Source organism: Ranitomeya imitator, chromosome 3 (assembly GCF_032444005.1).
Source record: "Ranitomeya imitator isolate aRanImi1 chromosome 3, aRanImi1.pri, whole genome shotgun sequence".
NCBI lineage: Eukaryota > Metazoa > Chordata > Amphibia > Anura > Dendrobatidae > Ranitomeya > Ranitomeya imitator.
Genome location: NC_091284.1, coordinates 322,781,711 through 322,853,799, shown reverse-complemented (window position 1 = coordinate 322,853,799; position 72,089 = coordinate 322,781,711). Strand labels below are relative to the sequence as shown.

Sequence of the window (72,089 nt, the reverse complement as noted above, 5' to 3'; positions counted from 1 at the left end):
GTAAGACTCAGACATCCCCTTTAATGAATTAATGTTTATGATGCAACCCAATGTCTGCTTCCATGGTATGGAATCATGAAATATGTTGGCTATTCAGTTTTCTGCTTTATACAATCCGTATTTGTTAGAAGTGTCCCTTGACAATAAGCTCATAGCAAAATCTTCCATTGCTGGGATCGTAAACTACCAGATTTCTCCAGAGCGCCACCACAGGAGAAAGTAAGCAGTACACAATACAGAGGTTAGTACAGGTCCACCAGACTGAGCGATACTTTGTAATGATGCTGGATCTGGATTTACATGTTGTCATTCATGTTGAATAAAAACACTGGTGATGTATTTATGTCTGCAAACTGTGGGTTTCTGGATATTTTGAACCTTGGATTTGGTAATGGTAATTGGAAGACTTTGAATTATGTTTTGGAGTTATTCTTTAGGCATGTCATCCATTGTTGTATGCAACTTTTCGGTTAAAACTAAGGTTTAGTTCTCTTGACAAAAGATCTGGTCATAGGCCTCATGCATGTAGCCTCTGAGATCCATGGAGATATAATATAACACTTATGGACATCTACCGTATATAATCGAGTATAAGCCGAGATTTTCAGCCCATTTTTTTAGGCTGAAAGTGCCCCTCTCGGCTTATACTCAAGTCATTGTCCCAGGGGGTCGGCGAGGGAAGGGGAGTTGCATGGCAGAAGTGGCTGCTGTCACATCATACTCATCCCCTCCTGACGCATCTCTGAATGTCACTGCTTCTCAGATGGTCTCTGGCGCCTGCAGCTCTTCCTGTGTTCAGCAGTCTCGTGGTACCGCTCATTAAAGTAATGAATATGGACTTGACTCCACTCCCATAGGCGTGGAGTGCATATTCATTACTTTACTGAGCGGTACCATGTAACCGCTAAACACAGGAAGAGCTGCCGTTGCGCGCCGGAGACCACCGGAGAAGCAGAGACCATGCCAGGAGGGTGAGCCATGCGATATTCACCTGTCCCCGTTCCACTGCCGGGCTCCATCTTCCGCGTCCTCTGGCTGTGACGTTCAGGTCAGAGGGCGTGATGACGTGGTTAGTGCGCGCCCTCTGCCTGAACAGTCACTGCAGAGACCCGAAAGATACAGCGGCACGCGGTGGTGGAACGGGGACAGGTGAATATTGCAAGTGCCGGGGGCCTGAGGCAGCGGCGACATCGGCACCTTGCCCCATAGCGCGCCGGTGTCCCCGCTTGCTCAGGACACCAGCACATGGCTCCCTGCGACAAGAGGGAAGTATGTCATTTTTAATTTTTTTTTTTTTAATCGCAGCAGCATACGGGGCATCTTATTCAATGGAGCATCTTATTCTATGGAGCATCTTATGGGGCCATCATTAACCTTTTTTGCAGCATTATATGGGGCTTATTTTAATATGGAGCATATTATGGGGCCGTTATTAACCTTTGTGCAGCATTATATTGGACATATTTTTTGTATGGAGCATCTTATGGGGCCCATCAACGTTTATGGAACATTATATGGGACTTATTATTATATGGAGCTACTTATGGGGCCATCAACCTTTATGGAGCAGCATATGGGGCATATTATTCTATGGAGCATCTTATGGGGCCATTATTAACCTTTGTGCAGCATTATATGGGGCAAATATCTTTATGGAGCATCTTATGGGGCCATCATTAACCTTTGTGCAGCATTATATGGGGCATATCATTCTATGGAGCATCTTATGGGGCCATCATTAATCTTTCTGCTGTATTATATGGGGCATATTTTTGTATGGAGCATCTTATGGGGCCATCATTAACCTTTTATGCAGCATTATATTGGGTATAATGTAATATGGGGCATCTTATGGGGCCATTATTAACCTTTGTGCAGCATTATACGGGGCATATTTTTGTATGGAGCATCTTATGGGGCCCATCATGAACTTTATGGAGCATTATATATGGTGTATTTTGTATGGAGCATCTTGTGGGGCCCATCATGAACTGTATGGAGCATTATATGCGGCTCCTGATTCAATATGAATATTCAAAAACATTTAACCTATTGATGTCTCAATTAATTTAACTTTTTTTGGTATCTATTTTTATTTTTTTAAATTTACCAGTAGCTGCTGCATTTGCCACCCTCGGCTTATACTCGAGTCAATAAGTTTTCCCAGTTTTTTGTGGCAAAATTAGGGGTTTCGGCTTATACTCGAGAATATACGGTAAGTCTAAAAGAGCCTACACATGGTCATTTAGCTGACAGTTATCTATCTCATACCCCCCTCCTACACAAACACATTTACTGCATTTCAGCCTATAAAAATAATTGTATACTCTAGTCGTTCAGAAAATTAATATTGACCTGAACGTATCATTTTCAAAGAGGAGGATAGCTATTTAGGTTGTTTCACCCATGCTGTTGTCATTAGGGTGTGTTAAGGAGCAGACTCATTCATATGACCAGTGTGAGTCACTAGCAAACCAGTCTGACCTGTTGGTGTACAATTAAAATTTTATCAGTGCTAATTTACATAGTGGGCTTGTGTACTGTGATACCCAACGACATGTACGTCATGTGACGGAAATAACTGTCAGTATTGTAGGGAAACAAGCTACGTCCGATAACAAGCATGTTGGCTGCCAGCCAGACATTACCGTAGGTTTTTGGAAGCCCGTGACACATTAATAGCACAACATTTAAATCACAGTAATGTAACATGTTGTTGATATCACAACTACCTAAAAACATGTCTAATGCTAGTGTTACAGTGGGGAATTGGGTATGAGAAAATGGACACAACAGTGGATCAATCATATTTGTAGCCAACATGGGCTATGCTCTGATGGCATGTTTGTACACATGTCATGGGAATCAGACATTATATACATTTATTTTAAAGAGTATGCAACAGTGTAATGTAGAAATACAGGATACAGCGGCAGGAAAGGAGATTGCTAATGTGTAAATATATTTGAGTAGCATTAAAAACCAAATAATCAGTTAAATAGTAAGATCCGCTGGATGTCCAGTTATTTGCGTAACTGATTTTATGTTAATCTGGGGACCATCGGTATAGCAGACCATTGGTTTCTCATATGTTTTCTGTTTTATAAAAATATCAATGGATTTATATAGATATAAAAAAATGGCCATACAATGAGATAAGGGTAAGCTGAGTGCCTGACAGCTCTTCTCACTGCCTCCACCATAAACAAGTACAGTCAGCTTAGGCCTCTTTCACACTTCCGTCTTGTATTCCCCGTCACAAAGCGTCATTTTGTGAAAAAAAACGTATCCTGCAAATTTGCCTGCAGGACGTGTTTTTTTCCCATTGACTTGTATTAGCGATGTATTGCGACGCATGGCCACACGTTTCGTCCGTTGTGCACTGGATCCTGCGCAATTTGACGGCACATCGCTGACAAAAAACATTCAATCAAACGTTTTTTGACAGCATCGGAAAAACGTGCAATGACACATTCTGAAGAATAAGTCGTTGGCTATAATGGAAGCCTATGGAGGCAGGATGCGTCGTTGACTGTGAAAAGCAGGATTTTCTATTCTGAGCATGCCCGGAAGGACACTCTCTCTCTCTCTCTCTCTCTCCCTCTCTCCCTCTCCCTCTCCCGTTGGGGTTAGGTCTAGGGTTGGGCTAGGGTTAGGTTCGTTCTAGGGTTAAGGTTGTGGTTAGGGTTATGATTAGGGTTAAGGGTGTGTTGGGGTTAGGGTTGTGGTTAGGGTTATGGTTAGGGATAAGATTAGATTTTTGCATTCAAAAGGTCAAACGGTGCTCACTCCCTTCTGAGCCCTGCCATGCGCCCAAACAGTGGCTTTCCCCACCTACGGGGTATTGGCGTACTCAGGAGAAATTGCACAACAAATTTTGTGGTCCATTTTCTCCTGATACCCTTGTGAAAATAAAAAAAAGTATAAAATGTTCATTTTTTCCTTCAATTGCTTTAGTTCTCGTGAAGCACCTGAAGGGTTAATAAACTTCTTGAATGTGGTTTTGTGCACCTTTAGGGGTGCAGTTTTTAGAATGGTGTCACTTTTGGGTATTTTCTGTTATATTGACCACCCCAAACACACTTCAAACGTGAGGTGGTCCCTAAAAGATGGTTTTGTAAGTTTTGTTAGAAAAATGAGAAATTGCTGATCAACTTTTACCCCTTATAACGTCATAACAAAAGAAAATTATGTTTCCAAAATTGTGCTGATGTAAAGTTGAGATGTGGGAAACGTCTGTCTGCTTTGCTTGCCAACAAGGGTTTTGCCACCAAGTATTAAGTCTTGTTTGCCAGAGGGATCAAATACTTCTTTCTCACTGCAAAATGCAAATAAATTTATATTATTTATACAATGTGATTTTCTGGATTTTATTTATGATAGTCTGTCTCTCAATATTAATGTTAACTAACCCTTAAAATTAAAGACTGTTCATATATTTGTCAGTGGACAAACTTACAAAATCATCAATGGATCAAATGCTTATTTCCCCCACTGTATATATTTGTAAGTACCTGTCTGTATATACAGGTGCTTCTAAAAAAATTAGAATATCAGCAAAATAGATAATTAATTTCAATTCTTCATTACAGAAAGTGAAACTCTTATATTATATTGAGTCATTAACCCCTATCTGACCTCGGACGGGATAGTACGTCCGAGGTCAGATCCCCTGCTTTGATGCAGGGCTCCGCGGTGAGCCCGCATCAAAGCCGGGACATGTCAGCTGTTTTGAACAGCTGACATGTGCCCGTAATAGGCGCGGGCAGAATCGCGATCTGCCCGCACCTATTAACTAGTTAAATGCCGCTGTCAAACGCAGACAGTGGCATTTAACTACCGCTTCCGGCCGGGGCGGCCGGAAATGACGTTATCGCCGACCCCCGTCACATGATCGGGGGTCGGCGATGCGTCAGGATGGTAACCATAGAGGTCCTAGAGACCTCTATGGTTACTGATGACCGGTGGCTGTGAGCGCCACCCTGTGGTCGGCGCTCACAGCACACCTGCAATTCTGCTACATAGCAGCGATCAGCAGATCGCTGCTATGTAGCAGAGCTGATCATGCTGTGCCTGCTTCTAGCCTCCCATGGAGGCTATTGAAGCATGGCAAAAGTAAAAAAAATAAAAATAAAAAAAAAAGTGAAAAAAATAAAAAAAATATAAAAGTTTAAATCACCCCCCTTTCGCCCCAATCAAAATAAATCAATAAAAAAAAAATCAAATCTACACATATTTGGTATCGCCGCGCTCAGAATCACCCGATCTATCAATTAAAAAAAAGCATTAACCTGATCGCTAAACGGCGTAGCGAGAAAAAAATTCGAAACGCTAGAATTACGTTTTTTAGGTCGCCGCGACATTGCATTAAAATGAAATAACGGGCGATCAAAAGAACGTATCTGCACCAAAATGCTATCATTAAAAACGCCAGCTCGGCACGCAAAAAATAAGCCCTCAACCGACCCCAGATCACGAAAAATGGAGACGCTACGAGTATCGGAAAATGGCACAATTTTTTTTTTATTTATTTTTTTAGCAAAGTTTGGGATTTTTTTTCACCACTTAGATAAAAAATAACCTAGTCATGTTAGGTGTCTATGAACTCGTACTGACCTGGAGAATCATAATGTCAAGTCAGTTTTAGCATTTATTGAACCTAGCAAAAAAGCCAAACAAAAAACAAGTGTGGGATTGCACTTTTTTTGCAATTTCACCGCACTTGGAATTTTTTTCCCGTTTTCTAGTACATGACATGGTAAAACCAATGATGTCATTCAAAAGTACAACTCGTCCTGCAAAAAATAAGCCCTCACATGGCCAAATTGACGGAAAAATAAAAAAGTTATGGCTCTGGGAAGGAGGGGAGTGAAAAACGAACACGGAAAAACGAAAAATCACAAGGTCATGAAGGGGTTAAATACAGAGTGATCTATTTCAAGTGTTTATTTCTGTTAATGTTGATGATTATGGCTTACAGTCAATGAAAACCCAAAAGTCATTATCTCAGTAAATTAGAATACTTTATAACAACAGCTTGAAAAGTTATTTTAAAATACGAAATGGTGGCCTACTGAAATGTATTATAAATCCAGAGAACAGAAAGAGCAATCAGGTATTTTTTAAAATGTAGAAAAGTTTATTAATACAATTTTAACATAATTAACAACCAGTTACGCAACCATAGGGGAGACACAGGACTCCACACTTTGTGCCTAGCCACTATGTGCAAGGCAAATTCTATACATGGCATAAGGTGCGAGTGCAGTATCAGAGCTGCATACAGGCAGTATACCCATTCACCCCATGAGTAGTCACACCAGCATTATATTAATAAGTAACCCTGGTGGTGGAATGCTTACCAAAAGCCAAAGTGTAGGAGTCCTGGACCGAGTGTGCGTTCCCCGACGCGCGTTTCGCTGGTGGAAAACCCTGCTTTCTCAAGCACCTTATGCCATGTATAGAATTTGCCTTGCACATAGTGGCTAGGCACAAAGTGTGGAGTCCTGTGTCTCCCCTATGGTGTTTCTTCCTGCTATTTATTACGTAACTGGTTGTTGTTTAATTATGTTAAATTTGTATTAATAAACTTTTCTACGTTTTAAAAAATACCTGATTGCTCTTTCTGTTCTCTGGATTTATAATATTCTATTTAGAGCGGATTTTTGTTCTGTGATATTTTGGCTAAATGATATAGCCATATAGGCGTGGCATTTATACAATGTCATTGAGGTTGTGGTATTTACTACTGAAATGTATGTTCAGTAAATGCACTTTTAACACCCCAGGTAACCGGTTGTTAGTGGCATTGCTTTCCTCACGGGGAGAGTGATGTCATGCTTGGAAGCGAGGAAGGATCCCTTTAACAGGTTTTTAGCACATACAAGCACATACAACACTGAACTGCTCTCTCTGGGTGGGAGGAGGAGTCAGTTGCTAGGCAGTTGGAGAGAGGCAGTTGGAAAGGGGAGAGCGAGGAGTGAGGAAGGAAAGCTTTGGCCGTGCAGATGAGTGATTCTGCAGCTCCTGGGAAAGAAAGAGATCAGATCAACTTGAGAGAGACTGAGTAAAGAGCTGAAGAGAGAAGCTGCTAGTGAGCTTCCTCTACGCTGAGCGCAGATACCGGTAGCCGGAAGACCGAGGTTGTGGGGGGTAACTTCATGCCCCATGGCAGAAACCGGCGGACAGCTAGATTTCAGGTTACCTGTCCACCATTAACACCTGAGGATACAGAAGCGGATAGAGCCCGGGTCGTGATCGAGATCCTGTAAAAAGGCTCAAGTTACCTGTCATACGGGTTAGTGTCCTACCAACCTGGGGGACAGAGAGAATGTGAGGACCTTGTGTGAGGCCTTAGGAAGCAAGGAACTACAACATAGCGCTAGAAGGAAGGCTTCCAACCCACCTGGTTAGGGGGATTCCTTAGTCACTTCCAAGCTGCCGGACCATGCCAGTACCTGTGATCCGGTATCCTGGACTGTGGCTGCTTTAAACCAAGTAAAGAGGTAAAGAGACTGCATCCCTGTGTCCTCCGTTTCTTACTACACTACCTACTACCTGTCCCTACTACAGCGGGAGCCCTGGGGACCCAGCTTCACCTGTGGGAAGCCATACCATCCCTGCTGTCATAACATCACCCCAGTGGACCCCTTTAAGCAGTGTCGGTCACCCCTGACCGAATACCAGAGGTGGCGTCACAAACTTTTATTTCATAAACCCCTTTAAAGACCTCTCCCTTAACATGGGCACCCAGGGTCATGGAGAGGGTCACCACTGCCGTGACACATCCCTTTAACCCCTTTACCCCCAAGGGTGGTTTGCACGTTAATGACCAGGCCAATTTTTACAATTCTGACCACTGTCCCTTTATGAGGTTATAACTCCGAAACGCTTCAACGGATCCTGGTGATTCTGACATTGTTTTCTCGTGACATATTGTACTTCATGATAGTGGTAAAATTTCTTTGATAGTACCTGCGTTTATTTGTGAAAAAAACGGAAATTTGGCGAAAATTTTGAAAATTTCGCAATTTTCAAACTTTGAATTTTTATGCAATTAAATCACAGAGATATGTCACACAAAATACTTAATAAGTAACATTTCCCACATGTCTCCTTTACATCAGCATAATTTTGGAACCAATTTTTTTTTTTGTTAGGGAGTTATAAGGGTTAAAAGTTGACCAGCAATTTCTCATTTTTACAACACCATTTTTTTTTAGGGACCACGTCTCATTTGAAGTCATTTTGAGGGGTCTATATGATAGAAAATGCCCAAGTGTGACACCATTCTAAAAACTGCACCCCTCAAGGTGCTCAAAACCACATTCAAGAAGTTTATTAACCCTTCAGGTGTTTAATAGGAATTTTTGGAATGTTTAAATAAAAATGAACATTTAACTTTTTTACACAAAAAATTTACTTCAGCTCCAATTTGTTTTATTTTACCAAGGGTAACAGGAGAAAATGGACCCAAAAAGTTGTTGTCCAATTTGTCCTGAGTACGCTGATACCCCATATGTGGCAGTAAACCACTGTTTGGGCGCATGGGAGAGCTCGGAAGGGAAGGAGCGCTATTTGACTTTTCAATGCAAAATTGACAGGAATTGAGATGGGACGCCATGTTGCGTTTGGAGAGCCACTGATGTGCCTAAACATTGAAACCCCCCACAAGTGACACCATTTTGGAAAGTAGACCCCCTAAGGAACTTATCTGGATGTGTGGTGAGCACTTTGACCCACCAAGTGCTTCACAGAAGTTTATAATGCAGAACCGTAAAAATAAAAAATCATATTTTTTCACAAAAATTATATTTTTGCCCCCAATTTTTTATTTTTCCAAGGGTAAGAGAAGAAATTGGACCTCAAAAGTTGTTGTCCAATTTGTCCCGAGTACGCTGATACCCCATATGTGGCAGTAAACCACTGTTTGGGCGCATGGGAGAGCTCGGAAGGGAAGGAGCGCCGTTTGACTTTTCAATGCAAAATTGACAGGAATTGAGATGGGACGCCATGTTGCGTTTGGAGAGCCACTGATGTGCCTAAACATTGAAACCCCCCACAAGTGACACCATTTTGGAAAGTAGACCCCCTAAGGAACTTATCTGGATGTGTGGTGAGCACTTTGACCCACCAAGGGCTTCACAGAAGTTTATAATGCAGAGCCATAAAAATAAAACAAAATTTTTTTCCCACAAAAATTATTTTTTAGCCCCCAGTTTTGTATTTTCCCTAGGGTAACAGGAGAAATTGGACCCCAAAAGTTGTTGTCCAATTTGTCCTGAGTACGCTGATACCCCATATGTGGGGGGGAACCACCGTTTGGGCGCATGGGAGGGTTCGGAAGGGAAGGAGCGCCATTTGGAATGCAGACTTAGATGGAATGGTCTGCAGGCGTCACATTGCGTTTGCAGAGCCCCTAATGTACCTAAACAGTAGAAACCCCCCACAAGTGACACCATTTTGGAAAGTAGACCCCCTAAGGAACTTATCTGGATGTGTGGTGAGCACTTTGACCCACCAAGTGCTTCACAGAAGTTTATAATGCAGAACCGTAAAAATAAAAAATCATATTTTTTCACAAAAATTATATTTTTGCCCCCAATTTTTTATTTTTCCAAGGGTAAGAGAAGAAATTGGACCTCAAAAGTTGTTGTCCAATTTGTCCCGAGTACGCTGATACCCCATATGTGGCAGTAAACCACTGTTTGGGCGCATGGGAGAGCTCGGAAGGGAAGGAGCGCCGTTTGACTTTTCAATGCAAAATTGACAGGAATTGAGATGGGACGCCATGTTGCGTTTGGAGAGCCACTGATGTGCCTAAACATTGAAACCCCCCACAAGTGACACCATTTTGGAAAGTAGACCCCCTAAGGAACTTATCTGGATGTGTGGTGAGCACTTTGACCCACCAAGGGCTTCACAGAAGTTTATAATGCAGAGCCATAAAAATAAAACAAAATTTTTTTCCCACAAAAATTATTTTTTAGCCCCCAGTTTTGTATTTTCCCTAGGGTAACAGGAGAAATTGGACCCCAAAAGTTGTTGTCCAATTTGTCCTGAGTACGCTGATACCCCATATGTGGGGGGGAACCTCCGTTTGGGCGCATGGGAGGGTTCGGAAGGGAAGGAGCGCCATTTGGAATGCAGACTTAGATGGAATGGTCTGCAGGCGTCACATTGCGTTTGCAGAGCCCCTAATGTACCTAAACAGTAGAAACCCCCCACAAGTGACACCATTTTGGAAAGTAGACCCCCTAAGGAACTCATCTTGATGTGTTGTGAGAGCTTTGAACCCCCAAGTATTTCACTACAGTTTATAACGCAGAGCCATGCAAATAAAAAATATTTTTTTTTCCACAAAAATTATATTTTAGCCCCCAGTTTTGTATTTTTCCAAGGTTAGCAGGAGAAATTGGACCCTAAATGTTGTTGTCCAATTTGTCCTGAGTACGCTGATACCCGATATGTGGGGGGGAACCACCGTTTGGGCGCATGGGAGGGCTCGGAAGGGAAGGAGCATCATTTGGAATGCAGACTTAGATGGATTGGTCTGCAGGCGTCACATTGCGTTTGCAGAGCCCCTAATGTACCTAAACAGTAGAAACCCCCCACAAGTGACCCCATATTGGAAACTAGACCCCTCAATGAACTTATCTAGATGTGTTGTGAGAACTTTGAACCCCCAAGTGTTTCACTACAGTTTATAACGCAGAGCCGTGAAAATAAAAAATCTTTTTGTTTTCCCACAAAAATTATTTTTTAGCCCCCAGTTTTGTATTTTCCCAAGGGTAACAGGAGAAATTGGTCCACAAAAGTTGTTGTCCAATTTGTCCTGAGTACGCTGATACCCCATATGTTGGGGTAAACCCCTGTTTGGGCACACAGGAGAGCTCGGAAGGGAAGGAGCACTGTTTTACTTTTTCAACGCAGAATTGGCTGGAATTGAGATCGGACGCCATGTCGTGTTTGGAGAGCCCCTGATGTGCCGAAACAGTGGAAACCCCCCAATTATAACTGAAACCCTAATCTAAACACACCCCTAACCCTAATTCCAACGGTAACCCTAACCACACCTCTAACCCTGACACACCCCTAACCCTAATCCCAACCCTATTCCCAACTGTAAATGTAATCTAAACCCTAACCCTAACTTTAGCCCCAACCCTAACTGTAGCCCCAACCCTAACCCTAACCCTAGCCCTAACCCTAGCCCTAACCCTAGCCCTAACCCTAGCCCTAACCCTAGCCCTAACCCTAGCCCTAACCCTAACCCTAACCCTAGCCCTAACCCTAGCCCTAGCCCTAGCCCTAACCCTAGCCCTAACCCTAGCCCTAGCCCTAACCCTAGCCCTAACCCTAGCCCTAACCCTAGCCCTAGCCCTAACCCTAGCCCTAACCCTAGCCCTAATGGGAAAATGGAAATAAATACATTTTTTTTTATTTTTCCCTAACTAAGGGGGTGATGAAGGGGGGTTTGATTTACTTTTATAGCGAGTTTTTTAGCGGATTTTTATGATTGGCAGCCGTCACACACTGAAAGACCCTTTTTATTGCAAAAAATATTTTTTGCAATACCACATTTTGAGAGCTATAATTTTTCCATATTTTGGTCCACAGAGTCATGTGAGGTCTTGTTTTTTGCGGGACGAGTTGACGTTTTTATTGAAAACATTTTTGGGCACGTGACATTTTTTTATCGCTTTTTATTCCGATTTTTGTGAGGAAGAATGACCAAAAGCCAGCTATTCATGAATTTCTATTGGGGGAGGCGTTTATACCGTTCCGCGTTTGGTAAAATTGATAAATCAGTTTTATTCTTTGGGTCAGTACGATTACAGTGATACCTCATTTATATCATTTTTTTATGGTTTGGTGCTTTTATACGATAAAAACTATTTTACAGAAAAAATAATTATTTTTGCATCGCTTTATTCTCAGGACTATAACTTTTTTATATTTTTGCTGATGATGCTGTATGGCGGCTCTTTTTTTGCGGGACAATATGACGCTTTCAGCGGTACCATGGTTATTTATATCTGTCCTTTTGATCGCGTGTTATTCCACTTTTTGTTCGGCGGTATGATAATAAAGCGTTGTTTTTTGCCTCGTTTTTTTTTTTTTTTTCTTACGGTGTTTACTGAAGGGGTTAACTAGTGGGACAGTTTTATAGGTCGGGTCGTTACGGACGCGGCGATACTAAATATGTGTACTTTTATTGGTTTTTTTTTTTTATTTAGATGAAGAAATGTATTTATGGGAATAATATATATTTTTTTTTTTTCATTATTTTGGAATATTTTTTTTTATTTTTTTTACATATTTGGAAAATTTTTTTTTTACTTTTTTACTTTGTCCCAGGGGGGGACATCACAGATCAGTGATCTGACAGTTTGCACAGCACTCTGTCAGATCACTGATCTGACATGCAGCGCTGCAGCCTTCACAGTGCCTGCTCTAAGCAGGCTCTGTGAAGCCACCTCCCTCCCTGCAGGACCCGGATCCGCGGCCATCTTGGATCCGGGGCTCGAGCAGGGAGGGAGGTGAGGAGACCCTCGCAGCAACGCGATCACATCGCGTTGCTGCGGGGGGCTCAGGGAAGCCCGCAGGGAGCCCCCTCCCTGCGTGGTGCTTCCCTGCACCGCCGGCACATCGCGATCATCTTTGATCGCGGTGTGCCAGGGGTTAATGTGCCGGGGGCGGTCCGTGACCGCTCCTGGCACATAGTGCCGGATGTCAGCTGCGATAAGCAGCTGACACCCGGCCGCAATCGGCCGCGCTCCCCCCGTGAGCGCGGCCGATCGGCTATGACGTACTATCCCGTCCAGGGTCAGATAAGCCCAGGGCACCTCGACGGGATAGTACGTCTAAGGTCACAGAGGGGTTAAGTACTGGACCCAGTACCGAGTACCCCACTGCCCTGGCGGGCGCTCCACACTCAATGGTTGGGGCTCTTTTTGCATCAATTACTGCAACAATACAGCATGGCATGAAGGCAATCAGCCTATGGCACCGCTGAGGTGTTATGGAAGCCCAAGTTCCTTTGATAGCAGCCTTCAGGTTGCCTGCATTGTTGGGTCTGGTGTCTCTCATCTACCTCTTGACAATACCCCATAGATTCTCTATGGGGTTAAGGTCAGACGAGTTTGCTGGCCAATCAAGCAAAGTGATACTGTTGTTTTTAAACCATGTATTGGTACTTTTGGCAGCGTGGACAGGTGCCAAGTCCTACTGGAGAATGACATTTCCATCTCCACTGACTTTGGTCTTGATAAAACACAGTGGACCTACACCAACAGATGACATGGCTCCCCAAACCATCACTGATTGTGGAAACTTCACACTACACCCCAAGCAGCTTGAATTGTGTTCCTCTACACTCTTCCTCCAGACTCTGGGACCTTGATTTCCAAATTAAATGCAAAATGTATTTTCATCTGAAAACAACACCTTGGACCACTGCGCAACAGTCCAGTTTGTTTTCTCCTTGACCCAGGTAAGACGCTACTGGCGTTGCCTATTGATCATGAATAGCTTGGCACAAGAAATGCGACACTTGTAACCCATGTCCTGGATACGTCTGTGTGTGGTGGCTCTTGAAGCAATGACTCATCAGCAGTCCTCTACTTGTGAATCTCCCCCAAATTTCTGAATGGCATTTGTTTTCAATCCTTTCAAGGCTGTGGTTATCCCAATTTCTTGTGCACCTTTTTGTACCACACTTTTTCCTTCCACTCAACTTTCTATTAATATGGTTGGATACAGCACTCTGTGAGCAGACAGCTTCTTTAGCAATGACCTTTTGTGACTTATCCTCCTTGTGGAGTGTGTCAATGACTGCCTTCTGGACATCTGTCTAGTCAGCAGTCTTCCCCATGATTGTGGAGCCTACTGAAACAGACTAAGGGACCTTTTTAAATGCGTAGGAACCCTTTGCAGGTGTATTTCGTTAATTATTCTAATTTACAACGATAACAACTTTTGGGTTTTCATTGGCTGTAAGCTATAATCATCAACAGCAACAGAAATAAACACTTAAAATAGATCACTCCATTTGTAATGACTTTATACAATATATTAGTTTCACTTTTTGTTTTGAAGACCTGAAATAAATGAACTTTTTGATATTCTAATTTTGGGAGAAGCATCTGATTGTGTGTGTGTGTGTGTGTGTATATATATATATATATATATATATATATATACATATAATTTGGATCTAAAATGGCTGACTTCAAAATGGCCGCAATGGTCACCACCCATTTTGAAAAGTTTTCCCCCTCGCATATACTAATGTGCCACAAGCAGGAAGTTGATATCACCAACCATTCCCATTTTATTTAGGTGTATCCATAGAAATGGCCCAATATATGTGTGTATATATATATATACATATATATATATATATATATATATATATATATATATATATATGTGTGTGTATATATATATATATATATATACAGTTAGGGCCAGAAATATTTGGACAGTGACACAATTTTCGTGAGTTGGGCTCTGCATGCCACCACATTGGATTTGAAATGAAACCTCTACAACAGAATTCAAGTGCAGATTGTAACGTTTAATTTGAAGGGTTGAACAAAAATATCTGATAGAAAATGTAGGAATTGTACACATTTCTTTACAAACACTCCACATTTTAGGAGGTCAAAAGTAATTGGACAAATAAACATAACCCAAACAAAATATTTTTATTTTCAATATTTTGTTGCAAATCCTTTGGAGGCAATCACTGCCTTAAGTCTGGAACCTATGGACATCACTAAACGCTGGGTTTTCTCCTTCTTAATGCTTTGCCAGGCCTTTACAGCCGCAGCCTTCAGGTCTTGCTTGTTTGTGGGTCTTTCCGTCTTAAGTCTGGATTTGAGCAAGTGAAATGCATGCTCAATTGGGTTTAGATCTGGAGATTGACTTGGCCATTGCAGAATGTTCCACTTTTTGGCACTCATGAACTCCTGGGTAGCTTTGGCTGTATGCTTGGGGTCATTGTCCATCTGTACTATGAAGCGCCGTCCAATCAACTTTGCAGCATTTGGCTGAATCTGGGCTGAAAGTATATCCTGGTACACTTCAGAATTCATCCAGCTACTCTTGTCTGCTCTTATGTCATCAATAAACACAAGTGACCCAGTGCCATTGAAAGCCATGCATGCCCATGCCATCACGTTGCCTCCACCATGTTTTACAGAGGATGTGGTGTGCCTTGGATCATGTGCCGTTCCCTTTCTTCTCCAAACTTTTTTCTTCCCATCATTCTGGTACAGGTTGATCTTTGTCTCATCTGTCCATAGAATACTTTTCCAGAACTGAGCTGGCTTCTTGAGGTGTTTTTCTGCAAATTTAACTCTGGCCTGTCTATTTTTGGTATTGATGAATGGTTTGCATCTAGATGTGAACCCTTTGTATTTACTGTCATGGAGTTTTCTCTTTACTGTTGACTTAGAGACATATACACCTACTTCACTGAGAGTGTTCTGGACTTCAGTTGATGTTGTGAACGGGTTCTTCTTCACCAAATTAAGTATGCGGCGATCATCCACCACTGTTGTCATCCGTGGACGCCCAGGCCTTTTTGAGTTCCCAAGCTCACCAGTCAATTCCTTTTTTCTCAGAATGTACCCAACTGTTGATTTTGCTACTCCAAGCATGTCTGCTATCTCTCTGATGGATTTTTTCTTTTTTTTTCAGCCTCAGGATGTTCTGCTTCACCTCAATTGAGAGTTCCTTTGACCGCATGTTGTCTGCTCACAGCAACAGCTTCCAAATGCAAAACCACACACCTGGAATCCACCCCTGACCTTTTAACTACTTCATTGATTACAGGTTAACGAGGGAGACGCCTTCAGAGTTAATTGCAGCCCTTAGAGTCCATTGTCCAATTACTTTTGGTCCCTTGAAAAAGAGGACGCTATGCATTACAGAGCTATGATTCCTAAACCCTTTCTCCGATTTGGATGTGGAAACTATCATATTGCAGCTGGAAGTGTGCACTTTCAGCCCATATTATATATATAATTGTATTTCTGAACATATTTTTGTAAACAGCTAAAATAACAAAACTTGTGTCACTGTCCAAATATTTCTGGCCCTAACTGTATATATATATATATATATATATATATATATATATATATATATATATATATATATATATATATATATATGCGTGTGTATATATATATAGTGAGGGGTTGACTCACTCAGCGGCCTCAAAAGGTAGACACAGGACACAGGAACAGTTCTGGTAGTAGTTCACCTACTGGTTTACTATATACAGCATAAATTTTATCATGTTTCAGAATAATAAACAGAGCCTTTCTGGCATAAAGGTAAAATAAAGATAAAGTCCATCCTTTTACTGCAGGCTTCACTTCAGGTAACTCAAGCAGTATCCTTAGCTCCTATGTGAGCCACATTGGAGTTCCTGATCCCCCCAATACAGTCACCCACTGACTCTCATGGCCAGGTGACTAACACCCATTTGATGGTCACATGACCTTGACCACCTCACACAGGTCCTGTCAGAACTCTGCATGTGGAAATACAGTGGACCTCCACCCACCAGCTCTATGAACAGGGCCGGACTGGGACTAAAATTCAGCCCTGGCATTTGAAGTTACACAGGCCCACTTGTCACATGGTGACTGTATAATATCTTTGTACACTTGTAGGCAGGGCCGGTTTTAGGCAAAGTGGGGCCCTAGGCAAAGTTTAAAATGGGGCCCCAAATGCTAGCATATTACACATCACACAAAAGCATTTCGGTTGTATTTACAAGCGCTGAGTTCAGGCCGCTAAAGGAGTATGATCAACAATACTGAAGTTGTCCAACACTTGTTTCCTGGCCTCTTTCCACAAGCTGAGGAATAATGATGGGACAGAACAATCACTAATAGATCACTAACAGATCACCATACAGTATCATGTTATCAGCAGCACATCTACAGTTTACGCTGGTGATGCGCTGCTGAGAACAATGTTTGTTTTTGCTGGAACAAAAATCTGAATATGCAGCATTTTACTTGTTTAGTAAAATACACCCCATAGGCCTCCATATATTATAATGTGCACCATAGTCCTCCATATAGTATAATACACTCCCTATAGTCCTCCGTATATTAAAATACACTGCTCAGTCCTCCATATAGCATAATACACTCCTCATAGTGTTCCATATAGTATAATGCACCGCCATAGTCCTCCATGTAGTACAATTCACTTCCCATAGCATAATGCACCCCATAGTTCTTCATATAGTAGAACGTATTCCCCATAATCCTCGATACAGTATAATGGAGCCAACATATAGTATAATGCAGCCACCACCCTACAGAATATAATGCAGCCACCCCATAGAATATAATACAGCCCACCTCCCCATAATATATAATGCAGCCCCCACAGAATATAATGCAGCCCCCCATAGTATAACACAGCCTCTCCCATATGTGACGCTAAAGCGTGGAAAAAGTGGACCCTCTGGACCACAGCAATGAACCCCTCACGGACGAGCTGACCAGATGGACCACCCCCTATACAGGGAGAGTTAGGGGCAGGCCCGTGAGGGACTATCACCACGGGAGCAGGGGGGCCAGGACGGAAAAGAAGGAACACTAGGCTGATGGGAGTGACAGTGGCTAGGACCCAATAGGAAACACAGGAGATGCAAGGACACAGAGACTGGCAGGAGTACCACAGAGACACCGGAGCTGAAAGGTAAACCACAAGGATTCAGGACTCAGCAGGATACTGCGGACGTAGGGGCTAGCAGGAACAAGGCAGGAACACAGGAACAGACGGGGTACAGGAGAGACGGAGAGACTGGCAGGAACAAGACAGGAACACAGGAACGGACAGGGCGCTGGAGAAACAGAGAAAGAAACCAAAAGTCAGAGAGCATGAAAAATGCACAGAGACCATGGGCAGCCTAGGGCAATAGAATACACAAACGACCATAGGCACAGGAGAGAGGAAGAGGCGGGTATATATAGCAGCGCTGCACATTACCTCCGGGTGAGAGTCCTCCAGGATGATAGAGAGGACAGAGCAGGTAGTGCAGAAGGGAAGCTAGAAGTGCGCATGCACAGAACTGAACCTGGCGTGCATGCGCGCGCACTCGACGAGCAGCAGGGGGCGGGAGTGGACGATGAAAAGGAAGACGCTGCAGAGGAGGAGCCGAGCCGGGACGCCGAGGACAGGTAAGTATGAGAGGACGCGGCGTGTTATGATCCGGTGACCTTGGAACCGCATGAATAACTTTCACTGGAGTAGGTGGTAACTGTACTGACCGCAAATCCTGATCTAACACCGCAACTAGAAGTAGCCGTGGGGTGTGCCTAACAAACCCTAGACACCTCGTCACAGCCGGAGGACTAAATACCCCTATAGATGGAAATAGGAATACTATCTTGCCTCAGAGCAGAACACCAAAGGATAGGCAGCCCCCCACGAATATTGACTGTGAGTAGGAGAGGAAAGACACACAGGCAGAAAACAGAATTTAGCAAAAGAGGCCACTCTAGCTAAAATAGGAAAGGATAGGAGAGAATACTGTGCGGTCAGTATTAAAACCCTTCCAAAAATATCCACAGCAGATTATACAAAAAATTCCTCCATCTAACTAAAGACGTGGAACGTATAACTGCAACTCCAGAGAATCCTACACACAGAGCAGAAATACAGTCAAAAATCCAGCACACAGCATGTGTGCCAAAGAAAAAAAAACAGACACTTATCTTTGCTGAATTGGCAGCTAAGCAGGAGAAACCAGACAGAGGTCCAACACCTCCCAATAAACATTGACAACTGGCAAGGACTAATGAATCCTGCAAACCTAAATACCCCAGTCAGAATTGCAATCAGCAGATACACCTGACCAAGACTGCCGCCAGGGGACAACTGCATTACCACCTACAACCACCGGAGGGAGCCCAAAAGCAGAATTCACAACAATACCCCCCCTTGAGGAGGGGTCACCGAACCCTCACCAGAGCCCCCAGGCCGATCAGGACGAGCCAGATGAAAGGCACGAACCAAATCAGCGGCATGGACATCAGAGGCAAAAACCCAAGAATTATCCTCCTGGCCATAACCCTTCCATTTGACAAGGTACTGAAGCCTCCGCCTCGAAAAACGGGAATCCAAAATCTTCTCAACAACATATTCCAACTCCCCATCAACCAACACAGGGGCCGGAGGATCAACAGAGGGAACAACGGGCTCCCATAGATCTTTATTGCGGAAATAGGTGAACACATTATGGATCGCAAAAGAGGCCGGAAGCGCCAGTCGAAAAGACACCGGATTAATAATCTCAGAAATCCTGTAAGGACCAATAAACCAAGGCTTAAACTTAGGAGAAGAAACCTTCATAGGAACATGACGGGAAGACAACCAGACCAGATCCCCAACCCGAAGCCGGGAACCAACACACCGATGACGGTTAGCAAAACGTTGAGCCTCCTCCTGAGACAACACCAAATTGTCCACCACATGAGCCCAAATCTGCAACCTGTCAACCACAGAATCCACACCAGGACAGTCAGAAGGCTCAACCTGCCCAGAAGAAAAACGAGGATGAAAACCAAAATTACAAAAGAAAGGCGAAACCAAAGTAGCCGAACTAGCTCGATTATTAAGTGCAAACTCGGCCAATGGCAAGAAAGCCACCCAATCATCCTGATCAGCAGACACAAAGCATCTCAAATAAGTCTCCAAAGTCTGATTAGTTCGCTCAGTCTGACCATTTGTCTGAGGATGAAACGCAGAAGAAAAAGACAAATCAATGCCCAGCTTAGCACAAAAGGCCCGCCAAAACCTAGAAACAAACTGGGAACCTCTGTCGGACACAATATTCTCCGGAATACCATGCAAACGAACCACATGCGGAAAAAACAACGGAACCAAATCCGAAGAGGAAGGCAATTTAGGCAAAGGCACCAAATGAACCATTTTAGAGAACCGGTCACAAACAACCCAGATAACCAACATCCTGGGGAAACCGGAAGATCAGAAACAAAATCCATAGAAATATGCGTCCAGGGCCTCTCAGGGACTGGCAATGGCAAAAGCAACCCACTAGCACGGGAACAACAAGGCTTGGCCCGCGCACAAGTCCCATAGGACTGCACAAAAGAACGCACATCACGCAACAAAGAAGGCCACCAAAAGGACCTACCAACCAAGTCTCTGGTACCAAAAATGCCAGGATGACCCGCCAACACGGAACAGTGAACCTCAGAAATCACTCTACTAGTCCATCTGTCAGGAACAAACAGTTTCCCCACAGGACAGCGGTCAGGTCTGTCAGCCTGAAATTCCTGAAGAACCCATCGTAAATCAGGGGAAATGGCAGAAAGGACCACCCCTTCTTTCAGAATACCGACCGGTTCCAAGACCTCAGGAGAATCAGGCAAAAAACTCCTAGAGAGGGCATCAGCCTTAATGTTCTTAGAACCCGGAAGGTACGAGACCACGAAATCAAAACGGGAAAAAAACAAGGACCATCGAGCCTATCTAGGATTCAGCCGTTTGGCAAACTCGAGGTAAATCAAATTCTTATGATCGGTCAAGACCACAATACGATGCTAAGCTCCCTCAAGCCAATGTCGCCACTCCTCAAACGCCCACTTCATAGCCAACAACTCCCGATTGCCGACATCATAATTGCGTTCAGCAGGCGAAAATTTATGGGAAAAGAAGGCACACGGTTTCATTAAGGAACCAACAGGATCCCTCTGAGACAAAACGGCCGCTGCCCCAATCTCAGAAGCGTCAACCTCAACCTGAAACGGAAGAGAAACATCCGGTTGGCGCAACACCGGAGCAGAAGTAAATCGACGTTTAAGCTCCTGAAAGGCAGAGACAGCCGCAGAGGACCAATTCTCCACATCAGCGCCTTTCTTCGTCAAATCGGTCAAGGGTTTAACCACGCTGGAAAAATTAGCAATGAAACGGCGATAAAAATTTGCAAAACCCAAAAATTCATGAGGGCTCTTCACGGATGTGGGCTGAATCCAATCATGAATGGCCTGAACCTTAACCGGATCCATCTCTATAGACGAGGGAGAAAAAATGAAGCCCAAAAAAGAAACCTTCTGCACCCCAAAGAGACACTTAGACCCTTTCACAAACAGGGCATTGTCACGAAGGATCTGAAATACCATCCTGACCTGTTCCACATGAGACTCCCAATCATCGGAAAAAATCAAAATATCGTCCAAATATACAATCAAGAACTTATCAATATAAGTCCGGAAGATATCATGCATGAAGGACTGAAAAACAGATGGAGCATTAGTGAGCCCAAATGGCATCACAAGGTATTCAAAATGGCCTTCGGGCGTGTTAAAAGCAGTTTTCCATTCATCACCCTGCTTAATACGAACAAGATTATATGCCCCCCGAAGGTCAATCTTCGTAAACCAACTAGCTCCCTTAATCCTAGCAAATAAATCGGTAAGCAAAGATAAAGGGTATTGAAACTTGACCGTGATCTTATTCAAGAGGCGATAATCAATACAGGGTCTCAAGGAGCCATCTTTTTTAGCAACAAAAAAGAATCCCGCACCAAACGGTGTAGAAGATGGCCGAATATGCCCTTTCTCCAAAGACTCCTTAATATAGCTCCACATGGCGGTATGTTCAGGCACAGACAGGTTGAAAAGTCGACCCTTAGAAAACTTACAGCCTGGAATCAAGTCAATCGCACAATCGCAGTCCCTGTGCGGTGGAAGGAAGCTGGACTTGGGCTCATCGAATACATCCTGAAAATCAGACAAAAACTCTGGAATTTCAGAAGAGGAAGAAGAGGAGATTGACATCAAAGGAACATCATTATGAACTTCCTGACAACCCCAACTAGTCACAGACATAGACTTCCAATCCAACACAGGATTATGTACCTGCAACCACGGAAAACCCAGCACGATAGCATCATGCAAATTATGCAACACCAGAAATCGACAATCTTCCTGATGGGCTGGCGCCATGCACATGGTCACCTGTGTCCAAAACTGGGGCTTATTTTTAGCCAAGGGTGTAGCATCAATGCCCCTTAAAGGAATAGGGTTCTGCAAAGGCTGCAAGGGAAAACCACAACGCCTGGCAAACTCAAAGTCCATTAAGTTTAAGGCGGCGCCTGAATCCACAAGCGCCATGACAGAAAATGATGACAATGAGCAGATCAAGGACACAGATAACAGAAATTTAGTTTGTACAGTGCTGATGGTAAATGAACTAGCGATCCTCTTTGTCCTCTTAGGGCAGACTGAAATGACATGAGAAGCGTCGCCACAATAATAACACAACCTATTCTGACGTCTGAATCCTTGTCGTTCCGTTCTAGACAGAATCCTATCACACTGCATTGGCTCAGGAATCTGCTCTGAGGACAACGCCACAGCGCGCACAGTTCTGCGCTCCCGCAAGCGCCGGTCAATCTGAATGGCCAGAGACATAGAATCACTCAGACCAGAAGGCGTTGGAAACCCCACCATAACATCTTTAACGGATTCAGAAAGACCTTTTCTGAAAATTGCTGCCAAAGCAAAAATTGCTGCCATTTAGTCAACACAGACCATTTTCTGAATTTCTGACAATACAATTCTGCTGCCTCTTGACCCTGAGACAGGGCCAACAAGGTCTTCTCAGCTTGATCCACAGAATTAGGTTCATCATATAATAATCCTAAAGCCTGAAAAAAGGAGTCCACATTAAGCAAAGCCGGATTCCCAGATTCCAGGGAAAACGCCCAATCCTGCGGATCGCCACGCAGCAGGGAGATGACGATTTTAACCTGCTGAATGGAATCACCAGGGGATCGAGGTCTCAGAGCAAAAAACAGTTTACAGTTGTTTTTAAAACTCAAAAATTTGGACCTGTCACCAAAAAACAAATCAGGAGTAAGAATCTTCGGTTCTAAAACAGGAGTCTGAACAATATAATCAGAAATACCCTGTATCCTAGCAGCAAGCTGGTCTACACGAGAAGCTAATTCCTGAACATTTATGCTAGCACAAGACTTTTCAGCCACCCAGAGATAAAGAGGGAAGAGAAGGCAAAGCAGACTGGAGAAAAAAAAATGTCTCAACACCTTTCTTTCCTTCTTCTGAGATGCATTTAACTCATTATTGGCCAGTTGTATTGTTATGATCCGGTGACCTTGGAGCCGCATGAATAACTTTCATTGGAGTAGGTGGTAACTGTACTGACCGCAAATCCTGATCTAACACCGCAACTAGAAGTAGCCGTGGGTTGTGCCTAACAAACCCTAGACACCTCGTCACAGCCGGAGGACTAAATACCCCTATAGATGGAAATAGGAATACTATCTTGCCTCAGAGCAGAACCCCAAAGGATAGGCAGCCCCCCACAAATATTGACTGTGAGTAGGAGAGGAAAGACACACACAGGCAGAAAACAGAATTTAGCAAAAGAGGCCACTCTAAAATAGGAAAGGATAGGACAGAATACTGTGCGGTCAGTATTAAAACCCTTCCAAAAATATCCACAGCAGATTATACAAAAAAATTCCTCCATCTAACTAAAGACGTGGAACGTATATCTGCAACTCCAGAGAATCCTACACACAGAGCAGAAATACAATCAAAAATCCAGCACACCGCATGTGTGCCAAAGGAAAAAAAACAGACACTTATCTTTGCTGAATTGGCAGCTAAGCAGGAGAAACCAGACAGAGGTCCAACACCTCCCAATAAACATTGACAACTGGCAAGGACTAATGAATCCTGCAAACCTAAATACCCCAGTCAGAATTGCAATCAGCAGATACACTTGACCAGGACTGCCGCCCAGGGGCAACTGCATTACCACCTACAACCACCGGAGGGAGCCCAAAAGCAGAATTCACAACAGCGGCGGCAGCAGCGGCGTGAAACCAAAGAACATAATATACCCCCACAATAGTATATAACAGCCACATAGTATTAAACACGGCCTCCCCCATAGAACATAATGTACCCCCCATAGTATATAGCACAACCCACATAGCAGATAACACAGCCCACGTAGCAGTATACAGCACAGCCCATGTAGGAGTATACAGCAAAAGAAAAAGGAATTCCAGCTCAACGAAGCGGTGAAAAGTAAAAACTAAATACTTTATTCACTTCATATAAGAAGCAGAGGATAAAACATCAGCACAATATAGGTAAAAAACACTATCTACGCGTTTCAGGTGACGCAGCACCCTTAATCGTGATATCATGATTAAGGGTGCTGCGTCACCTGAAACGCGTAGATAGTGTTTTTTACCTATATTGTGCTGATGTTTTATCCTCTGCTTCTTATATGAAGTGAATAAAGTATTTAGTTTTTACTTTTCACCGCTTCGTTGAGCTGGAATTCCTTTTTCTTTTCCTGGTTCTGCACGCCTTGACACAGCGTTTCCGTGCTCCGAGCCTCCTGGGACTGTTACTGTGGTGAGCTGGATTTCTTTTTTCTTCTGTTAGGAGTATACAGCACAGCCTGACACACAGTGAGTGCGCACGCACCCGCAGTGTCACAGTCAAAGGCAGAGGGGGAATGATGGGAGAGGGAGCATCAGGTGACGCTCTCTCCTCCATCATTGCATTCAACTGTACCGGCGTCATAGACACCAGTATAGTTGAATGCGGCAGCGGCGGCGCTGGGGGGGGAAGGGTGAGTTGGCATGCAGCGGGCCACTACTGGCACCGGACCTTCTGGCATTTGCCAGAACTGCCCGATGGCCAGTCTGCCCTGGTTGCAGGTGATGAGCAGTGCCTGGTTTTCTCCACATATAGTAAATAGCTATTGGATAAGACTTAACCTTTATTAGGTATATATGTAAAAAATATTTACAACAAATGACATAACATACATAAAGGACCTGGGGAAGGAAAGCCCTAGTGCTTTAGTGAACCCTGACAAACACAGAATAGGGAAGAGAGAAAAGGGGGTATATAAAACAAATAACTCTGACAGTACTATGGGATCACTTTGCCATCAAATGTCTTTTTTGGCCATGATTCATTCAACTAAGCTCGTGCTGTCTATATAAAGCACGCCCAATATTACATGTACTGTAGGCCGTACACAAACCTATAGTATGTAGTACCTATGTCCCAACCGACCATAAAGATGTGCGTTGAATCATGACAGTGATGGTATATAGTGGGTGTTTTGCCACAGTCATCCACCCTACTATGTCACTTTTCTCCCTTGTTCATTACACACATATAGCAATGTAACAGTACACTGTGACAATAGTTTTATACAATGATCTCTTTACTCAATTGTCACTTATTGTCTGCGTCCTGCAGACCTAAACTGAACATGCTCGGTCCTGGGGAAATATAAACTGTACCACAATTACCATATACACCATGGCCTTACAGTAGATACTGTCAGAAGTTTATAGAAGCATAACCGTCACACTAGACGATTTTACAACGAGAACGACAACGATCCGACCAAAATGAGATCGCTGGAACGTCGCTGTTTAGGTCGCTGCAGAGATGCCAAACACACCAACCTACGAACGATGCTGGAGCGATACAGTGACGTAACAGCGACTCACAGATCGTCCTCGCTAGTCGTTTGCTCAGTGTCACACAGCAAGAGTGTAACGATCTAACGATGCAGACGTAGCCAGATAGGTGTGTTTTATGCACAGGGAGACACCCAGGATGTGACGTTACGGCGTCCCGGAATATAAACCGCAACTCTACAGCGATTGATTCATATTGTTGGAGCGCTGTGTCTTCACGGTCTTCTGCCTTTACAGCGTCCTGTTCGGAACGATCCTTCGCCAGCTACGATCCTCTTCTCCCGTGGACGTTCTGTCTAGAACGTATTCTACTGCAGGCGTCTTCATCGTTTCTTTTCTTGCTCATCAACGGTATGAAATGTCTTTCAGTTGTTTGTTTCTTTTGTGTATAGTTATGGCTATTCAATAATGTTTATCTATGTATATGGTGTAATGATGGATAAAACACCTCCGGCAGCCATCTTGTGCATCTGGCAAGCAGACGCACAAGATGGAGGCATTACTATGCGGTTTGCAAACTCAGTTGCGCTGTCTGCCAATTTTGCACACACCATATGGAAAGGTAAACTAGCTGTCTGCCAATTTTGCACACACTATATGGAAAGGTTAACTAATTCTCTTGTGTCTGCCTTGGCTGGCCCTGGCGTGCTCCGCTAGTAAATAAAACAGCACACAACTTAAAGGAACGAAATTTTTTTTTTTTTAGAAACTGAACTGATTTTTTTTTTTTTCAACAAAACACTAACATCTGTCAAGAAAAACAGAAAAAAAAACATTTTTAACGCCCGCGCGCCAAAAGGTGTCGCAGCGTGCGTCCATGTTGCTGCACTTGATGCTGCAGCAGCACTACTGTGCGCTCCAAGAGCGCTACTGTCCGCTCCAGTCCCTCTTGTTTGGCCAGCAGCTCTCTCACAGTGTCCGGTTCTGTAGATAGAAGATAGAATAAAAGTCTTTTTTTTTTGTCCTGTCCCAGAGGTCTTTTTTTTTTTTGGTTGCATTTTATTAGTCGCTGTCAAATGTGACATCCCACCGATAACCCCTCCCACTGTCTGTATACTTACGGAGAAGGGACGCCTGTTGTCCATCACTGGAGCTGCTGACCACCCATCCCCTGTCTCGGGCCAGAGTTCCCGGAGCTAAAAGGAATCAAAATCATATCTGTTTAACAATTGAACTCGCTGTGGGGAACCGCTCGCAGTTTATCGTCACTTACGAATGCTCGCCTCTGGGGAGAATGATGCCGAGCCGGGGGAGGAAGATGGGTAGCGGAAGGGCGGAGTAGTGGCCTGTGGTGGGGTTACTGCATCTGTAATGTATACAATATTTCAGCTCACCTCTTATGTCCCATATGCCGTTATAATTTTGAAATGAATGATGGATAACTTACGTGACGGTCCAGCTTGTGGGCTGCTGCTGCTGCTGCTGGAAGATGTGGGGGAGGATAGTATCCTCTGTAGCCGGCGGCCAGGGCCGGCTCCAGGTTTTTGAGGGCCCCGGGCGAAAGAGTCTCAGTGGGCCCCCCCCCCTTTAACACACACCCGATTTATGATGCACAGATATGGCAGAGAAATGTATAGTACAATGCCAGATTTCACTTCTTACATGAGTGACAGCTATTGTAAATTCTGCAGTGTATATATACAGGACAGGAGGAGTGGTACTGTGCAGTGTATATATACAAGAGGAAAGGTGCTGTGCAGTGTATATATACAGGAGAGGTGCTGTGCAATGTATACATACAGGAGGAAAGGTGCTGTGCAGTGTATATATACAGGGGGAAAGGTGCTGTGCAGTGTATATATACAGGAGAGGTGCTGTGCAGTGTCGTGAGCAGGGCGTTGTATCAGAAAATCTTTTCTGTTTTGAGTTTTTCTATGAAACAAAGACTTTTCTACATAAACAACGTTGTTTGGTTTTGCGGCCCTAACAGATCTGTGCTACAAAGTAACATCGCTCGGGCATTAATGAGGGACCTGATGCTGAATCCTTTCCACAAACCCTAATGACCCAATTAGTGCCCCGTCATTAGAAGCTCATTAAACGCCTCCCTGTCCCGAGCAATCATGTACAGTATGGGGGGATCCTGCAGCCCACCCGTGACTGCTCCATACCATACACTGCCCTCTGTCGCTCTCACTATCTATTATCCTGTGCATTTCTCCTTCATCGTTACCCCATGTTACACTTGTCACCCCCCACTACAGAGTAGCAGGGCAGCCAATGTCACCCCCTCCCGGGCTCTAATGGCAGCAGGAAATGTCTGCTCCTCTATTGGGTTGGAACCTGATTTAATCAAGGAATAATGTGGATTTGTTGCCGGTGGCTGCAGGGGAAGGGTTAAGTGATGCCATGTCCTTGGTGGGAGCAGTGGCAGCTGCTGGGACCTGGACAGACACAACCAATGTTGCTGTGACTGCACAGTGTGACCTGGAGGAGAGAAGCTGAGACTCCGGAGCAGAAATCACCCACATGCCAGCACTGGGCAGAGTCCCTCCAGTCACCAGCATGGGGCCACGGGGCCCCAACCTACAGCCCACATGGCAGCAGCTCCCCTTCCTCCTGGCATCTGGTTAACCCCATTTATGCGGGTCAGATTGTTATATTTAAGGTTTAGCAATAACCTTCATACAGATGGGAAGGGGTTAAGCTTCTTCCTACCCCACTGGTGCAGGTTTGGTGCAGCATGCATGTATTCTGGGGTTCTGGGAGAGCTGGGTGGCTGCAGGCTGCACCCCACCAGCTGCTCCTCCAGACATCACCCACATTTTTAGGCAGCAGAGACAGACAGCAGCAGACTGAGCCACAGGACCAACTGCAATTATTGCTGGATACCTTTGCACTCTGGTAGGACTAGCTCCTCCGGAATCTTCCTGATAAGTTCAGCTCAGCAGCACTGTCTGCAGCCAGCCAGGGGCCAGAACAGAGAACGTGCTCTCTCCGCCCACAAACAGTCACGCTGGCTGCCTTCTCTTAACCCCTATGTGTGCCTGCCTGGCTGCACTGACTGAGTGAGAAGATGCTTGTGTCAGAGCTGGCACATAGGGGTTAAGAGAACGCAGCCAGCAGTGACTTTGTGGGCGGAGAGAGCATGTTATCTCCTGCTCTGCTCTCCCAGCTGCTAGTGGGCCCCCCTTTCTTCCCAAGGCCCCGGCATTTGCCCGCTGTGCCGGGTGCTGACGCCGGCCCTGCCGGCGGCGTCTCTCTACACAAAAATAAAAGAAACACCATGTTTAGACAACAAAAGTACAGAGCTGTAGACATCACAATAAAACTAGACAATATTGACAGCAAAAGTTAGGAGCCTGAAATGAATGATGGATAACTTACGTGACGGTCCAGCTTGTGGGCTGCTGCTGGCCGCTGTGGTGGAGGTCAGTGCCCTCTGGTGCCGGCGGCGTCTTTCTACACAAAAAAATAAAAAAAAGAAATCGCCATGTTTAGACAACAAAAGTACAGAGCTGTAGACATCACAATAAAACTAGACAACATTGACAGCAAAAGTTAGGAGCCTGAAATGAATGATGGATAACTTACGTGACGGTCCAGCTTGTGGGCTGCTGCTGGCCGCTGTGGTGGAGGTCAGTGCCCTCTGGTGCCGGCGGCGTCTTTCTACACAAAAATATAAAAAAAAGAAATCGCCATGTTTAGACAACAAAAGTACAGAGCTGTAGACATCACAATAAAACTAGACAACATTGACAGCAAAAGTTAGGAGCCTATCGAAATTCGGCAGCATCTGTAATGTATTCTATATTTCTGCTCCCCTGTAAAGTCCCATATGCAGTTATAAAATTGAAATGAATGATGGATAACTTACGTGACGGTCCAGGCTGTGGCCTGCTGCTGGCCGCTGTGGTGGAGGCCAGTGCCCTCTGGTGCCGGCGGCGTCTCTCTACACAAAAAAATTAAAAAAAAGAAATCGCCATGTTTAGACAACAAAAGTACAGAGCTGTAGAAAAAAAAAAAAAAAAAGAGGCCATTTGCGGGAAGGAGTAAAAATCAATTTTGACAAGCTAAATGTAATTACATATATAGAACATAGGAAGCACCTCACGGCAGTGCACGTCTCCTGTTTCCCCCTACTGGCAGTGCGAGCAGGGTTGCCAACCTCCACGTAATGATTTCAGGACAATCGGGATTACAATTGCGGACATCCGTATAAATTAAATATGGGGGGTGGAGATTATGGAATTCATGACCTGACCAATTTTTACGCGACAACGCATTTTTGCGCTTGGACATTATAGAAATTTGAAAAGAAAATATTAAATTTTTGTCCTCGTAAGTCCCGGACAAGTTGGCAACCACGGGCACGAGTCTCCCATTTCCCCCCGCTCGGTACCGTGCGTCTTCCAATTCCACCATTCTGATACTTGCCTTGCTTTGCCTCCGCTCGCAAGTGTGCCAGATGGAGTGGCTGCTTATAGCGCAGGTCGGCCCACTTCTTGCGCAGTTGCAGCGCACTGCGCCGGATGCTAAACCTCCTCTCCATCATTTCTGCAATGCGGCCCAGCACTGCATTCTTGTGCAAATTTGGGTGGGCAGGCCGGCTCCTCCATCCCTCATAGTCGAGGGCATCCATCTTGTCCACAAAAAAACGCACCTCGGCCTGCCCCAGAGGAGCACAGCGCTGTCTCGCCGCCATTTTCTAAAGATAGACGCTGTACGGCACCGCCTAACCACGCCCAGAGGAGGTCCTAGCTGCGGCGCGATCGGCATCGCTATAGCGTCTCTGATTATGCACAGCGTCGCGTTTGTGACGCCGGCTCCAGACATCCTTTTTTTTGGCGTTCCTGTTACCAAGTCACAGCGTTTATTGTCTTGCTTTCAGTTTTGTAGTAGCTTGTATCGTAATTTTGGGATGTTAATGAGGTGCGGCTGTAGTGTTAAACGCTGCTTATTACACATGTAAATATAAATTTCCTTTAAATCCTATGTTCACATTTCTGTAGAACAGGGCAGCGTCTGAGATGCAACGCTGAACAGATATGTGAGCACATGCCCAACGCCGCTTTTTGTGACCCATGCATTAACTTTTCCATGGTTTTAGGGTCAGAAAAAAAAACATCATGCATCGTCCTCTGTGTCCTGACGCATGATTCACAAAACGATAGGGCAACACATGTTATTTCAGGCCCCTAGGTAAAATATAGTGGCACATGCATTGCCGTGGCTGCACCGAACAAAACGCTAATGTGAACTTTGCCTTCTAACCAAAAAAAAAAAAAAAAAGATGTGTGAACACTATTTAACAGTATTGGTTGTCTTGTGTCACTTTAGCAAATCATATGTAATAATTATTTTTTATTGTGCTTTTTCAGGTTGCCATGTCTCTTTCGGATGTACCTGCGATTGTAGCGGCTGCATTGCTGTTAGAAGCTCAGAACCAGCTGGAGGCTGAAGCGCGAAACAATCGTGCAAAGCGACAGCGCCGCATGTGGACCAGACAGTGGCTGCAGAAGAGGAATCAATTGTCCCACATGGGCCTAATCAGGGAACTGAAGGAGAACAACCCGCATGATTTCAAGAACTACCTGAGAATGTCCGAGGATTCATTTAATTTCCTACTTGAAGCTGTGGAACCTTATATTAGGCGGAAAAATACAAGGATGCGAGCTGCTGTCCCTGTGGATGAGAGACTGGCTGTTACGCTCCGGTTCCTGGCGACTGGAAGGTCTATGCAAGACTTGCATTACTGCGCTGCGATTTCCCGAACCCTACTCAGCGTCATAATTCCGGAGACATGTAAAGCAATTATCTCTGCTTTACACCAAAATTACATGCCTTTCCCGGAGACCCCGGATGATTGGAAAGAGATTTCAAGGGGATTTCATGAGCAATGGCAGTTCCCTAATTGCGGGGGTGCCTTGGATGGGAAACATGTCCGCATCACCCAACCACCACACTCCGGCTCCTTTTATTATAACTATAAGGGTTATTTCAGCGTAATTCTGATGGCCCTCGTTAATGCGAACTACGAATTTGTAAGTGTGTCTGTAGGGATCAACGGGAGATTATCTGATGGCGGAGTTTTGGAGCTAACCGATTTTGGGGACCGCTTGAAAGAAAACAAACTGGCCTTGCCTCCCAACAGTGACACTACTGAAAACATGAACTTTGTGTTTGTCGGAGATGAGGCGTTCCCACTGCATCCCAACCTTTTGAAGCCATTCTCCCAGAAAACTCTGACACCTGAGCGGCGCATATTTAATTACCGGCTTTCGAGAGCTAGACGCGTTGTGGAGAATGCGTTTGGAATCATGGCAAACCGATTTCGTGTTTTCCACACTGCAATGAACATGAAACTATCGTCTATAGACTCTGTGGTTCTTGCTTGTTGCGTCCTCCACAACTTTTTGCGCCGCCGTGATGCCACTGCATACAGCCCTCCACAGTATGTAGACTCTGTTGACCCTGCAAACGGGGATATAACCCAGGGAGAATGGCGTCTAGATGAGCACAGGGTTTCTGGCCTGGAAAGTCTGGGATCCGGAAGGAACAATGATGACGCGACAAATTGCAGGGAAAAATACTGTGACTTTTTCAATGGTCCAGGGGCTGTCTCATGGCAGCACCAACAATTGTAGCGCAACTGTAGGCATATCTTTTACCATTTATTATGGATTACATTTGTTTTTGTTCATCCGCTCTCGTGTACCATTCTTTTTAGAACCCAACCAATTTCTTTGTCAAGTAACAATGTCAACATAACGATATATTGATTTATGTACATTGTCTTGTTCTTTTTATTCCATTCCAATTAAAATATTGAACTATGAAAATACTCTACTTCTGTATCAAACATATGAACCATGGGAATCAACAACCTCTTCTGCCCTAGCGCTTTCATGATGTGTGTGTGTGTGTATGTATATATATATATATATATATATACATACATATATACAAAATAGGAAAAAGAAGGCAGCACTCATAAAGTTTCATGTGAAAAAAATATGGAGATTTAATCGACCCACATCACTGCGCGACGTTTCAGCTCACTGAACCTTTTTCAAGGCTTGAAAAAGGCTCAGGGAGCCGAAACGTCGCGCAGTGATGTGGGTCGATTAAATCTCCATATTTTTTTCACATGAAACTTTGGGAGTGCTGCCTTCTTTTTCCTATTTTGTATATATGTTGGATAAATGCTTGGACCATTCTATCCAGGGGGCTAGGCACCCGCTATTGGTGAGCATTGTGCTGTTCTATATATATATATATATATATATATATATATATATATAATCTATCCCGATTATAATGCATTTGGTATTGTACAGTATGCATGTCCACTTTGCATATTGCCCACCCACATAGTATTTTGCCCATCCAGAGAGCCACGTAGTATGGAGACAAATTTGAAAAATATATATATTTTATTTGTTTTCACATGACATTTTCACTGTTGATGATCCATAGGGGATTACGGAGTAGGGGAGGGATAAATTGGCCGAGTTTATTAACATATAAATATATTTGTATACTCACCTTCCGAAGTCCCGTTGAAGCAGTGCTATACTCACCCTACGCCACCTTTCCCAGGGACCGTAAGCTGCCGCTTTCAATGGAGTGGTCCTGGGAGTGGCAAAGGCGACGGAGGGTGAGTATAGCAGGTGTGATAGCCTTTTTTTTAATTTTTATCTTAAATTAAGTTTTTTTTAAACTATTGATGATGCATAGGCACAAGGATTAATTACCGGGCGTCAGGCCAATGACTGCAGGGCAGTAGGCAGAGTGGATTATGGACGTTATAAAACTGAAGTCTCTAGTGTTTTCAAGACAAGATCCCTACAAATTTTGATAGTAGGTGCCCATCTCGCTGTACCGGTCCGTGGACGTAGGAGGTCCTTGTGAAAAGTCTGCAAAAGAAGGAGGTGCAGGTGGTGTCCAGAACTGAGAATGATGTGGGCCTGGTCTGCGGACAGGAGTGCTGTGCATGGGCTCCTGTGGTGGTCCCAAATAAAACTGGCTACTGGGCTGACGCTCGGTGATGTTCAACATAGATGTGTCGCTCAGTTTTCCAGCGGCTGCCGCGTTCAGAACGTCAAACATCAATCGCTCCGCGTGAGATCGTTGGGTAACGTCCAATTTGTTTAACCGTTCCTCAACCAAGGTTGGGAATGCGGAGAGCTGGGTTGCCGCATGCTTGGACAAGATGTTGTTAGCCATTGCCAGGAGATCCACAGGTGTCCCCGCTGTCGACTTTCTTTTGCGAGATGGCCGCTGTGGACGTGTCTGATCCTCGAGACACGGGCTTCTGGAGGACTGATGGGACTGGACATCGTTCCCTTCTGGTCTTTCCCGCTGTTGAAGAGGCACCTGCGATTCAAGCAAAAAGAAAAAAAAATTAAAAGTCAATAACATACAAACAACTCAGCCTAGAGCCCCACCTCTCCAACACCTCTATTCCTGTTCATGGGAAGCTATGAGGAACTAGGTAGCAAACCACAGGGGTTACAGAGCTTTCAGAGCTGGGCTGAACTACATTGGGCAGCAATACTGTACGTACAAATGTGCGGAAGACACAATATGTTAATGTATTTATCTTTATGTTATAGACTTTGGAAATTATTAAAAATGCATTTAAAGGAGGGGGGAGTACTGTTTGGACATACTTCTCAGAACAGGAAGTGACAACTGTTATTAACAGGGGGATTAAACATGAAAAATGTGAATCATTATTATTGGAAACCATGCAGTCTCATAAACCTACAAGACACACGGCATGCTACTAGAAGGGAAGCTAGGGGGTACTTACATGCTCGTCCGGAGACTCGGGCAGGTTCTCTTCAGGCGATGGTGCACATATGCTTGTGACAGTCTGGCACGGACGAGGAATTTCCTGGTCCCGAGTGAACGCCAGCAGGTCATAGTACCACAACTTGGGCACATAGACGTCGTCAGTTCCGGCCCCAGACTTCAGCGACTTTTCCACCTTGTTCAACTCTTTTTTGTAGACTGTGCGGAGAGCCTGGATTTTTTTACGCACAATGTGTTCATCCACCGTCTCAGTGGGATGATGCTCCTTGTAGATGGCCACCAGGTTCTCATACGCATCTTTCTTTTTGTAGCGGTTGCTGTAATCCGCCGACTTTATCTTCCACAAGCAGGGCAGGGAGCGGTACATCTCTATGAGTGCCCGAACACAGTCTTGTTCATTGGCAGACATCTAAAAAAAAAATAAAAAAATGAAGCAACATCAAGCAAGAAAGTTGTGGCCCCTGTGCCTTTCCTAATGTGAGCAGCCTTCTCTTGTATGGGATGGGCCGTGCGCTCTTTCCTTTTGGTAGCCACCATTTTAGGGATGGAATGGTTCGTATGCTTTTTTTATATTATTAATACTGTTGGAATAAGTTTAAATGCAACAACTCCATTCCTGTTGTAGTCTGCATTGAATGTCTATGAGTGTTCATTTGTCAGCTATGCTGTGATTGTTAAAGTTTGTACAAAAAGGTCAGAGGACTCTCACTGATTGCATCATTCTGCTGCTGTTTCCTTCACAGAGAGACATGTGTTACATGGACTAGATTATATCGGTAGTTACTGTCAAAGCTTTCTTATTTTGTTCCAGTTCAAGCTGCATATATTAAACACAGTTTGCCTTACGTTGGATTCTGCTGCTTATATGAAGTAACACGCGCTGCTGTGGTAATACTCCGGCTAACAGGTTATGGGCCCAGCCACCGGAAAGTAAATGGTAAAAAGCCCAGTCACCGGAATAAGCAGCGAGCCAAGCGCAGACAGCACAGAGGAACCCCCGGAATACAAGGACACCGGAACGCAAAGGTACCGCAGTGTACAGAGCACCGGACAGCGCAGCTTAAAGGGCCAGTAACAAAAAAAAAAAAAGGTACAAGAGACAAGAATGTCTACAGAAAGGAATGCAGTGAAGTACACAGTGCCAAGTCTCACAAATCACAATTACAGCTCCTGGAAATTCAAGGTAAAGATGTTACTTATAAGAGAGGGTACATGGAAATGTATTGAACAGCCTGTGCCTGACCCAGTACCGGGTGATTGGCTAGAGACTGATCAGAAAGCACAAAGCACTATTTCCCTCAGCATAGATGATAACCAGATTGTACATGTATGCAAATGTGATACTGCAAAGAAAATGTGGGAAGAATTACAGAAAGTGCATGAAAGGTCAAATCTCAGCAATAAGCTATATCTTATGAGAAAGCTGTATCAGTCTAAATTAAGTGATGGCCAGCATATGCAGGACTATATCAGAAACACCCTAGAGATTGTGGAGCGCCTAAGGGGTATTGGTGAAGAAATTAAAGATTTTCATGTTGCTGCATTACTATTAAGTGGTCTTCCAGAAAGTTATGACACGCTTGTGACTGCATTAGATGCCAGACCAGATGATGAACTCACACTAGAATATGTGAAAGGGAAACTTGCAGATGAATACAAGAGAAAGTCAGAGACTATTAGCAATAATATATGCAAAGCAGAAGCAGCATTAAAGACACAGTACTTTTCTAAAGCTCAGAGTCATTTAAAGGAAACTCGTGAATGTTTTGTCTGTAAAAAGCCTGGTCACCTTAAAGCAGACTGCAGAGTGTGGAAAGCAAGAATGAATCAGTTTAAAAAGCAGGACAGTCATCAAAAGGTTAAAACAGCTGTAAAGAAGGAAGATGCATGTATTGCGACTGCATTTGGGGTCAGCACAAGCCCATATGCAAACCATGTTTGGTGTATTGACTCTGGAGCGACTGCTCACATGACACGTGATAAAGATTTCTTCATTAATCTAGATGAAAGCAAGTCTGAAAAGGTAATTTTAGCTAATGGTCACTATATGACATCAGAAGGAATAGGAGATGGTTATCTCCATTGTCAAGTTCAATCCTCAGCACAAGTCAGAAAAATCCCAGTTAAAGACGTGCTGTATGTTCCCAAACTTGAAAGTAACCTTTTATCTGTAAAGAAGCTTGCACAACAGGGAAATATAGTTACATTTAAGGATGACAGATGCATCATTTCAAAGAAGGGTCATACCCTTGCCGAAGGAAAAATCAAAGATGAACTTTATCAGCTGAAATGCAATGAAACTGTTTACAGTGCTAGACAAGATTTTCATAAGGACTGTATTCATGTGTGGCACAGACGCCTAGGCCACAGAGATCCAGAAGCAGTAAAGAAACTAGCTCAACTTGCAAATGGTATTGCAATCAACCAGTGTAATCAAACAATGAAGTGCACAAGTTGCCTAAAAGGGAAAATGTCCAGAAAATCGTTTCCTAAAGTAAGCACTACTAAATCTGCACAGATACTGGATTTGATACATACAGATGTGTGTGGTCCAATGAGTGTTCTTACTCCCAGCAAGAAGAGATATTTTCTCACATTCATTGATGATTATTCCAGATATACTGTTACTTACCTACTTCAAAGTAAAGATGAAGTTCCACAGAAACTTGAAGAATATCTTGCTGCAGTTCTTAACAAATTTGGAAGAATACCAAAGGTACTGCGAGCAGATAATGGAACTGAATATACAAGTGGTAAAGTGCAAACCATCCTGAAAAAGAATGGAATCGTGTTCCAGACAACCGTTCCATACAACCCAGAGCAGAATGGCACAGCAGAGAGAAAGAACCGAACTCTTTGTGAAAGTGGAAGAAGTATGCTATTTGATGGAAACCTACCTACAACATATTGGGGAGAAGCCATCATGACTGCTACCTATCTTCAAAATCGACTGCCAAGTAAAGCTACAAGTAAAACTCCATATGAGCTATGGAACTGTGAGAAGCCCAACCTGAAGCATCTCAGGATATTCGGAAGCAAAACTTTTGTGCATGTTCCCAAAGAAAAACGTTCTAAGTGGGAATCTCATGCAAAGGAAGGAGTTCTTGTGGGGTACAGTGAAACTCAGAAAGGATACAGAATCCTGCACCCACAGACCAACACAGTAACAATCAGCAGAGATGTAGTGATTGATGAAAACTCAGTATCGCTCAAATTTCATGAGGTTACGCAAATAATTCAACCTAAGGAACAAGAATTTCAGTCAGTGATTCCAGACATTGAAGAGAATCTCAAAGAAAATACTGAAGTCTGGATATGCTCTGAAAGTACTGAAAAAGAAACAGAAGAACCAAGCCAACCTCAGGAGATCAGAAGATCAGAAAGATCAAATAAAGGAATTCCAGCTAAACGCCTTTCTTATATGGTCAGATCAATTCCAGAAGAAGAGCCACAGTCATGGCAGGAAATGCAAAAACTGCCTATTCATAAGAAGCAAAAATGGATAAAAGCTGCTGATGAAGAAATGGAATCCCTTCATAAGCTCAAAACATGGGAGCTCACAGAGCTACCTCAAGGCAAGAAAGCAATTGGATGTAAGTGGGTCTTTAAGAACAAATATGACTCCGAAGGTAATGTTCACCGTTTTAAAGCAAGATTGGTCGCAAAAGGATATTCACAAAAATATGGTGAAGATTATGATGCTACTTTTGCTCCAGTTGCCAAGCAAACTACATTCAGAACTTTATTATCCATAGCTGCTGTTCAGCAGATGAAAGTAAGACATTTTGACATCAAAACAGCCTTTCTACATGGAGACATTGAAGAAGAGCTGTACATGACTCAACCAGAAGGCTATGTTAAAAGGGGTAAAGAGAACCTTGTTTGCAGAATGCAAAAATCTCTCTACGGCCTTAAGCAATCAGCAAGAGCATGGAACACTAAGATGAACAAAGTGTTAATCGACGAAGGATTTAAAAGGTCTCAAGCGGATCCATGTTTGTATACAAAAGGTGTATCACAAGATTGGATGTATGTTATTCTATATGTGGATGATGTAATAATAGCGCATCAAGAAGAGAGAGAAATTTCAAAACTAGGTCAAATTCTGAACAAGCATTTCGAGACCAAGGACCTTGGAGATGTGACATACTATTTGGGAATCCAAATCCAGAGAGAGGAAGATGGAAGTTTTCTTCTTAATCAAAATTCTAAAATCTCCACAGTTCTAAACCAGTTTGGAATGTCAGAAGCCAAAGGCATATCAACTCCAATGGATCCATCTTACCTAAAATTGGAAGGAGAAGAAGATCTGCTACCCACAAATGACAGTTACAGACAAGCAGTGGGGGCACTTCTATTCATAGCAACCACAACCCGTCCAGATATCTCAGCCACAGTGGGAATTCTCTGCCGACGTGTAAGCAAGCCACGCCAAAGAGATTGGAATGCAATTAAGAGACTTCTTCAGTATCTTAAGGCAACCCAAGAGTTAAGTCTAAAGATTTCTGCATCAGGAGATCTAATTCTCAGAGGATATGTAGATGCAGATTGGGCTGGAGACTCAAGTGATCGAAGATCAACAAGTGGTTACTTGTTCAAGTTAGGACACACTTCAATCTCATGGTCCAGTAGAAAACAAGTGTCAGTTGCATTGTCTTCTACAGAAGCAGAATATACATCAGCTGCTCATGCAAGTCAAGAGTTAATTTGGTTGAAGCAACTTTTGGAAGAATTCGGCAAACCACTAGCTGAACCAACTGTTATCTATGAGGACAACCAAGGATGTATCAAGCTCGCCAGCAGTGAAAGGATAAGTGCAAGAACAAAGCACATTGATGTTAAACATCATCATTTGCGTGACTTAGTAGAGCGTGAAGTTCTAAAGTTCGTTTACTGTGAATCTGACAAGATGTTAGCAGATGTTTTGACAAAGCCATTGTCAAGAGCCAAGTTTGAAGAATTCAGAACTGCAATGGGACTAACAGGATAAGCAGTTGTTGAGTGGGGGTGTTGGAATAAGTTTAAATGCAACAACTCCATTCCTGTTGTAGTCTGCATTGAATGTCTATGAGTGTTCATTTGTCAGCTATGCTGTGATTGTTAAAGTTTGTACAAAAAGGTCAGAGGACTCTCACTGATTGCATCATTCTGCTGCTGTTTCCTTCACAGAGAGACATGTGTTACATGGACTAGATTATATCGGTAGTTACTGTCAAAGCTTTCTTATTTTGTTCCAGTTCAAGCTGCATATATTAAACACAGTTTGCCTTACGTTGGATTCTGCTGCTTATATGAAGTAACACGCGCTGCTGTGGTAATACTCCGGCTAACAAATACCAATTTTGGGGCTTGAAAATGGCAGATTAAAAAAAAAAAAAAAGAAAAAAAAAAAATTACCATGAAAGATTTAATAAGAACGCTGATGAGTTCAAAATCTCCAACCAGGTCGCTCACAAGAAGCTAGAGAACGATGTAAAGGTCTCGATTTACAACCACGACGCTCACGAGATGTTAAATCAATACGGAGCAGAATTCCAGATTTCAAAACAAGACGCTCACGAGAGGTTATAAAACAAAGACGCTGCAAAGATCTTGATTTCCAACCAGTACGCTTACGAGATGGAGAATGAACACGATGCAGAGTTGTGGATTTCCAACCTATTGCAAGATGCTCGTAGTTGAAATACGCACAAGTGATTGAACAGTTGACTCAAGCTTTTTATATCGGAACCTTGCTATAGAACCTACCTATAGATGATCCCGCTGTGGCCTATCACAGTTCACAGGGAGACATCACACCCACTCCATTGTATAACGTTATGGCGTCACCATTTTTTTTTTATTAAATAAAGTAAAAGCCTTTTTTTGTAATGGCTGTTGTAATCCCCATGTAGGCTGTGGCGACAGATGGCATCTCCTTTTGTAAAGTCATGTTATGGCGTCACCTTTTTTAATGTCATTATGTCCTCCCCTTTGTCATTGTAATGTATTGTAAAGACCCCCTTTATTTATAATGTAGACACCACATCACAGACTATTGCGACACAATGGCATCTCCTTTGTTAAGTCATGTTCTGAGGTCACTTTTTTTATGTTATAATGTAATGTAAAGGCGTCTCCTTTTGTAATTGTTATGTATTGTAAAGACCTCCTTTATGGAATGTACACACCACCTCCCAGGCTTTATCAGGACAGAGGGAGTCACCTTTTGTAATAGCGTATCCTTTTTTTTATTTTAGGTAATACTTTATCACTTGGCGGTCCCCTATCCTTTGTAATTGCATATTTTATTGTATTAATCAGGCGATATGTATTGGACCTAGGCTATCATAGTATGGGAAGTTTATGTGATCGTGGTAAATTGATATTTTCCAAGAAAACGTTTAAAATTTAAATCTATTACGGGCGTCACTGCAATGTATTGTAAAGGCGTCTCCTTTTTGATGTACAACGCCTACCTGGCTAGAGCAAGACGCTGCGACGGCCCCTATGATCGTTGCTGGCGTCGTTGCTTTTGGTGTCAAACACAACGATACACGCCAATCGAACGACAAAATAAAGTTCTGAACTTTCAGCGCCGACTAGCGACATCACAGCGGGATCCAGATCGCTGCTGCGTGTCAAACACAACGATATCGCTAACGAGGACGCTGTTACGTCACAGATCGTTGTCGTTCTCGTTGTAAAATCGTCTAGTGTGACGGTACCTTAAGAGAGGCTATGCAAACGATATATGACCAGTCAACATGTCACTATAATGTGCTCATACCGGGACCAAGCTGCCTCATGCACCTATATCATGAGCGTCCCCATTAGTCCCCATTAGTCACAATAGTGCGGTCATCATCCTTTTGTTTAAGGCCCCGTTGCCTTCGGGCATATATATGTGCAAGCTTTGCAACATGCGTAATCATGAAAAACAGTTTTTCATGATTACGCATGTTGCAAAGCTTGCACATATATATGCCCGAAGGTAACGGGGCCTTAAACAAAAGGATGATGACCGCACTATTGTGACTAATGGGGACGCTCATGATATAGGTGCATGAGGCAGCTTGGTCCCGGTATGAGCACATTATAGTGACATGTTGACTGGTCATATATCGTTTGCATAGCCTCTCTTATGCTTCTATAAACTTCTGACAGTATCTACTGTAAGGCCATGGTGTATATGGTAATTGTGGTACAGTTTATATTTCCCCAGGACCGAGCATGTTCAGTTTAGGTCTGCAGGACGCAGACAATAAGTGACAATTGAGTAAAGAGATCATTGTATAAAACTATTGTCACAGTGTACTGTTACATTGCTATATGTGTGTAATGAACAAGGGAGAAAAGTGACATAGTAGGGTGGATGACTGTGGCAAAACACCCACTATATACCATCACTGTCATGATTCAACGCACATCTTTATGGTCGGTTGGGACATAGGTACTACATACTATAGGTTTGTGTACGGCCTACAGTACATGTAATATTGGGCGTGCTTTATATAGACAGCACGAGCTTAGTTGAATTAATCATGGCCAAAAAAGACATTTGATGGCAAAGTGATCCCATAGTACTGTCAGAGTTATTTGTTTTATATACCCCCTTTTCTCTCTTCCCTATTCTGTGTTTGTCAGGGTTCACTAAAGCACTAGGGTTTTCCTACCCCAGGTCCTTTATGTATGTTATGTCATTTGTTGTAAATATTTTTTACACATATACCTAATAAAGGTTAAGTTTTATCCAATAGCTATTTACTATATGTGGAGAAAACCAGGCACTGCTCAGCACCTGCAACCAGGGTGGACTGGCCATCGGGCAGTTCTGGCAAATGCCAGAAGGGCCGGTGCCAGTAGTGGGCCGCTGCATGCCGACTCACCCTTCCCCCCCCAGCGCCGCCGCTGCCGCATTCAACTATACTGGTGTCTATGACGCCGGTACAGTTGAATGCAATGATGGAGGAGAGAGCGTCACCTGATGTTCCCTCTCCCATCATTCCCCCACTGCCTTTGACTGTGACACTGTGGGTGCGCGCGCACTCACTGTGTGTCAGGCAGTTCAGTGGCAGCCGCCGAGACAGGAGCAGGGAGCACCGCAGGCACGAGGGGAGGTGAGGAGTGTTTTTTTTTTTACTGGACTGTGGGGGAGAGATGTGGGGGGAAAGATGTGGGCTCTGCTATATACTACTATGTGGGCTGTGCTGTATACTACTATGTGGGCTGTGCTGTATACTACTATGTGGGCTGTGCTGTATACTACTATGTGGGCTCTGCTTTATACTACTATGTGGGCTGTGCTATATGCTACTGTGTGGGCTGTGCTATATAATACTATGTGGGCTCTGCTGTATACTACTATGTGGGCTGTGCTATATACTAGTGTGTGGGCTGTGCTGTATACTACTATGTGGGAAGTGCTGTATACTACTGTGTGGGCTGTGCTGTATACTACTATGTGGGAAGTGATATATACTACTATGTGGGCTCTGCTGTATACTACTGTGTGGGCTGTGCTATACACTATGTGGGCAGTGCTGTATTACTATGTGGGCTGTACTATACACTACTTTGTGGGCAGTGCTGTATACTACTATATGGGCTGTGCTATATACTACTATGTGGGCTGTGCTGTATACTACTATGTGGGCTGTGCTGTATTACTATGTGGGCTATGCTATACCCTACTATGTGGGCTCTGCTGTATACTACTATGTGGGCTGTGCTATACACAACTATGTGGGCTCTGCTGTATACTACTATGTGGGCGGTGCTATATACTACTATGTGGGCTCTGATGTATACTTACCTGTCCTCGGCGTCCCGGCTCGGCTCCTCCTCTGCAGCGTCTTCCTTTTCATCGTCCACTCCCGCCCCCTGCTGCTCGTCGAGTGCGCGCGCATGCACGCCAGGTTCAGTTCTGTGCGTGCGCACTTCTAGCTTCCCTCCTGCGCTACCTCCTCTGTCCTCTCTATCATCCTGGAGGACTCTCACCCGGAGGTAATGTGCAGCGCTGCTATATATACCCGCCTCTTCCTCTCTCCTGTGCCTATGGTCGTTTGTGTATTCTATTGCCCTAGGCTGCCCATGGTCTCTGTGCATTTTTCGTGCTCTCTGACTTTTGGTTTCTTTCTCTGTTTCTCCAGCGCCCTGTCCGTTCCTGTGTTCCTGTCTTGTTCCTGCCAGTCTCTCCGTCTCTCCTGTACCCCGTCTGTTCCTGTGTTCCTGCCTTGTTCCTGCTAGCCCCTACGTCCGCAGTATCCTGCTGAGTCCTGAATCCTTGTGGTTTACCTTTCAGCTCTGGTGTCTCTGTGGTACTCCTGCCAGTCTCTGTGTCCTTGCATCTCCTGTGTTTCCTATTGGGTCCTAGCCACTGTCACTCCCGTCAGCCTAGTGTTCCTTCTTTTCCGTCCTGGCCCCCCAGCTCCCGTGGTGATAATCCCTCACGGGCCTGCCCCTAACTCTCCCTGTATAGGGGGTGGTCCATCTGGTCAGCTCGTCCTTGAGGGGTTCGTTGCCGTGGTCCAGAGGGTCCACTTTTTCCATGCTTTAGCGTCACATATGGGAGAGGCTGTGTTATACTATGGGGGGCTGCATTATATTCTGTGGGGGCTGCATTATATATTATGGGGAGGTGGGCTGTATTATATTCTATGGGTTGGCTGCATTATACTCTGGGGTGGCTGCATTATATTCTGTAGGGTGGTGGCTGCATTATACTATATGTTGGCTCCATTATACTGTATCGAGGATTATGGGGAATACGTTCTACTATATGAAGAACTATGGGGTGCATTATGCTATGAGAATTGAATTGTACTACATGGAGGACTATGGCGGTGCATTATACTATATGGAACACTATGAGGAGTGTATTATGCTATATGGAGGACTGAGCAGTGTATTTTAATATATGGAGGGCTATAGGGAGTGTATTATACTATATGGAGGACTGTGGTGCACATTATAATAAATGGAGGTCTATGGGGTGTATTTTACTAAACAAGTAAAATGCTGCATATTCAGATTGTTTTTGCTGGAACAAAAAACATTGTTCTCAGCAGCGCATCACCAGCGTAAACTGTAGATGTGCTGCTGATAACATGATACTGTATTGTGATCTGTTAGTGATCTATTAGTGATTGTTCTGTCCCATCATTATTCCTCAGCTTGTGGAAAGAGGCCAGGAAACAAGTGTTGAACAACTTCAGTATTGTTGATCAAACTCATTTAGCGGCCTGAACTCAGTGCTTGTAAATACAACCGAAATGCTTTTGTATGATGTGCAATATGTTAGCATTTGGGTCCCATTTTAAACGTTGCCTAGGGCCCCACTTTGCCTAAAACCGGCCCTGCCTACAAGTGTACAAAGATATTATACAGTCACCATGTGACAAGTGGGCCTGTGTAACTTCAAATGCCAGGGCTGAATTTTAGTCCCATCCTGGCCGTGCCTGCAACCCTCCACTTGTCGGACCTTTATGGCAGAGTGGCCCGACAGAATCCTCTCCTCAGTGCAAGACATATGAAAGCCCGCATAGAGTTTGCTAAAAACACATGAAGTACTCCCAGACTATGAGAAATAAGATTCTAATGAGACAAAGATAGACCTTTTTGGTGATAATTCTAAGTGGTATATGTGGAAAAAACCAGGCACTGCTCATCACCTGCCCAATACAATTCTAACAGTGAAACATGGTGGTGGCAGCATCATGCTATGGGGGTGCCTTTCAGCTGCAGGGACAGGATGACTGGTTGTCATTGACGGAAACATGAAAGTGGCCAAGTACAGAGATATCCTGGATGAAAACCTCTTCCAGAATGCTCTGGACCTCAGACTGGGCCGAAGGTTCACCTTCCAACAAGACAACGACCCTATGCACACAGCTAAAATAACAAAGGAGTGGCTTCAAAACAACTCTGTGACCATTATTGACTGTCCCAGCCAGAGCCCTGACCTAAACCCAATTGAGCATCATTGGAGAGACCTGAAAATGGCTGTCCACCAACGTTCACAATACAGCCTGATGGAACTGGAGAAGCTCTGCAGGGAAGAATGGCAGAGGATCCCCAAATCCAGATGTGAAAACTTGTTGCATCACTCCCAAGAAGACTCATGGCTGTACTAGCTCAAAAAGGTGCTTCTACTCAATACTGAGCAAAGGGTCTGAATACTTATGACCATGTGATATTTCAGTATTTTTTTTTTTATAAATTTGCAATTACTACATTTCTGTTTTTTTAAGTCAAGATGGGGTGCAGAGTGTACATTAATGAGAAAAAAATAACTTTTTTTTTGCATTTACCAAATGGCTGCAATGAAACAAAGAGTAAACAATTTAAAGGGGTATGAATACTTTCCATACCCACTGTAGACCAAAGGGCAAGACTACATAGTGGTCAAAGATCATAGTTGACAAAGAGTGCATGTCGCTCGAAATGCGTCAAAAGATGCCTGTGTTCTCTTTTTTGTGAACACACAATTTTAATCTTTGCTTCATGTACAGTGGATAATAAAATGCACATTTTTCTGTGAGCTGGATTTTTCTGCTTTCTGGTGTTATGAAGGCGGTCTTTTCCTTGGCCAATTCTATAAGCAGCACCTGCCAATAAACCTCAGTCAGATCGAGCGTGGTGATGAAGTGGGCTTAACCCAGTGTTAGGGCTAGCGGAACGCACCAAATAATAAGACAGATAGAGTATGGTGCGTTCGCAGCCCGGGGTCCACCGTGCAGAGATGGAACCTGCTGCCAAGTAATGACGGACTATATGGCGGTACAAAGTGAATACACACATGGGCTAACCTCACCCTGTGTGAAGGAAGCGAACCCTGTTACGTCACAGGGCCGTGGTACCGCACCAAGAGCGCAAGCAACGAGTCTCAGAACTCAATCCCAAGACACAGGATTTGAGTACATAGACCTCATGCGCTCGACACCGCTACTGAGGTGTCAGAGTGACAGCAATAGAAGCACGAGAGTGCATGCAGTGCCGCACTGGCGAACGCCACTAACCACCCAGGCTTGGGTCAGGAAAGCGCTGTGAAATCATAAGGCGCCTCACTGGCGGTCAGAGCAATAAGACGCTGTTTTGTGTGTTTACGTGCTGATGGCTAAGTCGGGCGCTAGATAGCAAACATACACCTTCCGCGAACAGTCATGCAATAGGGAGGGTTATTTAAAGAGCGACTTTCACTCACAACACACACACATTTACAAATGTACACTAGCGCATGGCCGTGCAGTCATGCGCAGCTTATATAGTTGCAGCACGTTCAGGACCTTCCAATAAAGGACCAATGGGAAGCTGCTACCAAAGTTTTGCCCTTTCGGGACCTTCCTGGAGGACCAATGGGATGTGCTGCAGTACCTGAGCATGTGACCCTCGATCTCCAATGGGAGATCTTGCCCTGGGCATGCTCAGAAAGAGAAAAGCAGGACTTAGCCCCAAAAGCATCTGCTCGCCGCTGCCCAACACTGACTTCAATGGCAGAAGCAGGAAAAGCAGCAGTAACTCTTTGTACAGAGTGAGACTGAGCAAGACGCTGGGACCGACGTCTCTGCTGAGCAGACTCCACTGCTGCTGGATAAGAATGGGAGACCGCAGCGGAGATGGCTCGAGATTCCCCTTGTGCAGAAGCGGGAACTCGACACCTAACATTACCCCCCCTCCTTGGGCCTTGCTACGCTCGAAGGCAGCAATGAGCTGTGGGGCCCGAATGTTTTCAGCAGGCTCCCAGGACCTGTCCTCTGGGCCATAACCCTTCCAATCCACCAGATAGAACTTTTTGCCACGTACCACCTTGCACCCCAAAATAGCGTTCACCTCGTAATCGTCCGTAGACAAACCCGATGTCCCGGCAGATGACTCGGAAAACCGGGACATGTATACGGGTTTCGAGAGGGACACATGAAAGGTGTCGGTGATACCCAAGCGTGGAGGAAGGGCCAGACGGTAGACCACAGGGTTATCCTGTTCAAGGACCTTGAAGGGACCCAAGTAGCGAGGTGCAAACTTAGTGGACTCAACATGCAGCCTGATGTTACGGGCGGAGAGCCACACCAAGTCACCAGGAGCAAAGGTCGGAGCGGGACGCCGATGAGCATCGGCGGAGGACCTCATTCTCTCCTTGAAGGCCCGAATGGCATCCTGAGTGCGGTCCCAAATGTACCATGCCTCCACAGCCCAGTCTGCCAACCTGGAGTCAGCAAAAGACACAGGCATGGGCACAGGGACACGCGGATGCTGGCCGTAATTTAGGAGGAATGGAGTCTGACCGGTGGAGTCGGCTACGGCGTTGTTAAGCGCAAACTCTGCCCACGGTAGCAAGGATGCCCAGTCATCCTGCCTGGCAGAAACAAAATGTCGTAAATATGTGACCAAGGTCTGGTTGGCCCTCTCTACCAACCCATTCGTCTCGGGATGATATGCCGAAGAGAGATTCAACTCAATACTGAGTAGACGACAAAGCTCTCTCCAGAATCGAGACGCAAACTGGGGACCCCGGTCACTAACAATTTTGTCTGGCATACCGTGTAGGCGAAAGATATGTTTGATGAACAAGACAGCCAACGCCCGTGCAGAAGGTAGCCGTGGAAGAGGCACCAAGTGCACCATTTTGGAAAAATGGTCGGTGATCACCCAGATAATGGTGCAGTTACGAGACTTGGGTAAGCCCACCACAAAGTCCATCCCGACCATCTCCCAGGGCCTGTCCACCACCGGCAGAGGGAAAAGCAAACCAGCTGGCCGTTGCCGAGGGGACTTGTTCTTGGCGCAAGAGACACACGCCCGAACATATTCTGCGACATCACGAGCCATATGCGGCCACCAGTATGTCCTCGCCAGTAACTCAGATGTCCTTTTAGAACCAAAATGTCCACCCACCCTGGACGAGTGTGCCCAAGAGAGAACCTCCGGTCGCAAACTGGATGGTACAAAAGTCTTGTCCGGAGGCACAGACTCTAGCGAAAGCGGGGCCACAGTTCTCAAGCTCTCGGTGGGGACAATAAGCCGAGGCTCCTCTTCCTCCTCCGCAGATGACACAACGGAGCGAGAGAGAGCGTCGGCCCGAATGTTCTTCTCCCCAGAAAGAAAATGGAGGGTGAAATGAAACCGGGAGAAGAATAAGGACCATCTGGCCTGGCGAGAATTCAACCGCTGGGCTGTCTGCAGGTACACCAAATTTTTATGGTCTGTGAAGACTTGGAAGGGAAAACGTGCTCCCTCCAAGAGATGTCTCCACTCCGAGAAAGCCAACTTCATGGCTAGCAACTCCCTGTCCCCGATGGAATAATTCCTCTCTGCTGGTGAGAAGGTCTTAGAAAAGAAGAAGCAAGGATGCTTCCGACCTTGAGCATCCTTTTGGAAGAGGACTGCTCCAGCACCAATAGAAGAGGCATCCACCTCCATGATAAATGGCTTATCAACATCGGGGCGATGTAGGATGGGAGCGCTAGCGAAGTGTGACTTTATGGAGTTAAAGGCCTTGGAGACCTCCTCAGACCACAATTTGGGATTTGCCCCCTTCTTGGTGAGGGCATCCAAGGGAGCTACCAAAGTTAAGAAGTGCGGAATGAACTGGCGATAATAATTAATGAACCCCATAAAGCGCTGCACCGCTTTAAGAGAATGGGGTTCCTGCCAGTCCATCACAGCCTGTAGTTTGGCAGGATCCATAGCCAATCCCTGGGCAGAGATGATGTAGCCTAGGAAAGGTAAGGACTCCTGCTCGAACATACACTTCTCCAACTTGGCATAGAGGGAGTTTGCCCGTAGGAGGTCGAAGACTTTGCAAACATCTCTCCGGTGGGAGTCAATATCTGGAGAGTAGATGAGAATATCATCCAGATAGACTACGACCGAGGTGGAAAGCATATCCCGGAAGATGTCGTTCACAAAGTCTTGGAAAACGGCTGGGGCATTACAGAGCCCGAAGGGCATCACCAGATATTCATAGTGCCCATCCCTGGTGTTAAAAGCCGTCTTCCATTCGTCCCCCTCACGGATGCGAATCAGGTTGTAAGCACCCCGCAGATCTAATTTAGTAAATACCCTTGCTCCCCGAAGCCTATCGAAGAGCTCAGATATCAAGGGCAAAGGATACTTATTCTTAACGGTGATGGCGTTAAGACCCCTGTAGTCTATGCATGGACGCAATTCCCCATTCTTCTTCTGCACGAAGAAGAACCCTGCCCCAGCAGGTGACACTGACTTCCTAATGAATCCTCTTGCCAGATTTTCCTGGATGTACTGTGACATTGCCTCCGTCTCCGGGAGAGATAACGGATAGACTCGACCCCGGGGAGGCTCAGCACCAGGCAAGAGATCAATAGGACAGTCATAGGGGCGATGGGGCGGAAGGATCTCCGCCGCCTTTTTGGAGAACACGTCTGCATAAGACCAATACTGCTTGGGGAGAGAGGATAGATCTGCGGGTACCTCTGTAGTAGCAACCTGAACGCACTCCCTCTGACACCTACCCCCACAAGATTCGCCCCATCCCAGAATTCTGCCTGAGGACCACTCGATATGAGGAGAGTGGTACCGTAGCCAAGGTATTCCCAACAGGACCTCATCAATTCCCTCAGGAATGACGAGCAGAGATATTATCTCCTGTTGAGATGGCGACATGGACAGAGTAAAAGGGATGGTCTGGTGTGTTATCTGTGAGGGCAGTGTCGACCCATTCACCACTCGTACCGTTACTGGTTGAGCTAGCATAACCAGGGGTATTGCGTGACGTTGGGCGAAGGCAGAAGACATAAAATTGCCCTCTGCCCCAGAATCCACGCAGAGCTCTACCGAGTGGGAGAATGAGCCTATAATAATTGTCCCCTTAAAGGACAATTTAGAGGCAAACGTCGCCGTGTCTAGTGTACCTCCACCTACTACCACTAGACGCTGACGTTTCCTCGACCGCTGAGGACATCTGGTGGCTAGATGTCCTGACTGCTGGCAAACATGACAGACCTTGAGTGCACAAGCGGTCCGGGACTTAGATCCCGCTTGTGACACTTCCATGGCCTCATGTGACTCAGGAACCAGGACCGGAGATTCCAGAGGTTTGGCGAAGGTAAGAGCCAGCCGAAACCTCTGCCTACACTGGGCTCACTCTAACCTCCGCTCGTTAAAACGGAGGTCAATTCGAGTGGAGACAGTTATTAACTCCTCCAGTGTGGCAGGAATCTCCCTAGTGGCCAGAGCGTACTTAACGTGATCAGCCAGGCCCCTCCAAAATATGGGGATAAGGGCTTTATCCGACCAGTCCAGCTCAGAAGCTAAAGTGCGGAATTGGACGGCAAAATGGCTGACCAAGGACTCACCCTGAGTTAATGCCAGCAGTTGGAGTGCAGTATCATGGGTGACTTGAGGTCCTAAAAAGACCTGTTTCAGAGTGCTCAGGAACAGCGGAGCACTCTGCACCACATGATCGCCACGCTCCCACAGCGGCGTAGCCCATTCCAACGCCCTGTCTGACAAGAGAGACACTATAAATCCCACCTTAGCCCGCTCTGTGGGAAAACGTGCAGCCAGGAGCTCGAGGTGAATAGAGCACTGACTCACGAATCCCCTACAAAATTTGCTATCACCAGAAAATTTTTCTGGCAGCGGGAGGCGAGGTAATGTCGGAACAGGGGTGGCAATGGACAAGGTTGCTGCAGCCAAGCTAGCAGCCTGTACAGCAACTGCGGTAACATCCACAGCTGAGGTTGAGCTCTCGAGAGCCGCCAACCTACCCTCCAGCTGCTGGATATACCGCAAGGATTGCTGTTTGTCCGTCATTACTAGCCAGACCCTGGCGCTAGTGTAATGTTAGGGCTAGCGGAACGCACCAAATAATAAGACAGATAGAGTATGGTGCGTTCGCAGCCCGGGGTCCACCGTGCAGAGATGGAACCTGCTGCCAAGTAATGACGGACTATATGGCGGTACAAAGTGAATACACACATGGGCTAACCTCACCCTGTGTGAAGGAAGCGAACCCTGTTACGTCACAGGGCCGTGGTACCGCACCAAGAGCGCAAGCAACGAGTCTCAGAACTCAATCCCAAGACACAGGATTTGAGTACATAGACCTCATGCGCTCGACACCGCTACTGAGGTGTCAGAGTGACAGCAATAGAAGCACGAGAGTGCATGCAGTGCCGCACTGGCGAACGCCAATAACCACCCAGGCTTGGGCCAGGAAAGCGCTGTGAAAGCACAAGGCGCCGCACTGGCGGTCACAGCAGTAAGACGCTGTATTGTGTGTTTACGTGCTGATGGCTAAGTCGGGCGCTAGATAGCAAACATACACCTTCCGCGAACAGTCATGCAATAGGGAGGGTTATTTAAAGAGCGACTTTCACTCACAACACACACACGTTTACAAATGTACACTAGCGCATGGCCGTGTGGTCATGCGCAGCTTATATAGTTGCAGCACGTTCAGGACCTTCCAATAAAGGACCAATGGGAAGCTGCTACCAAAGTTTTGCCCTTTCAGGACCTTCCTGGAGGACCAATGGGATGTGCTGCAGTACCTGAGCATGTGACCCTCGATCTCCAATGGGAGATCTTGCCCTGGGCATGCTCAGAAAGAGAAAAGCAGGACTTAGCCCCAAAAGCATCTGCTCGCCGCTGCCCAACACTGACTTCAATGGCAGAAGCAGGGAAAGCAGCAGTAACTCTTTGTACAGAGTGAGACTGAGCAAGACGCTGGGACCGACGTCTCTGCTGAGCAGACTCCACTGCGGCTGGATAAGAATGGGAGACTGCAGCGGAGATGGCTCGAGATTCCACTTGTGCAGAAGCGGGAACTCGACACCTAACACCCAGGTGCTTGTCCACCTGAGGCATTGGATAAAAGTCGAACTTTGACACCTCATTCAATTTGCGGAAAACGTTACAAAACCGTAATGACCCCTCTGGCTTCGGGATTAGCACAATGGGGCTAGCCCAGTCACTCCAAGATTCCTCAGTTACTCCTAGCTAGAGCATTTGTTTCACCTCAGTCGCAATGGCTTGTCTCCCGGCCTCGGGCACCCGGTATGGTTTCATTTGTACCCTTACATGAGGCTCGGTGACAATGTCATTCTGGATGACGGAGTTACGACCGGGTAATTCCGAGAATACATTCGCATTCTCTTGGACTAACTTCTGAACCTCTCGACGCTGCTGTTTTGAGAGAGTGTCTCCAATTTTTACCTCTCACTCAGCCTTGTCCTTGGCCGGTGACAGGGAGTTCCCTGTGGGTACCACCGGGGTCGCCTCCACAACCAAACATTCCTGGTCTTTCCACGCTTTCAACAGGTTGACATGGTACAGCTGTTTGGGTTTTCTTCTCCTGGGCTGGCAAACTCTATAATTTACTTCATCCACCTTCCACCATATCTCATATGGCCCTTGCCACTTGGCCATGAGCTTGCTCTCTGCGGTGGGCACTAGCACCAACAACCATTCCCCTTCTTTAAAGGTCCAGTCCGTGGATCTTTTATTATACATGCGACTCTGCGCGGCCTGGGCATCCATCAGATGCTCCTTTACTATGGACTGTACTGCCGCAATCTGGTCCTGCATGCTTGCCACAAGCTCAATGACACTTTCATGTGGAGAGGGCTCCTGTTCCCACTTTTCCTTGGTTACGTCCAGCAGTCCCCTTGGGTGCCTACCGTACAATAGCTCAAATGGGGAGAATCCTGTGGATGCCTGCGGTACCTCGTGGATCGTGAACATTAGATAGGAAAGTAACATGTCCCAATTCCTCCCATCCTTGGCGACCAGCTTTTTTTAGCATGGATTTGAGGGTTTTATTAAACCTCTCCACCAACCCATCGGCTTGTGGGTGGTAAACCGACGTACATAGCTGTTTAATATGGAGCAGCTTACATAGCTTCCTGGTCACATTGGACATAAAAGTAGCCTCCTGAGCTGTAAGGATCTCCTTTGGTAGCCCAAGGTGACAAAACACTGCAAATAGCTTGCGGGCTATTAGCTTAGCCGAGGTGTGGCGGAGAGGTATCACCTCTGGGTACCAGGTGGTGTAGTCCACTATAACCAAGATATGTTGGTGGCCACATGCTGATTTCACTATGGGGCCTAACACCTATAGATATGAAACAACAACCAATGATTTAAGATTAAAATATAAATTTTATTATAAACACAATAATAACAGTTTAAAATTCAGGAAAGGACCACTAGGTGGCAGTAGAATGCAGGTTATCATACATGGGCATGTCAATAAATTTTGAATAATTAATTTCTAAGGAAATTAGATATTGTAACGAGCATGGAAATCTCCCCATAAATGATCAAAAATTGAGGCAATTTTGCTTATATTGCACTGTTCACATTTCATAGTATATTCCATATGGAAAAGTAAGGGATAAAGTGAATATGTGCAAATGTAGTGACAAAAAAGTCAAATTTACCCAGAAAAGTCTAAATAAATAAATTATTAATAATAGACTACCTCTAAAGTGCACCAAATAAATCGCATTTCACTGCGTATGAATAATTCAATATAAAGTGCATATGTCAGGAAAGTATTCATTTAAAGTCAACGCTGTGCATGAGTAAGCTATATAAATAAATAATATACCCCAAAATAGATATAATAAAGTGCCGTGCACAGTAAATAAAGGAGGGAAACAAGGATATAAATGAAATCAAATAGTTACCAAGTGCCTCAAAATGTAATCATGTGAAATGTTTTCCATAGTCAGACATGCCCTGATGATAAGCCCGCACGGCCCAACACGTGTTTTGCTTCAGCTTGGATGAGGGAGACTGAAGGTAAGCCCGTCGCATCGCATTATATATCCATAAGGACCAGTCAAAGAAAGTGCATCGTGCAACTCAGCAAATAGACGGCGAGACTGAGTTACCATGCATGGTAATGCTGCCGTCATCTCCTGGAGATCACAGACGCGTCTCCATGGACGCGTCACATGTCACTATGGGGCCTACCAAATCCATTGCTATCCGCTCAACTGGTACCGCTATGATGGGCAGAGGTACTAATGGACTCCGGTAGTTCGTGGTGGGCGAGGATAGTTGGCACTCCGGACACGTGTCGCAGTAACTTTATACCTCCGCATAGACCCCAGGCCAAAATAAAATGCTGTAGAACATGCTCCTGCATCTTTTTTGCCCCCAATTGCCCTCCCGGCTTGTGAGCGTGAGCCATGTTGAGCACTGCCCGATGATAGGATTGAGCACTACCAGCTGTTCCACTACCTCATGCCGGACACCAGCTTACGCTTGCGGTCAAAAAAAACGCAGCGGTTGCATGCTTTTTCATGCGTTTTGCATGCGATTGTGCTTTTTGTGCACATGGTGGAAAATTTTACAGGAGAAAAAACTAGATAAACAGACACCGCCAATGGGACAACAGTAGGCGTGTGTTATGGGATATCTTTATATAGACCCTTGGACAGCTAAAATCTTCAGATTTTGCTCCTGTATTCTGTGTCACGATCTACGCCTGGAGAGCTTTTGTTTCAACCTGGATTTAAGTATAAAGCTGTTTCTTGCCTATGCATTAGCTTGTGAGCAACAAAGAAATAGAGAAAGACAGAGAAGAACACAGCGTTGGCGTTATTCGAGACACCCCATTATTGAAGTCCAGGAGAGTCGTGGAGCCTACCACACCCTACACAGTGAGCTCTGTTCCAACCCGGAGAAATTTCCTGAATATACCAGGATGTCTCAAGAGACCTTTCCCGATTTGCTTGGTCGTGTTCAAGGAGCCATCCGGAGACAGGACACCCAGCTCTGTAGAGCGATTCCTGCAGAGGAATCTCCTGGTTACATTCAGGTACGTAATAATTCTAAACAGACGCCTGTCATAATTATTATTCTGTCTTGTATTAATTTTTTTCTCCTTTATCTGTTTAGCTTCTTAATTTTTCTTTCTCTGTTTGGCAGATTCCTGGCTACTGGAGAAACCCTAACATCGCTCAATTTTCAGTACCGGCTAGGAATTTCGACCCTGTCTGAAATTGTTGCGGACACCTGCCGGGCTTTGTGGAGCGTTCTCCGGGATGAATTTATCGCCCTACCCACCACGGAAATGTGGCTGGAAATTGCTGACAAATTCTGGCGAATGTGTAATTTCCCCAACTGTTTGGGAGCAGCACTCTGGGCCTCGTTCACACTCAGTGAACAGAAGCTCTTCTCCTGTATTTTGACCTGGCTGCTTTGTGCCAGCAGTGCAGGAGTTAACCTTATTTGCTAAGTTGCTGTGAGCTGGGTCTCTGAGCTTAAGTGGATTGTTGTAATCTCCTCCTCTATATAGACCCAGCCTTGACTACATCTAGTGTCAGTGATCAGTTCTGCTGCCTGGCTTGGAGGTTGAAGGAGAGTGATATTTGAAGCTTGGAGGTTTATTACAGAGATTGGTGTCTGTTGTTTTGGTTGCTTGTTTAACCTGTTTTCCTTCCTAGTTTTCTCCTTCTCTTCGCTTCTATGTGTGTGTATGGAGCGCCCCCAGACGCAGGGCTGCGGGTTATTCGGTACCGGTCTTCTGCTGGCTCAGTTCTGGGGTCGTCACGGTGGCTGGACCCGGTCCGTGACCCTGCTAAGGGGCGTCGCTAGGCACCTGCCAGGTTCCCACGCCTGACAGGGACCCCCCTGAATCTTCCCCCTGCAACACCCCCTGCCACTGGATGTTGCCTGAATCCAACCCAGTCAGGTTCTGGCTAACTTCCTTTCCAACCCCTAGTTTTACCAGTGTGAGGAGTGGCCTAATAAATAAAACCTTTTGCTCCCCCTAGTGGCCGGAGTTTGAAGTGTAATGTGTGCTGGTGATACCTGGTCAGATGAACTCCTTTAGTGCCGTCAGACGTACCATCACTCCCCTTAGTGGCAGAGCGACGTTACTGCAACGACCAGGTCTCTGGGGCGCTGCATGTACCTCTGTGGTTGTGTGAGCATTTGGTGAGTTTGAGACTTTTAGTTACCTTGTCTGTATACCCTGTTTATTGTTGTGTTTATACACTGGTGCAGTCCTCCTCCCTGGGGGGGGGGTGAGGGGGCCACTTATAGGGCCTGCACAGGAGGCAGGGAGACGCTGGCGGCTCGGGCCTCCTAACCATCATAGGTACCCCTGAGATAAGGGAAAGCCAGGGCCCCATTAAAGTGGTAGGGACACGTGCGGGTCTGTTGTGAATTCTGCTCTTGGGTTCCCTCTAGTGGTTGTAGGTGGGAATGCAGTTGTCTCTGAGTCACAGTCCTGGCCAGGTGTATCTGCTGATTACAATTCTGACTGGGATATTTAGGTGCTGGATTCATTAGCCCTTGCCAGTTGTCAATGTTCCTTGTGAAGTGTTGGATCACTTTCTGGCTTCTCCTGCTTGCTGCCAAATTCAGCAAAGATAAGGGTTTGGTTTTTTTGTGTCTGTGGCACACTGCTGTGTGCTAGTTTTTGTTTATATTCCTGCTCTGATTGTAGGATTTGCTGGAGTAGCAGATTTACGCTCCTACATCTATTAGTTAGATGTAGGAAGTTTTTGTATATTCTGCTGTGGATATTTTTGAAGGGTTTTAATACTGACCGCACAGAACTCTGTCCTATCCTGTCCTATCTAGCTAGAGTGGCCTCCTGTGCTAAATCCTGTTTTTCTGCCTGTGTATGTTTTTTCCTCTCTGACTCACCGCCAATATATGTGGGGGGCTGTCTGCTCTGAGGCAAGATAGTATTCCTATTTCCATCTTTAGGGGTATTTAGTCCTCCGGCTGTGACGAGGTGTCTAGGTGTGTTAGGTACACTCCACGGCTACTTCTAGTTCAGGATTGCGGTCAGTATAGTGGCCACCTTCTCCAGTGAAAGTTCTCATGCTGCTCCAAGGTCACCGGATCATAACACGGGTCCCAGTACGCCCTCCTGCCCCTTTAACGCCGCTTACGGCGTGACAGTATCACTGACCCTAACAATTTTCTTGGTCCAATATGGACCCCATTGCTGCTTTAGCTGGACAATTACAGCAGCTCAGTCTAGAGGTGGCTGACCTCCGCTCGGTGGTTGTATAGCGCACTCCAGTGGCCACTGCAGGGGTTGCTACACCTCCACAAGCTACGTTGGAGCCTAAAATTGCATTACCTGACAGGTTCTCTGGGGGCGCGACAAATTTGTTACTTTCAGGGAGGCCTGTAAATTGTATTTTAGGTTGCGTCCTCACACTTCAGGTTCAGAGGAGCAGAGGGTTGGAGTTGTAGTATCGCTCCTACAAGGTGACCCTCAGGCCTGGGCTTTTTCACTTTCCGCTGATGCTTTGCCGTTACGGACTGTAGAGGAGTTTTTTCAAGCCTTAGGTCAAGTGTATGATGATCCTGACCGCTTCTCCCTCGCTGAGTCCACAATACGCCATCTTACACAGGGAGACCGGCCAGTAGAGGAGTACTGCTCTGAGTTTCGGAGATGGGCTACTGACACATTGTGGAATGACCCTGCACTCCGCAGTCAATTTTATTAGGGCCTATCTGATAAAATAAAAGATGCTTTCGCCCCACAGGAGACACCAACCACACTGGAGGCAGCTATGTCCCTTGCGATCTGTGTGGACCGCCGCCTGCGCCAGAGACTTAATGAATCGCCGCTTTTCAAGGGTAATTCAGATTTGGACTCACCAGATTCTGAGTCTCCAGGAGAACCTATGCAGTTGGGTGGCGCATCTCCTTCTGAGGGGGCTGCGGTGGTACGGCGTAAGGGAGGTGCATGGTTTTTTTGTGGCAAAGGGGGTCATTATGTGAATGTGTGTCCTTCTAAAAGACAACCGCCGGAAAACTATAGAGCCCGGGTTGCGGGGAGGTTGGCAACTCAGGTGTACTAGTTTCCTCCTTAGGTAAACCACAATTTTTCCTGCCAGCCGAGATTCGTCTTGGTGAAAGTAGACTCAATATCTCTGCCTTTCTGGAGTCTGGGGCAGGGTTTACTTTAATTGATGCTCGGTTTGTTCAGGCACATGGGCTTAAGACTCAAGAGTTGTCTAGACCCATACCTATAATTGCTATTGACTCTGCACCTTTGAGTCAGGGGACTTTCACTCAGATCATCCGTAGAGTGAGCCTACAAATAGGGGCATTGCACTCTGAGTCAATAGATTGTTATGTTTTGGGGGGTTTGCCGTCGCCTGTAGTTCTCAGTTTACCATGGCTCACGTTACACAACCCGGTGTTAGACTGGCAGACTCGGGAGATAACTAGATGGAGTGAGTTTTGTCAGGAACATTCCCTGGGCACTCGGCTGGCCGGGTTGAGTTCTCAGGTTTTGCCAGAGTTCATCTCAGATTTTGAGGATGAATTCTCTGAGGAGGGGAGTCAAGAGCTACCTCCACACCGTCCTTATGATTGCGCCATATGTCTCATTCCTGGTGCTAAACTGCCTAAGAATAGGCTATACAACATCTTTGCCCCAGAGAGACAGGCCATGAAGGACTATATCACGGAGAGTCTGGCCAAGGGTCATATCAGACCCTCGTCATCAACCATTGCTGCTGGGTTCTTTGTAAAGAAGAAGGACGGGGGTTTACACCCATGCTTAGACTTCCGTGAATTGAATCAAATTATGGTCCGGGAATCTTTCCCGCTCCCTTTTATTACGGACCTCTTTAATCAAATCGTGGGGGCTATGTGGTTCTCCAAATTAGACCTCGGGGGGCATATAATCTCATTCGGATGAAGGAGGGGGATGAATGGAAAACGGCGTTTAATACTCCAGAGGGACATTACGAGAACTTGGTCATGCCTTTTGGATTGTGTGGTGCTCCTGCGGTGTTCCAACACTTTGTCAATGATATACTTAGTCATCTGATAGGTAGGTTTGTGGTGGTATATCTCGACATCTTAATTTATTCCCTTGACCTCGAGTCCCATCAGGATCATGTACGGCAGGTCCTTCAGGTACTCAGGGACAATAAACTATTTGCCAAACTTGAGAAATGTATGCTCGCGGTCAAAGAGATTCCGTTCTTGGTTTATTTCTTATCCTCCACAGGATTTCGTATGGTTCCGGCTAAGGTCAAGGCGGTCCTGGAGTGGGAGCGTCCTGAGGACCTTAAGGCCTTACAGAGGTTTTTAGGTTTTGCTATCGCAAATTTATTAAAGACTTTTCAGTAGTAGCCAAACCTTTAACAGATATGACCAAGAGAGGCACAGACTTCTCTGCCTGGTCCAGTGCGGCCGGTCAGGCTTTTGAGACTTTGAAGAAGTGTTTTTCTACTGCACCCATACTAATACAGCCTGACATCACGCAGTCATTTGTGGTAGAGGTGGATGCCTCTGAGGTGGGGGTGGGAGCTGTATTGTCACAGGGGATTTCTCCGAGTAAGTGGCGTCCATGTGCATTTTTCTCGATAAAAATAATCACCTACTGAGAGGAATTATGATATTGGTAACAGGGAACTGTTGGCAATTAAATGGGCATTTGAAGAATGGCGCCATTTTTTGGAGGGAGCACTTCACCCAGTCATGGTGATCACAGATCACAAAAATCTGTTGTATTTAGAATCTGCAAAGTGTCTCACACCTAGGCAAGCTAGGTGGTTCAATTTCTACATTACGTATAGGCCGGGAAGCAAGAATGTCAAGGCCGATGCGTTATCCTGTTGGTTTCCAGGGAGTGGGGATAACTGTGAGCCAGGTCCTATACTGCAGAAGGGTGTAATTGTCGCCACAATTAATTCAGATCTTGAGAGAGAGGTGGTAGAGGCGCCCTGGGGACGCCCCAGCAGCCTGTCCCTTAGGTAAACTGTACGTTCCTCCTAATCTTCGTCTTAGGGTCTTCAATGAACATCATGATTCGGTTCTGGCCAGACACCTTGGAAGTAAGGTTACCTCGGACCTTCTGACTCTGCGTTTTTGGTGGTCTGGGGTAAATCATGATATACAGGAATATGTCGCTGCCTGCAGTGTGAGTGCACGTTCCAAGATGCCTCGTACTCGCCCATCTGGGTCTCTCCAACCTCTGAAGATTCCCAATAGACCTTGGACCCATTTGTCAATAGACTTCATCACTGACTTACCGGTTTCTGAGGGTAATACAGTTATTTTAGTCGTAGTTGACAGATTTAGCAAAATGTCACATTTTATTGCTCTTCCCGCGTTACCTAATGCCAAGACTCTGGCACAGATCTTTATTAAGGAGGTTGTGAGATTGCATGGTGTTCTTTCAGATATTGTATCAGACCGTGGGGCGCAGTTTATTTCTAAGTTTTGGAGGGCTTTTTGCAGCCGGTTGGGGATTCACTTGTCATTTTCTTCAGCTTTTCATCCTCAATCTAATGGTCAAACAGAACGTGTAAATCAAAATCTTGAAACTTTTCTCAGGTGTTTCATTTCAGAAAATCAGGAGGACTGGGTTAAATACTTACCGTTGGCAGAGTTTGCTATAAACAACCGTACTCATGATTCCACTGGTAAGTCCCCGTTTTTCGGGGCATATGGTTTTCATCCTCATTTCAGTTCTTTTAATAGGAAGGATTCCTCAGGGGTGCCTGAAGAGGAGAGGTTTTCTTCGTCCATCACGTCCGTTTGGCAAGGGGTTCTTGATAAATTAAAGAGGATGGGTTCCAGGTATAAGAATGCAGCTGATCGGAGACGTGTGGAAGGTCCGGACCTGTGTGTGGGTGAATGGGTTTGGTTGTCCTCAAAAAATATTAAGCTGAGAGTTCCTTCGTGGAAATTGGGCCCTAGGTTCATTGGCCCTTATAGGATTGTGGCCGTCGTGAATTCTGTTGCTTTACAGCTAGCTTTGCCTCAGTCATTTAAGATCCATAATGTTTTTCATCGCTCCTTACTCAAGAAGGTTGTGGCGTCATCCAATCCGTCCCCTTCACCTCCATCTCTGGTCCTTGTTGATGGAAATCTCGAGTTCCAGATTTCCAGGGTTATGGATTCTCGTTTAGTTCGTCGGTCCCTACAATATCTGGTACACTGGAGAGGGTACGGTCCTGAGGAGAGGACGTGGGTACCCGCTGCCGATGTCCATGCGGTTAGGTTGGTTCGGGCATTTCATACAGCTCATCCTGAGAAACCTGGTCCTGAGGTTCCGGAGGTCCCTCGTAGAAGGGGGGTACTGTCACGGGGCTACCGCGACAGAGAGGTTCCAGAGAACCGCAGCGCTCTGGGCCTCATGCACACACAGTGAACAGAAGCTCTTCTCCTGTATTTTGACCTGGCTGCTTTGTGCCAGCAGTGCAGGAGTTAAACTTATTTGCTAAGTTGCTGTGAGCTGGGTCTCTCAGCTGAAGTGGATTGTTGTAATCTCCTCCTCTATATAGACCCAGCCTTGACTACATCTAGTGTCAGTGATCAGTTCTGCTGCCTGGCTTGGAGGTTGAAGGAGAATGATATTTGGAGCTTGGAGGTTTATTACAGAGATTGGTGTCTGTTGTTTTGGTTGCTTGTTTAACCTGTTTTCCTTCCTAGTTTTCTCCTTCTCTTCCTTTCTATGTGTACCTCTGTGGTTGTGTGAGCATTTGGTGAGTTTGAGACTTTTAGTTACCTTGTCTGTATACCCTGTTTATTGTTGTGTTTATACACTGGTGCAGTCCTCCTCCCTGGGGGGAGAGGGGGCCACTTATAGGGCCTGCGCAGGAGACAGGGAGACGCTGGCGGCTCGGGCCTCCTAACCATCATAGGTACCCCCGAGATAAGGGAAAGCCAGGGCCCCATTAAAGTGGTAGGGACAGGTGCGGGTCCCAGTACGCACTCCTGCCCCTTTAACGCCACTTACGGTGTGACAGTCGCTTTATCGCCATGGACATTGGAGCTTTTGGCCGTGGCAATGACTCCCAGACTTTTAAGAACTCGGATATTGGCCGACATTTCGAAAAAAAATTTATTTACCCCTGCCACGACCTCTCCCCAACACTCAAGGCCCACCGATGCCATTTGTTATGATTGGGGATGAGGTTTTTCAGATGTGTGAAAACCTACTGAAGCCATATTCCAGTTGGGACTTGAACAACACTAAAAGGATTTTTAACTACACACTGACCAGGGCCCGAAGAACTGTTGAGTGTACCTTTGGGATTCTTGTCTCAAAATGGCGCATTCTTGGGATAGCCATTAATCTAAAAATGGAGACAGTCGATGAGGTTGTCAAAGCCTGTGTGGTTCTCCAGAATTACATAATGGCTAAGGAGTGACCCAACATTGAACTGGATGAACCTGTTGCAAACGCATTGCCAGATTACCAGCATCACCGTCTGCTGTCAACAGTTGAAGTTGCCCACATGAGGGACCAATTTGCTGTCTACTTTGTTTCTGACATCGGACGTGTGGCATAGCAAGATGATATTGTGTAAAATCTTCTGTTGGGTTTGGGTCTGTACCAGTCATGTTTAAAATGTTCCTAATGTTTGTAGTTAATAAACAATGTGTTTTGATACCTGTACCGAGTTTCCTATGTCTTTCCTCTCAAAACCACTTATGATGTCAGTGGTATGGTAGTTGACATCATTACGTCCTGTGTCTCTTTTGCATCCTGTGTCTCTTTTATCTATTGGACGCAGACTGAGGAGAAGATGGAGGTATAATCCAAAGCAGATCTATACTCACGAGGTCATGTGTCAGAAATAATGAGTTCATGATACAAAAAACCCTGCATCATGAATTCACTATTTCTAACACCTGTCCAGATGAGTATAGATATGCCTTGTGTGACCTCCATCGTCTCTTCAGTTTGTGTGAAATAGATTACGTAGACTGAAGAGAAAATGGAGGTAATACAAGGCATATCTATACTCACCATGCCATTTTTCAGAAATAGTGAGTTCAGGATGCTGGGTTCTGTGCATCCTGAATTCACTATTTCTGGCAGCTGTTCAGGTGAGTATAGATATGCCTTGTATTACCTCCATTGTCTCTTCAGACTGCGTCACATAGATTAAGCAGACTGAAGAGATTCTGGAGAAAATACAAGTCATATTAGTTTGTGACAACTCATAGCTCCATACCAAACACAAGAAGCAAATCTCTACTTGTCTCACTCCTGGAGCTATGAGGTGGCAAAAACACAAAGTGTTCAGCGCAGTGTGTGTAGTCGGCGCATGGTGTGTGTTGCCAGCGGCAAAATACACAAAAAAACAAACAGTATTTAGGGCCAAAAAAAATTTAAATTTACAAAAATCAAAAATTAACTGCAGCAGCTTGGAGTAGACTGACGGAACTGGGGTGTGTTGAGCTGTGAGGCCTGGCTGGCTAAAGACGATGCAGGGGTTGCAGGAGAAGGGGCGATTAAACTAGTGGGGTCAGGGAGTTCAGGGATGGTACTGGAGGCATGGGACTGGAGAGACACACTGGAAGGGCGAAACAAATCGGACATCATAGACATATTGGGAGGTGAGGGGGGAGGGAGTGCGATAGTCCGCATTTTTTTTCGGTGCTGGGATCTGCACTGCTGTCTGGGGAGCCTCGGTGTGCTAAGTTCCTGCGGCCCGGTGATAATGGCCGCCTGTCATGGTCCGGGTGCTGCTGCATGCTGGTGGTGAAGGGCATGCCAGGGTCTGGATGCTGCTGCTGCTACTGCAGCTGGGACCTGGTGATGGTGGCCGGCCTGTCATGGTCCAGGTGCTGCTCCACGCTGGTGGTGAAGGGCATGCCAGAGTCCGGGTGCTGCTGCTGCATGCTGGTGGTGGTGAAGGCTATGCCAAGGTTAGGTGCTGCTGCTGCATGCTGGTGGTGGTGAAGGGCATGCCACGGTCCGGGTGCTGCTGCTGCAGCTAGGACCTGGTGATGGTGGCCGGCCTGTCATGGTCCGGGTGCTGCTGCTGCATGCTGGTGGCAGTGGAGAATGTCCAAGCAGGAGCAGTACTTGGCGTGGTGGTGGCGGCAGGCTGTTCAACAGCACTCAGCATGGTGGTGGTGCTGTAGTGGTGTCTGGCAGGACTTGGAATGGTGGTGGCCGTGCAGTGGTATGCAGCAGAGCTCGGCATTGAGGTAAAGTGTGCCAGTGTTGGCACAGGTGGAAATGCCACCACTGGCTGCTGAAAATACCAACTCTGCTACATAGCCTGCATGTAAGCAGCATTGCAGGCCTGCATGACATTCAGCTGGAGAACAGGAGTAAGGTGTTCCAACATGCCTTGTTCAATTTCATAGAAAAAATGATGTGCTGGCCTCTGAAGGTCGGCTTTTACTTGGTCAAGGCTTCGGGTGACATCCTGGATAAGTGTATTCAAAAGGTTGAAGCCACGATCCAGTCTGTCTCCCATCGCCTTGAGTTAATCATGAAAGATCGAGCACAAGTGCAAAAACTCAGGCATGGGTGACCTGTCCTAGGCCCTCTGACGCTGGTGGGAAAAGCCCCCCCCAAAAAAAAGGCAGAGTACTGGGACAGGGGAACACCTGATAGGTCAGCTTCCTGGTCTCCAGTCTTTGTTGCAGGCCCACTTGCTGCTTCAATGGTGTATGGCTGGGATGGGTCCGTGGCTGTTTGATGAAATACCGCTCCAGAACCAGGCTCAAATGTGCTGTTCCAGAAATGAACAGGCAAGAATAGTACAGTCAGGATACAATAAACAGAGTACAATCAGTCAGGTATACTTACATGCTGCCTTGCCACATGAACTTGTCCATGCTGCTCCTGCTCTGCCTCTGCTACAGTTGAAGAACTGTTCTGAAAAAGAAAAAAAAAATTGTCACATGGGTAGATGTGACAGAGAATACTTACCAATCTGAAGAGGTGAGTACTCACTTCACTTTCGTGTCCACCATGTTCAAGGCCAGGACGCTCCTCTGCAGAAGAAGACGACATTGTGATGAATGGTTTATGAAAAAAGAGACAGAAATTATTAGTACAAGTAAAGAAAGGAAAAAGAAAAGACAGACATTGGCTTTAAGGGCTCATACGCACATGCAAGAAACTCGGAAGAGTCTCGCATGTCAATACCCGGCACTGCACCTGGCACTCAGGAGCGGAGTATGTGGCTGCATGTATTCCTATGGGACCGCATGCTCTGAGTGCCGGGTGCAGTGCCGGGTATTGACGTGTGAGACTAACCAAAGTTTCTGTGAGTATGAACCCTTAGGCTGCCGTCACACTAGCATTATTTGGTCAGTATTTTACATCAGTATATGTAAGACAAAACCAGGAGTGGAACAATTAGAGGAAAAGTATAATAGAAACATATGCACCACTTCTGCATTTATCACCCACTCCTGGTTTTGGATTACAAATACTGATGTAAAATACTGACCAAATACTGCTAGTGTGACGGCAGCCTTATACTCACATTGTCCAAAGTGGAGATTCTTCACACGTTCAGAGCTCCTTCTTCTTCCCAGTCTGCAGAGTTGTGGACTGCAAATGCCCACTACCTCTTTTTATCTGTCTGTGTGTGGGGGGTGGGTAATTAGTGTCTAGACAGGTTTACTCTGGAAAAACACATGTGTTCACAAACGCAAACAGACATGTGTGCTTGCGAACGCATGCGTTCTCATAGACTGAAATGCATTGTTTCGACGCATTCCTTCCGCAAACAACCGCATACGTTTCTAGGCGGCAAATTGATGGCCCCAAAATTGCAACATAATGAGTTTACCACGCCAAGCCACAGACATCGAAATGATGCATGTGCCGTCAAATGCAGCAAACAGCATCCAATCACATGTACCTGCATCCCCAATGTTAAAGATAGGAAAACACGATGCATGCAGAAGTATGGGGCATAAACGCTGCGGACACAACCACAAATGTGAAACTAGCCTAACTCTCACACAAGCTGAGCCTTTGCAGAACCGACTGTTCTGTTTGCTGCAAACTCCACACTGACACACCCAACCCTCTGCTGCAAGGGTTTTTACAATAACGTGTGACCAACCCCACTACTTTCCTGTAGTCCGTTTCAAAAATAAAAGTCCATGCAGGTTTTCTTAACTCAGCTTGGACAAATAGCTAGTCCAAGACTACGCTTACTTTTATTCTGCATTGCAATCACAGCTACACCTGTGACTGCAATGCACTCCCGCGGCCTTAATACGCTTCTGAGCGTATCCTGGAGGACACATAGCGACCCTCACAAATAACACCGGTCGCTGCCTCACAATAATTATTGGTATAATTCCACCTTTTTACTTTCTTTCTTCAGAAATGGTAAATTAGTATAATGATACTGAGTCATGAAAATCTAACATGCTCCCTGCTAAAACTTCTATTGCATTTTCTTGTGTTTTCAACCTGTTTTGAAGTGTGACCATTAGGCCGGGGACACACACAACGTATAAAAAAACGGTCCGTTTTTGACGGACGAGAATCGCACAAATGTTACCAAAACAGTGATCCGTGTGCAGTGCGAGGATGCGATTTTCTCGCATCAAATGATCCGTTTGACATCCGTGTGACATCCGTATGGCATCCGTATGGCGAGATTTTCTCGCAGGCTTGCAAAATGGACATATAACGGTTTTTCCACCTGAAAAAATGTAAATCATCACCAAGAACATTATTTAATGGACCTAAACACAGGTGCCACCCACCAATCTATGCAGTAGAGTCCCTGCTTGTGTTGGTGCACTTCTGATTGATGAGCAGCATGTCTGATCTACTGACTTTTAACACCACAGAGCATGTGCTTTACAACTGGGTACTTTCCCAACGTTTTGGCCAGCCATACCCAGTTATTGTAGATCCGGTGGAGACGGATGTTGGTACATCCACTTCTAAAGCAACGGATCAATAAAGGCCATTTCAGCCGTCTGTATGCTGCTCTGAGGTCAAATCCGGACAAGTTCTTCAACTATTGTCGGATGAGGATTCAAACCTTTGATATTTTGTTGGAGATTTTGCGACCAGGGATCACGAAGAAGGACACCAGGATGCGCAAATCTATTTCAGCAGAGGAGCGCCTTATCCTTACCTTACGGTATGTATAAATACTCTTTGTCCAAAATAAATTACCACTTTAATGTTGTTCCCCCTTATTCAAATTACCTAATTAAATGGTTATGTCACCTCAACATCATTTGGCCTTCTTAGATAATATTTAATTTTGGCAAAGATCAAAGCCATCGCATGTCCTTAATGTTTGAATAATCATGCCATCTTTTTTTTATAATTTTTGTTTGTGCAAATATAACACTGTATTGTGTTCATTTTCTATTTTAATTAAAAGGATACTGTTTTCTTTTAGCTTCTTTGCCACTGGACTATCATATGCTGCACTGCATTTAGAGTTTCTACTGGGCAAATCTACAATTTCTGGTATTGTGCGGGATACATGCACGGAAATCTGGAGAAGACTCCATCAAGAGGTGATGCCTGAACCCAAAATGGCAGACTGGTTACGTATTGCTCAAGGGTTTCAGGACACCTGCCAGTTTCCGCACTGTATTGGGGCACTTGACGGAAAGCACATCCGTGTGCGTAAGTCGCCAGGTTCAGGGACCCAATTCTATAATTATAAACAGTTTTTCTCTGTAGTGCTGTTAGCCCTAGTCGACAGCAACTACAGGTTTATAATTGTAGATATTGGGGCCTATGGGAGAACTGGAGACTCTCGAGTCTTCAGTTCTTCCATTATGGGTCGGCGGCTGCGCAACAATGAATTGGATCTCCCACCCCCAAGTCACATACCAGGTGCTAATTTGGATGCGGTGCCTTACATGATGGTAGCAGATGAGGCGTTTCAATTATCAAGGAACGTCATGAGGCCCTATCCACGAAGAGGCCTGGACTACCGGCACAGAATATTTAATTTGCGTCTTTCCCGTGCCCGCCGTCTGGTAGAGTGTTCATTCGGCATTCTCAGTGCAAAATGGCGGGTACTTCAGTCTGCAATCCAACTGAGTGAAGGCAATGTAAATGGCGTGATAAAAGCATGTGTTGTTCTTCACAACTTTACAAGATACCATGATTGCCCATCATCTGCTTCCGATTAAATTGATTATGCAAATACTGTCTTGACAACTACACGTGTTCTTCCTTCACGTCGTCAGCCCTCAGGCCTTAAAGTTCGTGATGTTTTAACAAATTTTTTTGTGTCACCAGAGGGATCGACTGTTTGGCAAGACAATGCTGTTTTGCAGTAAAGTTTAGTTATATTGTGAGTTAATAAATACCATAATTTTCCGGCTTCAATTGTGTATTATGTATCTCAATCAGAAATTAGCTAAGTGTGTAAAGTTGACAAATCATGTATGTAGCTGGACCAATACATAACACTCAGATTTTAGAACAAATTTTTACTGCTTATAGCATATATATATATATTCTCAAAACATATTATCAGCATATGTAATTTGAGCCATATGAACAACACAGATTAACATGCCAAGGTAACAAAAAACTTAGCCCATACAACAGCCAAAATGACAGGCCAATAAAAAAACAAAAAAAAATTACAGGTTCTGGTAGGTTGGGGGTGGTGATGGTGATGGCGGGTGTCCAGCATGTGCGGAACTTTGTCTGGGTGGTTGACCAACCAGACCGTCAACCTGTGTTATTGTAGATCTAAATTGAGGTTGCTGTGGCAAGTTTCGATCATGTGTATGAGTTAACACTTGATGTTGAGGGTAGAAGGGCATCAAGTCCTGGGTACTGGATTGTCCCATTTGGTCAGACCCCCCAATATGGCCATGTCGAGCAGACACATGTTGGGACCAGCCTCCAAACATGTGTCTGTTCAAGTGGTCATATTGGGCAGTTGCAGGATAATCATAAATTGCCCTGTTTTGTGGTTGTTGGGTGCTTTGGGCAGGCTGTTGTTGTGGAGCTATAGGTTGTGGGGGTGGTGCTGCGACAGTTTGTGATTGGTCCTGTGGAAGGTCTTGCCCCGCCAGAAGGTTGGTAGCTGACATTTGCCACCGTTCAAGATAATTAAAAACATCAGTGGGGTTGTTTGGGGGTGTGGCCGCATCTAGCAAAATTTGGATACAACCTCTGGTCCGCAGCCTGAGCGAGCATGGAATGGGCCTAAATAGCGGGCAAGACTGCGGAAGTACGCTTCCTCCCCATCGTCATGGGCAGCTCTGGACAAATAGTCCAACACCCCTGTATCCACTTGCCTCCTGGTGCCAATGTTAGAAGCCGTCCTTCTGCGCCGACCACGGTTTGGTCTTGTATTAGGCTGTGGTGAGGTATCCAGAGCCAAGGTTGGACTGCTGCTCTGGGCTCCTTCCTCCACCTCTGGATTTGCCTCCTGTGTAGCAGAAGACACTGCTGCTGCTGGTTGTGGTGGTGGTTGGTTGCTGCCTGTTGTTTGCCCAGATGGTCCAGCCATTTCTGCCTCTTCACCAACAGGGTCAATCACCAACTCAGAGTCAGATGCAGTCTACATTTCTGTCAGATTGGACTCTGTTCTGTATTTCACAAAAGATTATTTTTAATAAAAAATACATACATATTCACGTAATAAGATGTGTCACATTTTTTGAGACATGCATGCACTTACGGTCGGAGCTCCATCACCGGTGCCAGAAAATTAAGGCGATCAAAATAAAGGTATTTCCATTATTTGGTGGCTGCATCACCACTCCGCCCAGAAAGTTGTCGTTCACGCCGGTATTGGTCCCGGCAACTCCGCCAGCGTCTAGTGACATCATTGACTGCAAAGATACAAAATTTGGTATATAAATATCACGCACATAACTCAAACCGTTACAGGGTTTGCAATCACACACGGGCCCAGGAGCCTAGGGGGACATAAAATTCCTTGGGGCCTATATTAAAGGACTTTAGCTACTACATTTCATCCATATTTGTGTGTCTTGGTAATGTTTTTGCATCTTCAACCAAGAGCATGGATCATTTACTTCACTCATAAACTCACCACATATGATGTGTTCATGCTTATTTTTATCATGAACACAATATAAAACCCCATTTTTTGTTAAAGGATGGTACTTACAAATTTCTTGCTGAACCTTTTGAGGTCGCTCATCAAAATCGGGGAACATGTGGCGATAGATTGACCTCCATGCTGCGTCTTTACGTGCACGGTCCGCATAATGTGCGTCGCGTTGGTCCCATAATTCGGGTCTATCATGGACCAGAGCAATCAGCATCTCCACATTAATATGCCTGGCCATGCTGCTACACAGTACACTCTGTGGAGGCGTGCTTCCTGGTTTGCAATCCAGCGTGGGCCAGAAATTAGCATGCCAAAGCTTCCTGATAATGGATGATTCAATTTCCTGTCACCTGGAGAAGTCTTCCGTATTTCTCGCAATGCACACGCATGGTCCGTATGTAATCCGATTTTTTCTCGCACCCATAGACTTGCATTGGCGATTCTCGGCCGAGATACGCTGACAATCGCAGCATGCTGCGATTTCACTCGGATCCGGAATACGGCCGAGAAAATATCGGATGATGGGAGCTGCCCCATAGATTAACAATGGGACAAGTGCTATGCGATTTTTTTATCGCATTGCACTCGTCCGTATTACGGTCTAGTGTAACCCCGGCCTTAGGCAGATTTCTACATTTTCACAGCCAGACATCACTCCTATCCCCTCTTTTCCTCATTCATCCAAACAGAACTTGGCAGGTGTTCATTATGAAATAGAAGCCTATGACCAAGTCAGAAAACTGAAATGAATGTTTAGAAAGAAGGGGGGCTGTAATGGGCGCAGCTGGATGAAAGCCCCCACATGACTGCGTTGCCAAGAAGGGAGTTTTAGAGTTTTGAATAAAAACAGGGATCTTATAGGTGATTGGTGGAAATTTTTGAATAAGGGGTGGACCTAGTGGGGAAAGGAGGCAGGGGCTGGAGAAGTGCGGGAAGGATCACTTGTGAGGTGAATCATCAGGAGAGAAGAAGTGTGCAGCTACTCACCATGGCCTCCATAGACAGCCTCGTGGAGCAGCTGCGCAGGGAATCCAGGTCCAGGAGCGATGGATGGCTGGAAGAGCAGCTCACCAGGCTGCTGGGCGACTGCGGGAGCCGGGGCAGCAGGACCAGGAGAACCCGGCCCCCAGAAAGATTGTCCCCCGACATGTCACCGCGCGGCAGGCGCAGGCCGCGGAGCCCCTCCGGGGACCCTGCGGGGGCTGCGGGACGCGGCGCGACCATCCTGCCCGTCCCCCCCTCCGGCAGGAATCCACCCGGCGGCTCTGCCGGCGCGAGGCGGCGACGTGGAGCGGCGACCAGCCAGGCACGGCCCGATGCCAGGGCCGCAGCGGAAGCCAGGGCCGCAACGGAAGTGCGGCCTAGTCCGGGAGCGAGCGGCGGTGCGGCGCCCTCTAGCGGTGCCAGAAGCAGCCGGAGCACAGCGCGGGCAGCGGCGGCAGAGTCAGGAGGAGAAGGGAGCACAGCGACGTCAGCGGTGAGGGCCGCACAGGTAGTGCGGCCTAGTCCGGGATCGAGGGGAAGTGCGGCGCCCCCCAGCGGCGCCAGGAACAGCAGACTTACAGCACAGTCAGCGGCGGCGACAACAGGAGGAGCCAGGAGTCCAGCGACGGTAGCAGTGAGGGGGAGCTATGGAGCAGCGGTGACAGCGGCGGGCTCACCTCCCCTAGGTGGGCCTGGCAGCGGCACGAGACGACAGAGTAGGGCGACGGGCAGGCTGGCATCGGTGGTTCAGCTGGGCCCGGGACGCGTTGGTCGTGGGGCAGGTGCCGGTCGGGCAAGTAGGCCAGGAGGCCGAGGTGGATTGCAAACAGCCGTCAGGTCAAGATCCGCCAGGAGGTCCAGCGACAGGAGTGTATCGCCAGTCTCGGTCCCCCCTGGTGACGTGGAGGCCAGGGGCGCGGGCCTGGGGCAATTCAGCGGCAGCGACGACCCCGGATCTGAGAGCGAACATCCAGAAGATGGCGAACAGCGGGATTCCGGAGACACGGCTGGTGGGGACACAGCACCTGCGCAGCCTC

At 45.7% G+C, this 72,089-nt stretch overlaps 2 protein-coding genes and 1 long non-coding RNA gene across 3 annotated transcripts; 1 reads left to right on the top strand and 2 right to left on the bottom strand.

The window, feature by feature from the left end:
* Nucleotides 1-25,474: 25,474 nt before the first annotated feature.
* LOC138669852 (uncharacterized) lies at nucleotides 25,475-32,331 on the top strand. Its single transcript, XM_069756673.1, has 2 exons — nucleotides 25,475-25,900; nucleotides 30,871-32,331. The coding sequence occupies exon 2, from the start codon at nucleotides 30,877-30,879 to the stop codon at nucleotides 32,134-32,136; it is 1,260 nt and encodes a 419-aa protein (XP_069612774.1). The 5' UTR covers nucleotides 25,475-25,900; nucleotides 30,871-30,876; the 3' UTR covers nucleotides 32,137-32,331.
* Nucleotides 26,611-27,014, bottom strand: LOC138669853 (uncharacterized). Its single transcript, XR_011319246.1, has 3 exons — nucleotides 26,937-27,014; nucleotides 26,763-26,855; nucleotides 26,611-26,685 (listed from the first exon to the last, which is right to left on the bottom strand). It is a non-coding gene; the product is annotated as an uncharacterized lncRNA (long non-coding RNA).
* Nucleotides 32,332-32,906: 575 nt separating the features above from the next.
* Nucleotides 32,907-34,877, bottom strand: LOC138669851 (uncharacterized). The gene is made up of 2 exons (XM_069756672.1): nucleotides 34,308-34,877; nucleotides 32,907-33,868 (listed from the first exon to the last, which is right to left on the bottom strand). Exons 1-2 carry the CDS (start codon nucleotides 34,716-34,718, stop codon nucleotides 33,338-33,340), a joined length of 942 nt encoding a protein of 313 aa, XP_069612773.1. The 5' UTR covers nucleotides 34,719-34,877; the 3' UTR covers nucleotides 32,907-33,337.
* Nucleotides 34,878-72,089: the final 37,212 nt, after the last annotated feature.

Coding starts and splice junctions, on each gene's coding strand:
- LOC138669852 (XM_069756673.1), top strand. CDS start 30,877: ATGTCTCTTTCGGATGTACCTGCGATTGTAGCGGCTGCATTGCTGTTA.
- LOC138669851 (XM_069756672.1), bottom strand. CDS start 34,718: ATGTCTGCCAATGAACAAGACTGTGTTCGGGCACTCATAGAGATGTAC. Junction 33,869..34,307: donor CCGAGTCTCCGGACGAGCAT/GTAAGTACCCCC, acceptor CTTGAATCGCAG/GTGCCTCTTCAACAGCGGGA.